The 72,089-nt window shown below is 45.3% G+C and overlaps 2 protein-coding genes across 3 annotated transcripts in view; both read left to right on the top strand.

Annotated features, from left to right (window-relative positions):
- Positions 1 to 5,856, top strand: part of LOC147962296 (3beta-hydroxysteroid-dehydrogenase/decarboxylase-like) — a 7,044-nt gene extending 1,188 nt beyond the window's left edge. The window contains exons 2-9 of one of the 2 annotated variants that reach the window (XM_087536671.1): positions 2,514 to 2,603; positions 2,687 to 2,820; positions 3,025 to 3,183; positions 4,540 to 4,593; positions 4,630 to 4,662; positions 4,737 to 4,816; positions 5,280 to 5,487; positions 5,569 to 5,856. In XM_087536671.1, the coding sequence (XP_087392797.1) occupies positions 2,514 to 2,603; positions 2,687 to 2,820; positions 3,025 to 3,183; positions 4,540 to 4,593; positions 4,630 to 4,662; positions 4,737 to 4,816; positions 5,280 to 5,487; positions 5,569 to 5,616 (806 nt within the window). In that variant the 3' untranslated portion in view covers positions 5,617 to 5,856. Of the gene's footprint in view, positions 1 to 2,513; positions 2,604 to 2,686; positions 2,821 to 3,024; positions 3,184 to 4,539; positions 4,663 to 4,736; positions 4,817 to 5,279; positions 5,488 to 5,568 lie in introns of both variants that reach the window. The other variant, XM_087536670.1, reaches the window with a different exon arrangement.
- A 45,387-nt stretch (positions 5,857 to 51,243) lies between these two features.
- On the top strand, positions 51,244 to 61,099 carry LOC147962295 (3beta-hydroxysteroid-dehydrogenase/decarboxylase-like). Its single transcript, XM_087537279.1, has 2 exons — positions 51,244 to 51,770; positions 60,612 to 61,099. Exons 1-2 carry the CDS (start codon positions 51,521 to 51,523, stop codon positions 60,635 to 60,637), a joined length of 276 nt encoding a protein of 91 aa, XP_087393405.1. The 5' UTR covers positions 51,244 to 51,520; the 3' UTR covers positions 60,638 to 61,099.
- Positions 61,100 to 72,089: the final 10,990 nt, after the last annotated feature.

Raw genomic sequence — 72,089 nt, 5'->3', positions numbered from 1 at the left:
TGCATGCATGAGAGAGAGAGGAGGGAAGCCGCCGCATGGGAAATCCTACATGTTGGTGCCGCTACGATAGTTAAGTCTATTATTTTTTTATAAGACATTTTTTAGGGTAGGTAAGTACTCCTATTATTTTGTACGAAAGTATTCCTTCTTTAGTTTTTTTAACTTCAACTAAACATTTTGTGAGTTCATGGCTTCCAAACACAATTGAGTTCCAATAATATTTTTGCCCCCATACAAAAAATTAGCAAATGTACACACGGTATTTCATCAGTATTTTTCTTGGACTTCATCATGTATCATGTACGCCGGTAGTTTCTTTCTTTTTCTTTGGCCTTTGCATCATTGCGATGCACACGACAATTCTTATCTATACCTAATATTAAAGGATGGTGCCTTTCTCTGATTTCCGGTCTGTCCGCCTACCCTAAGTTGCCTATAAAGTTGAAATAAATTATTCACCATGCCACCCATAAGTACAAAAGAAACTCTTTGTTAATTGTTTCTTTTATTTTTTTCGCCAATCATTGAAACTACCCTTAATATTGAAGTAAATTACCACCCCATCACCCGTAAGTAAAAAAAATTATTCGTTAATTTTTTCTTTGAATTTTTCATCTCTCATCAAAACTGCTCCTAAATTTGATGTAAATTACCCACCTCGCCACCGTAAAAGTGAAAAAAATGAGTGTTCCTCCGAACTATTGGTACGCCATAGGGCCCTTCTGTTTTCATCCATCGTGAGACTGACTTTTTCTTTTCCTTCTCATACACGCATCAATGATGTACTCAAAAAGATGCACGCATCAAGGATCAAGTCCAACATTGATCCATTGTGAGCATGTTAGAATGCATGTCTTACGTCAACATTCGAGCCGGTTGATGCACAAATATTCAAATACGTGTATATACATGTAGTGTGAATATTCGAACTTAATTTGAAGACCACGATTTTATTGTCCCGTTGCAACTCACGGCCCTTTTTGCTAGGTAATTATTAAGCAGAGTTAAGACCAAAGACAACCACTGACAAACATTTACAGGATACGAAATAGTAAACACATATAACGGAGTCTACTTCTTCCACAACAACGCATTCAAGAAGGGGTCAACGACCCAGTGTTATCGTCATCACGTTGGACCAGAGACATGTTGTACATGGATTTTCATCCTAAATACCAAGATCAGTTAGTGAAGACCAATACAACATCAAGTAAATAACGGTTTCATCAAGATAACACTACAAGTTCTTTGCTTCTGAGCCCTACCAATAAAGGCGTGAAAATCGTTCTTACCACTCCACACCACCGCAAGTCACACTGCAGCATCCACACAGTCGGAGCCGGTGCCCCGATGCTGAAGCCGGTGGGGAACCGCCGGCATGCCCCATGCCCATCAGCACCAGACTCTGCCGATGGCGCCTTGAGCCTCCTTGTGTAATGGTCGGTGCCCTCGCACCAGGTGATAATCCCCTTTGTGCCGTCAGTGAGTGTGACATGCGACCACCACCGCCGTGCCTGCAAATGCATTGACGGGCTTGTAGATGCGCTATTTGCACCCCTTGATCATTGAGGACGGGCCCTCCCGACCAGTGGAGGCCGCCGCCGCCATGACTATCCGCTTCTCCGTCGTGGATGATATTGTGTGTTGTGTCGTCGATGCAAACGTGGACACCATGAGATGCTCCCGGATTAATTCCCGGTGGTCCATTGCACCAATCCATCCACCCGGGCAGCCCCAATGGTGAAAAACTAGATCACAAGTTAACTGTTGTGAAGTATCGTGAGGAGGGCCCCTTTTATATCAGCAGCCAAGGCCACCCCGTGGCGATGAGGTAGAGCTCATGGACAGCGACTGCGCCATCACTGCTCCCCATGGTGTGCTTCCAAACTACTCAAGGCTCTGCTCACTTGACTATGCTTGTGGAGCGCGAATGGCAGCGAGTCTCCAGGCGGCCCGACACACGTAACTCTGAACGCTCCTGTACCTGCTGAGGAGAGAGGTCGACGAGGCCTCCGGTTGCTCACGGGCTGCCTGCAACCGCGACCGCCGGACCTTTCCGGCCCTGCAGCATCTCATGGGGAGGCGCACGCGCACCCTGCAGGCCATCCGCCGACCGCAGCCGCCATGGTAGAAGGGTGAGTCGTAGATGTGAAATCACCTCCCCGTGAAAAATAGATATGGAGGTTTCTTCGGGCGTGCGATCTCTTCACGTTGATAGCTTTCTACATTTATAACAAGTTAGTTATGTTTTAAAAAGAGAAGCAAAAAAGAAATAAAAATAGCTAAGAAATGCTATGAACAGATGTGAATCTATCAATTCCTTGTTTAGGTAGCGGAGGAAATGATTAAATGTGATCTATGTCATGTGGTCTTCTCCACCCTAGGACAAATAGTCTATCCAGCGGGATAGACAATCTTGATTCCTTATTCTATCTCTGTTCTTGACTAGAAGAATATTTTGCTTAAGCTCTGACCACAAGAGTTATAGTATATTCGTGTCTTGTGCACTGCAGCTCTGGAAGGGGTAGATACTGTTTTCCACACTGCTACCGCGGATCAGATCAAGAACAACTTCCAACTCCATTACAAGGTCAACGTCGAGGGTACGCCAGTTTAATTAATCTTTTGAACATCAGGTAGCTGGTAGATTCAAGTTAATTCATTTTTCCTGTTATCTCGAGCACAGGGACAAAGAATGTCATCAAGGCTTGTAACACATGCAAGGTTAAGACACTCATATACACTAGTTCCAGTGCAGTTGTATTCGATGGAGTTCATGGCCTCTTTGGTGCAGATGAATCAACACCATATCCAGATAAGGTTGCCCCACATAATTGATTAAATCAATTTAATTTAGTTGATTGCTTGTCACTCCCTCCACTATTGCATCTTTAACTAGTGTTATAGTTTATATCACTAATTCTAGTTTTTAATTAGCTTCTCAATAGCATATTTTCCTTCATTCTTCTCTTTATACAAATGGCACAGTACGTATGGCTAACCTTGCGGTTTTCTTGTTATCAGTTTCCTGATGCATACACACAAACCAAGGCAGAAGCCGAAAAACTGGTGATGAGAGCCAATGGAATAGATGAGCTTCTCACTTGTTGTATACGTCCTGGCTCCATCTTTGGCCCTGGTGACACAATAGTGCCAACTTTAGTTTCTTACGGAGGAATGATGGTAAGTACATCTATATTGCACATAACATGATAAAATCACCAAAACATAGTTCTAAACTAAATATTTTCAGTAATCTAGGTTTTCTACCTCTCTTAATATATAGAAAGTTAATTTGGAAAAGTTTGCAACATGCAATGCTTCCTCATGAATATGGTCGTAAAATCATCAACCTCGCACATTGAGGTAGGCTGTAGTAGAATCAGCACATACATCATGTTTTTTCCAACAACATGGAATGAAATTAGACTTATTTATATGAATAAAAAGGGGCAGGAAACATTACAAACTTGGGTTAATTCGAGGAAAACTGATTGAACTAAAACAACTAGCAACTTTCCATGCTAACTAGGCTCGGACCATAGCCAAATAAAAATTAGCTGGCCATCAAAATTGACAACCACACATACAAGCGGGGAAATATCAGGTGCTCTCGTCCTTGGAGTGCTCCCCATGCTCCAATTTGAAAACACCAATTTTAATTGTTTTAAAAATTCTAAAAAATATATGGATGTTCACAAGGAATATGACTACAACCCCCAAGACTTTCAGGTCCAAACTCAAAATGTACATTCAGATACAAAAAAAGACAAATTCAGATGTGAATAGTATCAAATGTTGTTTTTGTCTTTTGTTGACACTATTCAGGCTAGATTTCATATTTTTTTTTCTGAATGTTCATTTAGAGTTTGGACCTGAGATCTTTAGAAGTTGTAGTTACATTTCTTTGGAACATTCATGTTTTTTTAGAATTTTTTGAAATACTTAAAACTGTTTTATTTAAGTTGGAGCATTGGGAGTACCCCAAGAATGAGAGCACCTGATATTTCCTCACATACAAACTTAGACACACCCCATTCCGTCCTGCTAGTGCTACCAAACGTAGTCATCTTCACCCATTGCAGGAAAACCCCTGAGGATGCACCTCTATGCCCGCTGCAGTGGAACAAGCCATGATTACCAACCCATGGATACTTGGTGGTGAAGACATATCTCAAGGGGTGGTGGATCTGGGCCTCACGACTACTAAACCTATTCGGGATTTTTGGCAATGTCAATAGAATGGGTGCAACAACAGAGGGTGCCTCCATTATAGGATACACACTTGTCATGTGATGTTTTTTTCATTTAAAAACACAAATATATTTTTTCATTTAAAGACTCTCTCTTTCTCTCTCTCTCTCTCACTCACTCACTCTCTCACTCACTCATCACTCTCTCTCTCTCTCTCACACACACACACACGTACACACATGAATATTACCTAAATTCATATAGTTTTACAAAAGAGAACTTTATATACAACTGGATTTATTGTACTCTAGTTTGAAGCACATGACCTATTATTTATTGTTGCAGATCATTGTTGGTGATGGCAAGAATTGTGATGATTTTGTATATGTTGAGAATGTGGTGCATGCTCATATATGTGCCGAGAAAACCCTTTCTACCAAAGACGGTGCAAAGAGAAGTGGAGGCAAAGTATGTACATTTATTGCCGAGCAGGAAAAATGTGATTCACCTTAATATTCTCCTGACATATTTAATTTTTACAGACCTACTTTATAACTAATATGGAGCCAGTGAATATGTGGGACTTTATTTACATGGTTTTGGAAGAACTTGGATACAAAAGGTGATATTTCCTATTCCCTTGTACTGTATCAATTCCATAGTTCACATTTTTAACCTCTTTTATCAACAATATATCTAGGTTACTTAAACATGCATATTATGCTTCGATGAAACAAAATAAAGTGATTGTCCTATGCCACCAACATCACATGTTCCTACATTTGCACGCACAAACGACTTCTGTATTTATTCAAAACAACTGAGACTTAAGGACATATTATATGTTGTGGATTGGTTGTAGAACATAGTACATGTATACAGCTACATGTAAATGTGGGCTTGCATTTTGTAGAGTAAATAGTCACATTTCTTCATTGTTACCTATAATTATAGTGTATATGTATTAAGCTATCAGGCAACATAATGTTACATTACCAAGATATATTTTCGTTAGGACAATGGTTTATTTCTTCTAATAGGAGTAATAATTGTTCATATAACTAACTAATGGAACTATTTTGCAGCCGTTTCAGATTAAGAATACCTTTATGTCTTCTGGAGCCGATAACATTTGCGGTAGACTGGAGCTATAATAATATATTCTCGCACTATGGAATGCGTCAGCCCAGCATGCTAACATCCACAAGAATTAAGTATGTGACCCTCAATAGAACATTCAAGTGCAACAATGCTGTTGAACAACTTGGTTACAAAGCAATAGTGTCACTCAAGGTTGTTACTTTAAATTTTCTTAGTTCAATTTCTATACTTAGTATTTTTTTAGCTAATACCTTTTATGACCTTCGGTGTTAGGAGGGAGTAAACATGAGTATCGATTTCTACAAGCGCTTAAGGGCGTGAGATATGCACATTTCTATTTGAGAAGGGAGAGGGTGCACAATTCAACAAACGCCAACCCCTGCACCCAACAATATCTAGATGTATATCCTTCTATGTGAAATCGAAGTGTGTTTGCGATATTAGACCATAATAAGATTCACAATTTATGGTACCTATCACTATGAATTGCAGATGAAGGAAAATATATATACATGTAAAAGTTGAAATTGATTAATTTGTTGTGTGGTCAATCCTACCACTCATGAAGCCTTTTTTGACTAGAAACTATTAAAGGCGATCTTGGTGTGAAGTCAAGTTTGAAAACATGATTAGGATCTTGTGAGTCATAAAAATCAGAAGCATGTTCAACATAAACAAGTTCACATTTATATCCATTCGATATGTGTAATGTGGTATTTATGATGTGTAACACAGTGAAGCGAGATCCTAGAAGCCTATTGTCTAGCTACGATTGTTTATATCAAAATAAAGTTCAAACTTTGATCCGGTGTGAAGCCTTGGGCAATAAGTCAAGCTTTATTTTGCACCACATCTCGTATCTCCTTGTTTTGAAGACTCACTTTGTGCCAATGATTGCGTGCTTGGCAAGTTGGCATCATGTCTTTCTGCCAAGATCGACACTTGGTTTTGGTGAATTGTATGACTGACGACTGAGCATGGCATAGAAATATAAAATCAACGCCCCCTTTTTTGTTATGAATATTGGAAGAAAAAATAAAACCATCATTCATACATACATACATACATACATACATACATACATACATACATACATACATACATACATACATAAATACATACATACATACATACATAAGTGTCCAGTACCACATGTGTCTAGAGAAGAAGACGATGTCTACCTGATGGTGGGCTAACACCAATGGAATGTCTTCAGTTGCCAATGTCGCCCCGACGTTAAACGTCTGTGACAACATGCAACCCTAAGAAGATATCCAATGTGCAAACACATCCTAACTTATCACCTAGTAGGGTGGGGGACTCTTTAACTCTCACACTAATGTGGGTTGATTTACCTATGACACTAGTCTACCATATTTGAGTTTGATCTTCTGAGATTTTGTCACGTAAAGCATGGGGGACCGCCAGAATGTAATGACCCGTAGTTTAGAAGAGAGTGGGGACTTTTTCGCGATTGTGCACTACATTCATGCATACAAAAATTGAGGTAAATTTCAATTTTTTTAACTTACGAGAACTTGAAACGAATAGTAAATTTGCGCATGAACCTTGCTCAATTTTCAAATTTTAGATCACAACTCAAATAACATGAAACATAGGGATCATATTCCAAATGTACAATTCAATATGACTTCGAAATTGACATAAACAAATCAATAAATGGTGAATAATTATTAACAACACAATAATAGGGAGTAAATATATTTTCCATTTCCATTTCGTTTCATTTCGTTTTATTTTTTCAAATTGGCAACTATTTTCTAAATTTGCTAACATATTTCAAAATGTGCGGACTTTTTTCCGATTCATGAATTTATCAGATATGTGAATATTTTTTTCAAATTCACGAACTTTATTGAACTCATGAACCTTTTAGAAATTCATCCACTTTTTCAAATCTACAAAGATTTTTTCAAATTTGTGAACATTTCTTTGCATGAACTTGTTTTATTTCACCATTTTTTTTTTTCAAAAACATTGTTGGCCTGTTTTATAGACAACAAAAACCGAGGAAAAACATGGAACTAATGCGGATCGCGTAGTGAATCATCTGATCAGTAATGTCAAAGAGTGGGTGCCGAGGTCGACAGCCTCCATCAGTGCCCTACATGCCCCTAAGCACTTGACCATGAAAAAAATACATAATATTGCACGGAGGTTGGGTGACAACATTTTAGCAAACCTGGCGAGAATATGACATGTGTAAGGCCGGTGGAATTCGTCTTGATCGGGGTACTTCCTCGTGCGCTGCCATATGTTTCGTTGAGCATTCTAGAGCATGGGATTGCATGGAACATGAAATTGGAGAGAGCATCAAGAGTTGAGGACGAGGGGACTAGTTGACGCAACTCGCAAAAAGGGATTTGGTTTTTTATAATTTAAAAGTAGGATTAGGTGAAGCATGAAAATGTTAATTCGTTAATTAATTGGGCCTACAAGCATACGTGGAGTCCACCAATTGGGCCTGCACAATATAATGTGCGGTGACCCTTGCACCCGAGCAGAACCCTGTGTATATAGGAGGCGGGAGGAACTAACGAAGGAGCGCTCCTTCAGGAGCCTCCCCAATGGTCAATTAGGATGGGCTGAGAGCGCGTCACTTGACGCGTTCCAAGCCACGATCACGGGTCACATTCAGGACGCTTCCTTTGTATTTTGTTTTGTTTTTATTTTTCGCACGCGTTTTCGGCTTTTTAGATGTTTTTTTTAGCTTTTTAGATGGTTTTTTGGCTTTTTTGGCTTTTCGATTTTTGATCGGTCTTCCTTAGCTTTTGAAAAAGAACTTCAACAAATGAAAAAAATACTGTTTTTTTTTGCTTTCGCGAGAGGCACAGAAACGGAAAAATGCATTTTTTTTCTTTTTACTTCGGCGAGAGGCACAACCGTGCCTCATGAAAAACGAAAAAAACATGTTTTCTTTTTTTTTCGCGAGAGGCATGAATTTGCTTCCACAAGAGGCGCGGGTGCCTCTCGTAAACGAAAAAAGTTGTGTTTCTTTTTTTTTCCGTGATAGGCGCGGGTTTGCTTTCCGCACCTATTGGAAACTGGAAAAAATTGTGTTTTTTTTCTTCCATGAGAGGCACGGATTTGCTTTCGCGAACCGTGCCTCTCGGAAACTGATTTTTCTTTCAAAAGAGGTGCGGGTTTACTTGTCATGGAGGCATATATTTGCTTCCGCAAGAAGCACAGTCGTGTCTTTTTGGAAAGGAAAAAAAATACATGCCCCCGGTTTGGTTTTTGTCCAATTTTTTTTGGAAAATATTCGTAGTTTTGAAGATCTCGATGCGAGAAATCCAACGATGAAGACGGTTCGAGATTTGGACGCACGGTTTAAATGATAAAACATTTTGAATAAACGGAGAGAAATGTACGGATGTATATAGAAATAGTTTAGAGTGTAGATTCACTTATTTTGCTTCATATCCCTCCCTAATAATAATAAAGCACACGGATTGACTCTATGGGTTCACCGTTACAATACGCTTTCTTCATGTGAATTTATGTTTTCGGTTTAAATTTAAAACTATAAGCGAGGTAGTACTATTTTACCTGTGTATCTATATCTATCCGCTGTGGACAAGATTTTCGTCCGTCGTTACTATGGAAAAAAAATACATGCCCCCGGTTTGGTTTTTGTCCAATTTTTTTTGGAAAATATTCGTAGTTTTGAAGATCTCGACGCGAGGAATCCAACGATGAAGACGGTTCAAGATTTGGACGCACGGTTTAAATGATAAAACATTTTGAATAAACGGAGAGGAATGTACGGATGTATATAGAAATAGTTTAGAGTGTAGATTCACTTATTTTGCTTCATATCCCTCCCTAATAATAATAAAGCACACGGATTGACTCTATGGGTTCACCGTTACAATACGCTTTCTTCATGTGAATTTATGTTTTCGGTTTAAATTTAAAACTATAAGCGAGGTAGTACTATTTTACCTGTGTATTTATATCTATCCGCTGTGGACAAGATTTTCGTCCGTCGTTACTATGGAAAAAAAATACATGCCCCCGGTTTGGTTTTTGTCCAATTTTTTTTGGAAAATATTCGTAGTTTTGAAGATCTCGACGCGAGGAATCCAACGATGAAGACGGTTCAAGATTTGGACGCACGGTTTAAATGATAAAACATTTTGAATAAACGGAGAGGAATGTACGGATGTATATAGAAATAGTTTAGAGTGTAGATTCACTTATTTTGCTTCATATCCCTCCCTAATAATAATAAAGCACACGGATTGACTCTATGGGTTCACCGTTACAATACGCTTTCTTCATGTGATAATAATAATAAAGCACACGGATTGACTCTATGGGTTCACCGTTACAATACGCTTTCTTCATGTGAATTTATATTTTCGGTTTAAATTTAAAACTATAAGCGAGGTAGTACTATTTTACCTGTGTATCTATATCTATCCGCTGTGGACAAGATTTTCGTCGGTCGTTACTATGGGCCAACTTTGCGGGCCCATCTACTGTATGAAACATACGCCAAAAATAATTGGCAGTAAGCAAGATCGAACTCGCGACCTCTGCACCAAACCTAATATGAGCGACCAGTTGAACTAGGATTTGTTTTTGTTTTAACATAGGGTTCCCTAATGTTGAATTAGTACCACCTCGACTTCTTATATCAAACCACACCAGTTAATATACGTGTAAAACTTGCACATACCCAGAAGCTGGCTGCCAGATGATTCCTATGAGAGAACGGACGTGCACGGATTGTTGCTATGGCCGGAAGAAATTAAGGAATAAGGGACTACACAATACGGATGAAAAAGAAAAGAGTTAGGCCTACAGATACGGCAAGACACCTCAAGGAAAAAAGATCAGATTGATGAGAAAGGAAAAGAGAGAGATTGGGATTGGGATGACGAACGACACGGATTCAGGCTTAATTAGCGCATAAACAACTGACGAGCTGCAGCCCGCGGCGGCCGCTGTAGCGCTTGCCCTAGGCACAATAAAATACACTGTCGACCACGACGGCCCAGCTCAGGGATCCCAAGGCCGAACTGTTCGCGCGCCTTCAAAGGGGCCATCGACGTGAAAGGGTCGCGTCCTTCACGGACTCAACTACGACGGGAAAGCCGAGAAAAAAAGGACATCAACCATATATAGCTCAAGTAGGATTAGACAATATATATTGGACTAATATACACACACACAGGTTAGCATCAAAAATATGGATTCTAATCTCAATGAAGTGGTTGTTCTCGAGCAGAAAGAAGATGAAGGTCCTGAAGGTGGACATGCTGGAGGTGGTGTTGTATGGAGGAACAGCATCTAGGTAAATTTATAACTTCCCAAAAAGTGTTGTGTGTAGGACATTTTTATTGTCTGATGTCAGTGTGAGATGCTTCATCACTATGTATCTATGGTCCGATCTTCAACGCCGTACTGAAGTCGGATGACAAATATTGTGTGTATATCAGTGCTCTAATTTCAATATCATTTTTTTTGTTTCCTAAATTGCATCCAGAAAACACCTGACACTCTATCAACAAGTCCACCGACATTGGTTGACTCATTCATGCTTATTTCAAATTTTGTTTACGGATACCGCACTACAAAATATATTATTTGAAAAAAGGATATAGTAAATGAATGTAGTTTAGTTTATTAAAATAGCTTGATTAATTATGACAATTGTAATATTCTACCAACATAATTGTAATACTAGGAGCATTACAGGTCAATGAACTATAAGTTGTGGGGAAGGGAGACTCGCGAAGCGATGTGGCCGAAATTTGACTAAAATATATATTTTTCGGCTGAAAGGTTTCGGTACTTTCCATCCCAGGCGAAAATGGCCAAAATTTAGCTGAAATCCGTTTTTTAATCAAAAATCAAAACACAGCTCCCGTTGCAACGCACGGGCTTTTGTGCTAGTGTAATTTATATTAGGATCTCTAAAAAGACTTATATTTAGATTACACTTTGTTTAACCTAAATGTTTAAAATCTAACGTTAGAATTTTAGCGTTTGCCAGTGAGCGTTTAAATTTGTCATACGGAAACAGATAAATTTGCGATGCTGGTCTGTAAGAGTTGTCATGTTTGCGAGGGAAAATAGCCTTGTAGTGCAAAATTTGTAAGAAAATTTGCGAGGCTGAAGCGATTAATTGCCACGTGCTTCATCTGGAACCAATGTCAGATTCTTAATAAAAAAATCTGACATCAGATGTAATTGAGAGATTATTTTTCAGTGCAACAGGGTAAAAAAGTGCAAGGTGCATTTTTTTTTTGAACATCAGTACAGACACAAGCGTTCATATACACGTGCATACGTTCACCCCTATGAAGGCACACACGCATACCTTATCCCTATAAGCACCTTCGAAAGATTAAGCCGGTAAATCATCTTGAGATTTACGAAGTCACCGTAGACGCCTCGTCGTCGACGGAAACATCTCCTCCTATTGAATGCACATCGCCGAAAATCCTGAAATAAATTCAAAAATAAATGTGAGCACCAGAATTTAAATCCTGATGGGCTGGGATACCACAGTCCCTCTAATCATCCAACCATAGGTTGGTTCAGAAGGTACACTTTTCCTCACGGGTATAGTTGCATGCTACAGAATCGACGACGTAGAGACGCTTTGAATAGTTGTTGGACGGACGAAGCACCTGCACGCGGCCGTGTATCCCACCCATGCATCGTGTGTAATCCCAACACGGCTCCGATACAAACAACATACATACACGGCCCGACGGTGGTACGTGTCTACGTGAGCCCGGAAACTTTTTTTTTGACTAGAAATAGGGGATCTTTATTGCATAATAGAAATTCTGTTACAATCAGCCATAAAGCTTGCAACTATAATGGATGGAGCAGACTCCAACCAACAATCAGAAACTATTAAAGCAGTAGCATGTTTAGCACATAAGTCAGCCCCAACATTGGCTTCCCTATTGACGTGCCGAACCGAAAAAGAAGCAAACTACATGGCTCTTCCCTTGATTTCATCGAAGATAGGCGTCACAACCGACCTGGGGTTGTAATGCGAGTTCCAGAGATTCACGACCTCTAGGCAATCAACCTCCATTACCACATGCGAGTAGCACCTCAATTGTGCAAATATAACACCTTCTCGCATGGCCAAAACTTCAGCAATGAAGGGATCCGTGACACCGGGTAAAGGTTTACTCCAAGCACCCATGAAGGAGAGGTGAGAGTGTGCCACCCCCCCCCCCCCCCCCCCGCACCTCCAGTTCGAGCTTGGCTGTCGATCGCCCCATTCGTGTTGATCTTGATCCAGCCAGGAGCTGGTGGAATCCACCCCTGGCTAGAACGCAATTGGCGATGGTCCTTCGGGAGCTCCAAAAGAGCTAGATCATCTCGGGCCCATTTAACCGCCTGCATTGGGTTGTACCCTTCCTCATCATGTGTCCATTTGTTCTGTGAGGTCCAAATAGAGTACATAATAGTAATAATTTTGCATCTCTCTGAATCTGAGAACATAGTATCCACCACTAGGTCCCTTGCCCATGTGTGCGGGTGTAGCCTTGGAAGTTTGATCCCAAGGACTTCTTTTGCTGCTGTCCAGAAGGCCTTAGCATGAGAACAAAGGACCAAGGCATGCATCAAATCCTCATTCATAGCTTTGCAAAGATCACAGAGCCATGTGGTACGGATATGACGATAGTGCAAGGTAGCATAATCTGGAAGGATGCCCCTGAGCACCCTCCACCAGAAAACCCGAACTCTAGGTATGACCTTGAGTTTCCAAAGAGCGGTCCACAACTGTTTTTCTGACGATGAAGTTTCCATGACCGTCCCTTCCTCTAGAGCACGCAGCTCGTCTCGAGTCACCAGAGCACGGTAAGCTGATTTCACAGTGTATTCGCCGGACTTTTCAAGAGCCCACGCTAGGACATCTTCTCCACCATTGAGCCGAATTGGGATATTTAATATTGCCTCGGCATCAGGTGCAAGAAAATTTCGCCTCACTACCTGAACATCCCAAGTTCCAGACTGGTGATCGATAAGTTCAAAGACCCGCTCAATATGATCAGTCCCTTACCGTCCTGTAGGCTTGAGATAGGTGGTGGTAGGAATCCAAGTGTCATTCCAAACTGAAATTGACTCTCCATTGCCTACCCTTTTGATTAGGCATGTTTGCAATGCTGTACGCCCGACTATAATCGCCTTCCATGTTGCGGAGGCAGAAGCTGGAGCATGAGCCTGCATAAAATCTCCATTAGGAAAATATTTTCCTTTGAGAACTCGCGAACAGAGGGTATCCGGATGGGTTAGGAGCCGCCAGCCATGCTTCTCGAGAAGCGCTAGATTAAACTTCTCAAACTCCCGAAAGCCCATCCCGCCCTGTATTTTTGGTGTGGACAGCTTCTCCCAAGATATCCAATGCAGCGAACGCCTGTCGATGGAGCTACTCCACCAGAATTTTGCCATGGATGATGTGAGCTGTTTGCAGACCTTCTTTGTTAACTTGAAACAACTCATACTGTGGGTGGGAATGGCCTGTGTAACAAATTTAAGAAGTACCTCCCTCCCAGCACATGCTAGGTAGCGTTCTGCCCATCCATGCATACTACTACGGCTTCTTTCTCCGATATGTTCGAAAGAGCCACTAGTGATGCGCCCCACCGCTGTCGGTAGGCCCAAATAACGTTCCGTGAAGGCTTCAAGATAAATGCCCAGCTCCTGTTTCAAATCCTCACGGACAGGTGCAGGTGTATTCAGACTGAAGTAGATTGAGCTTTTTTCTTTATTCACAGCTTGTCCCGAGCAGTCCGAATAGATCCAAAGAATGTCATTCAATCTGCGTGCACTCTGCAAGTGAGCACCAAGAAAAATAAGACTGTCATCTGCAAACAGCAGGTGGTTCACCCAGGGTGATTTCACACTCACACGTATTCCACAATCGACTGCCGGTCCACCATAGCTGTTTAGAAGGGATATAAAACCTTCAGCACAAATGAGGAATAGAAAGGGAGATACTGGATCCCCCTGACGAAGTCCTTTGGTTGGCTGAAAGAACGGAAGAAGAGCACCATTCACCTTGACCGAGAACCTGACTGATGAAACACATTTCATAATGAGTCTGATAAGCGAATCGCCAAAACCCAGCCTGGCCATCATTGCCTCAAGGTAATGCCACTCAACTCTGTCATATGCTTTAAGCATATCTAGTTTTACCGCGCATGAAGCATTTTTCCTCTCCTTTTCCTATTCATTGCATGTATATTTTCATAAGCCACAAGAACATTGTCCGTGATCAAACGTCCTGGCACAAAGGCACTTTGCTCCTGCCCAATGATCTCATCCATCATACTCCGTAGTCGGTTAGTAATAGCTTTAGCTGCAATTTTGTATAGTACGGGACAAAGAGCAACGGGTCGGAACTGTGAAATTCTTTGGGGATTTCGTACCTTGGGAATGAGTGTAATGGCAGTATCATTTAGTCCCAAAGGAAGCTCACCACCATTTAAAAAATCCAACACGGCCGCCTTCACATCTTCCCCTACCAAGCTCCAGTGTCTCTGAAAGAAACCGGCCGTGAATCCATCAATCCCGGGTGCTTTGGACGGGGCCATTTGGAATAAGGCTATCTTCACCTCCTCGACAGTAAAATCCTTCTCTAAGGATTCGTTCATGGCTGCTGTAACACGAGGAGTGACAAATGCTAGAAGTTCAGACATATCTCTGTAACCTTGGGAAAGGTACAAACCTTGGTAGAAACTCTGGATCTCCTCTTTAATTTCATCTTGATCTGTACAAATATTTCCATCATGTTTCTGTAAAGAGGAGATCCGATTGGTTTGTCTCCTTTGCAATGCACGGGCATGGAAAAATTTTGTGTTTCTGTCCCCGGCACGAACAGTTTGGACCCTAGATCACTGCTTGATCCAAATTTCCTCTTGGCAAAGCGCCAGCTTCAGCTGGGCTGCAACCGAGAGTTCTTCCTGTGTTGGACCCCTGCCAATGGATGCAGCCCTCAAACGCTCCAGATTTTTCTGTAATTTCTTGACTTTCTTTGCAAGGTTACCGAACTCCCGTTCACCCCAAGAACCGAGCCGGGATTGTACAACATTAAGGGCTTGCACCACCCCTTCAAGTCCTTCTTGACCAGACCCAGACTGCCATATATCCATCACCAGCTGATCGTATTCTGCATGGGTCTGCCACACATTTTCATACCGAAAGGATCATTGCCCCGCATGCCATCTATTCGGTTGCTCATGTCTCAGTTCAGCTAGCACATAGCAATGATCAGATTCAGCTGAACTAATGTGCTTAACATTGGTGTATTCAAACATTTGCATTAATTCATTATTGGCCAACGCTCGATCAAGTAGAGCTTTTACATTAGAGTCACCTTGTTGCCTATTATCCCATGTAAAGGGAACACCTCTCCAACCTAAGTCTTGGAGAGAACAGTAATCAACTGCTTCGCGAAAAGCTAGCATTTGCCACTGTGGCCGGGAGTGCACACTAAAGTGTTCCTCGCCGTACATAGTCTCATTATAATCACCCATGAAAATCCAGCCATCATGTCTGATACCATACAGTCTCCGTACGAGTTCCCAGCTGTGATGCCTATTCTCTGTTCGGGGTGCTCCGTAGAAACCAATAAACCGCCAAGGAGGCACCCCACTGTCATGCTCCCTTACGAGTACATCGATGTGCGCCCGGATATAGTTCTTCAGTTCCACTTGTATATCATCAGTCCAGAACAAGCCAATGCCACCACTCAAACCATCGCTATCCACCGCGAACCAACCTTTGAAGCCTAGAACAAATTTCAGGTGCTCCACACATAGTCCCCTAATCTTTGTTTCCATAACAAAGAGGAGGGAGGGGCCTTCTTGCTTCACAATCTTGCGAAGCTCTCGAACTGTCGATGGGTTCCCAAGCCCTCGACAGTTCCAGCTCATGCAATTCATTGGGACCACTGGTAGAAAAATGGCCTGTTGTCCTGGTTCGTAAGGGCCTTTTGTCCCGGTTCCTGGACCGGGACTAAAGGGTCGGTACTAATGCCCTGTCCCTTTAGTCCCGGTTCAATCCAGAACCGGGACAGATGGGCCTCCACGTGGCCTGTGCGTGGAGCCCAGGCAGGAGACCCTTTGGTCCCGGTTGGTGCCACCAACCGGGACCAATAGGCATCCACGCGTCAGCATTTCTGTGGCTGGGTTTTTTTTAAAAGGGGGGGAGGGGTTTGGGGGTTTTGGGGGGTTAATTTAGGTGTTTCATATATTGTGTTAGCTAGCTATAATTAATAGAGAGAAGTGTCCTCTCTTATGTCCGTGCTTGGTCGACGCTACGTACTATACATACGTATAGAGAGGACTTGACATGCTAGCTAGCTAGTAAGCAAACGAAGGAAACAGAAGATCGTCATGAACATATATGCATACAGAGAGAAGTAATATCGACCACCTCTCCTTCTCCGAGAGATTGGTCGAACAACAAGTTCTCGTATATCTATCCGACACTACCAGTTACATATATACAATAATTATCTCTTACAAATATAATCATACGGACTCATGGTCCACATAGTATTCTCCGTCTTCAGCGATCACGTGGTCAAGAAAGAATGCCGCCAATTCCTCTTGAATTGCTCGCATGCGAGCTGGTGCTAGGAGTTCATCCCACTTCCGAAACATCTAATTTAAAGAAGGGGGTCAATACATATATATATGAATGAATGAAACTCAACACAAATGATGGTAATAAAATAAAATTGTGAATGTTGTTATTTACGTACTTCATATTGTTCGTCAGTGTAGCCCCGCTCACAGGTCGTGTGGCGGATGGACTCACAAACGTAGTATCCACAGAAATCATTCCCTTGTTCCTGCCACAACCACTTTACAAGAAATAGAGGTCAATCAAACTGATAAGCAAGAATGCCAAATGGTATTGATGAAACTAGCGCTTCAATCAATAGGAGATGCGTGGAACATGCTACTATAGTACTTACTTTCGGGTGTCTAAATTGCAGCTTCTTCGGGAGTCCTGGAGCTTTTTTGGAGAATTTTTTCCAAACCCTGCCAGACAAAGAAAACAATTACTTGATATATCAGGAAATGAACAAAGTTGCTGATATGGTGGATAATGATCGATTTAACTTACTTCTCGAGCATTTGAGTCATGTCTGCATAGTCCTGGGGATCTTTTCGTCTTGAGTCTAAGACGGTTACTAGTCCCTGCTCAAGCTTAATCTCTAGGAGAATATAGTGGTAACTGCACACGCATGCATAACTCATCAATTACATTACTATAACCTTGACTAATATATAAGGGAACCTGAATATGCACAAGACAGTAACACTCACTTGAAGTTGTAAGGAAAGAGTATTATATCTTTGTTTTCATTTATTACCAACGATCGTAGCAAGTTGGCCACGGTATCTGCGACATGAAATTTAACCTGAGTTGCATCTATGAGATATGTGTTAATGAACCCAATATCACCGACTTGTCTTTTCTTCAATTCGGCGATCTTCAATCTGCACAATATATTGAGGATGATTATAAATACATGCAATGAAAGAGCTGAGCTATATAGAGAGACTTAATGATAGAAGTAGTACTACTTACAGACAGTAGCAGGCGACCGTTGTTTTATCGAGGGCCAATTGATTGAAAAACTGAAAGAACTCCTCAAATGGAACAGGCAACAGTTCAATTGCAACGAGGTCATGCTCCTTTTTAACTTTCACATACAAAGTACTCCTCCCCTCAGAGTCTCTGCAGATTTTCAAGTACCAATCATGCAATCTTTGCATCATCGTTGATAGAGATCTTTCATCTTTGACGAGAGGCTTCCCGTACTCGTATCTTTGTATCTGCACCTCCATGAAATCATAATGTACATCGTCGGGCAGGTAATCGCCAAGATTGCTATAACCAGGCACCATCCTCGGATCATTAGCGACGTTATCGCTAGGCACCTTGAGCGGGGGGCACGATTGCTTCGCTTGTTCGCCGAGCTGGGCAATTTGTTTCCCAGCTCGTCGTTCTTTCAGCCTTTGATCACTGATAGTACTTCCCGACCGCTCCGCTTTGGCAAATTCCTTTCCAATAATGCGCTCATAGTTTCCTTTCGGCGGAGACTTGGGTGGTTTTGTCAGGGCAGCCAGAGTGCGCTTCGCTTTCATCGGATCTACCTTCTCCTCCGGAGGTGGATGTTTCTTTGCTTTCACCCCTTCAAAGTAATTCCTCACTTCTTCTCGTGCGATCTCGGCGTTCTCCTCCGGGGTCCTCTCGTATGGTATCTTCTCTGGAGTCTTCAGAGAAGGACCAAATCTGTATTTCCTCCCGCCTCTGGCTGTACTGCTAGACGCCGGCAGAGCAGACGGAGCGGTTGTCTTCTTTACTTGCTTACGAGGCGGAGGAGAAGGACTACAACGCGCCGGAGCAGCCGGAACGGCGGTAGGTCTCTTCCGCCCTTGCTGGCGAGGCGGAGAAGGAGGAGGCTGGCTACTCGGGCGCGTCGGCGCAGGCGGAGAAGGAGGCGGAGTGCCGCCACGCGCTGGAGAAGGAGCCGGTCGAGTGCCCTGATTGTCACTCGCCGGAGGAGGAGGCAGTGGAGGAGGCGGAGTGCCCTGACTCGCCGGAGGAGGAGGCGGTGGAGGAGGCGGAGTGCCCTGACTTGCCGGAGGAGGAGGAGGAGGCGGAGGTATCCAGTTCGGAAGGTTGATGAGCTCCTTCCGCCATAGGCATGGAGTCTTCAGAGCAGACCCCAGCCTAGTCTCCCCTTCACCGGTAGGGTGGTCAAGCTGGACGTCCTCAAATCCCTCTGTTATTTCATCCACCATCACCCTAGCATATCCTTCTGGAATCGGCCGGCAGTGAAAAGTTGCGCCAGGTTCAGTAGGATAAACAGAGCCAACAGCCGCCTTGACCTTCAAATTCATCCATTGCGTCATAAGGTGGCAATTTTGAGACTCTGTGATAGCATCCACGGGATAGCTGGCAGGAGCCGTCAAGGCATGCTCCGGCTGAAGCAGCTCGGTGGAAGCCACACTGCTTCTCCGCTGAGATGGCGGGGTAGCTTCGGGGGAAGCTTCGGCAATACGTTTGCTGCGATTTGCTTCTCGTTCCTCTATCGCTTGTACCCTTGCTTCTCCTCTTTTTTTTCTTCTTCTTCTCTTCTTCTCTTTTTTTTTTCTTCTTCTTCTTCTCTTCTTCTCTTTTTTTTCTTCTTCTTCCTCTTTATTTTATTGGAAACGAGGGTCGTCGAGGGTCAGGGTCACCGAACGGTAGAGGAAACCCTAAATAGCAAGTATCGTGGGTGTGAGATACATGTGGCCGTCGGTGTCGGACACTACATCCACATCCCACAAGTGACGTGGGCATCGAAGCCCGCGCCACTTGTGGGATGTGGATGTAGTGTCCGACACCGATAGTACATGTATCTCACACCGACGATACTTTCTATTAAGGGTTTCTCCTCTACCGCTCGGCGACCCTCGACGACCCTCGTTCCCGATAAAATAAAGAGGAAGAAGAAGAAAAAAAAGAGAAGAAGAAGAAAAGATCTTCTCTTCTTCTCTTTTTTTCTTCTTCTTCCTCTTTATTTTATCGGAAACGAGGGTCGTCGAGGGTCAGGGTCGCCGAACGGTAGAGGAAACCTTAAATAGCATGTATCGTGGGTGTGAGATACATGTGGCCGTCGGTGTCGGACACTACATCCACGTCCCACAAGTGACGTGGGCGTCGAAGCCCGCGCCACTTGAGGGACGTGGATGTAGTGTCCGACACCGATGGTACATGTATCTCACACTGACGATACTTTCTATTTAGGGTTTCTCCTCTACCGCTCGGCGACCCTCGACGACCCTCGTTCCCGATAAAATAAAGAGGAAGAAGAAGAAAAAAAAGAGGAGAAGAAAGAATAGAGGAGAAGAACTCCTCTATTCTTTCTTCTCCTTTTTTTCTTCTTCCTCTTCTTTTTTTATCCTCTTCTTCCTCTCATGTTCGACGACCCTCAAACCCTCGGCGACCCTAGACCCCCTCTCGACCCCCTCATGTCGAAGTTATCGGGTAGGGGGTATATCGACAACGACATACCCGATACATACATACATACATACATATCACATGCATCCATACATATATGAACAAAATTAATATCTACTAATTAACAACCTAAATAAAAAAAACTAATACATATAGGAAGAAGAAGAAAAAACAAGAGAAGAAAGAATAGAGGAGAAGACTTCATCTTCTTCCTCTCCACTTCTTCTCCCTCTTCTTCCCCTTCTTCCTCGCCTCTCTCATGAATGTCCGACGTTCTTGACCCCCCCCACGTGTCGAAGAAAAAAAAGAAGAAAAAAAGAGGGGAAGAAGAAAGGAATAGAGGAGAAAAGAGAAAATAGAATATATATTCTATTTGATATTCTATTTTCTCTTTTCTCCTCTATTCCTTTCTTCTTCTCCTCTTCTTTTTCTTCTTTTTTTTCTTCTTCTTATTTATTTCTCCTCGTCTTCCTCTCCCCTCTTGGCGACCCTAGACCCCCTCTCGACCCTCGACCCCTAGGCGACTGTCGACCCCTCTCTTTTTTTTCTTCCTTTTCTTTTTTATCCTCTTCTTCCTCTACCGCTCAGCGACCCTTGACGACCCTCGTTCCCGATAAAAAAAGAGGAAGAAAAATAAAAAAAAAGAGGAGAAGAAAGAATAGAGGAGAAGCTCCTCTATTCTTTCTTCTCCTCTTTTTTTTCTTCTTTATCTTCTTTTTTATCCTCTTCTCCCTCTCATGTTCGACGACCCTCGACCCCGATAACATTTTTTCCTCGATAACATTTTTTCTCTGAGAGAGTTAGTGTTCCCGAGTGAACCGGAGGGGGACATTGGTCATATCGGATTCGTCATATTTTCTACGAATGTTCTATATACATACATCCATCGATATCATTCCATACATACATAAGCATGCATCTACATTATATATGAACAAAAAAAATATCAAAATTCATCATACATACATCTACAGTATTATGCAAATTAAGGAGCAGGGAAGGAAGGAAGGGGGGAGGATGGGGCGGTAGCTACCTCTCCCGGAGGGATCGGGGAGGAGACGCGGGCGGCCGGCGTCGGGGGCGACGGCGACGAGGACAGGCTCGGGGTCGGCGAGGGCGAGGGCGACGGCGGGGCGCGCTCGGGGGCGACGGACGGGCTCGGGGGCGGCGGACGGGCGGCCGGCGACGACGGCGAGGTAGGGCGCGCTCGGGGGCGGGGCAGGGGCAACGGCGGCGACGGCGAGGCGCAGAGGGTGCTCGGGGGCGGCGGATGGGCTCGGTGGCGCAGGGGGTGCTCGGGGGCGGCGGACGGGCGGCCGGCGACGACGGTGAGGCAGGGCGTGCTCGAGGCGGGGCAGGGGCAACGGCAGCGACGGCGAGGCGAGCAGAGGGGCAGCCTGGCGGCGTCGTCGGGGCGGGATCGAAGAAACTGAACCAAAATTTTCACAAGTGTGGCTTATATAGACGGAGCATTGGTCACGGTTCGTGGCACAAACCGTGACCAATGCCCCCCTTTAGTCCCGGTTGGTGCCACCAACCGAGACCAAAGGCCTCTTTTCAGCAGGAAGCGGCGGCCTTTGGTCCCGGTTGGTGGCACCAACCGGGACTAAAGGGAGGCATTGGTCACGGTTTGTGCTAAAGGGGGGCATTGGTCACGGTTTGTAGCACAAATCGTGACCAATGCCCCCCTTTAGTCCCGGTTGGTGGCACCAACTGGGACCAAAGGCCTTGTGCGGCTGCGGCGTCGAAAGTTTAGTCCCACCTCACTAGTTGAGAGGGGTGCGCAGTGGTTTATAATCCCCACTGTCGCACCCCTCTCGAGCTTCTCTCCATTGCAGGCTTACGGGCCTAATTGTCACTGCTATGTGTGTGGGCCTACTAGGCCTCCTGTGGGCCTGAATCCTGGCCCTTTGATGGGTTTCTAGTCGTATTCAGGCCGTGGTGGCCCAGTAGGTGGCATTTTTTTGTTTTTTTGTTGCTTTATTTATTTTATTTTCTTTTGTTTTTGCTTTATTTTTTAATTCTATATGCTTTTAGTTTTAGAAAAATTATAAACTTTTTTGTTAATGCCATTAGTTTTCAAATTTGAAAACACTTTTTTTGTTTTTTTGTTTTCTTTGTTGCTTTATTTATTTTATTTTGTTTCTACTTACAACAAATACTTATTGTTGCTATTTTTTTCCAGTTTTTTTGTTTTGTTTTCTGCATTATTTATTTTCTTTTGTTTTTTGCTTTATTTTTTTATTCTTTTTGCTTTTAGTTTTAGAAAAATTGTAAACTTTCTGTTAGTTCCATTTTATTTTGTGATTAACTTTACTATAAAAATAGTTTTTTTCCTGTTTTTTTGATTTGTTTTTTGCATTTTTTATTTTCTTTTGTTTTTTGCTTTAATTTTTAATTCTGTTTGGTTTTAGGTTAGCAAAATTATAAACTTTCTTTTAGTGCCATTAGTTTTAGAAAAATTATAAACTTTGTGTTAGTGCCATTAGTTTCAAATTTGAATAGTTAAAATTTGAATTCTTTGAAATTTTTTTGAATCACAAGTTTGTGATTAACTTACTAAAAATGAGAATATATGCGCTTATAGAGAAAATTCAACCTAAATTCATAGTAAATTTCTATGAATTTTAGAGAAATTCACTATGAATTTAGGTTAAACTTTTCTCTATTAGGGCATCTATTTTCACTTTGAGAGGAGCTCAACAAGGCAGAGAGGGAAGGGCTTATAAATTAGTGTGAGCCCCCTTCAGTTGGCGAGGTGGGACTAAACTCTGCCCGCAACGAGGACCAACCCTTTAGTCCCGGTTTGTGGCACAAACCGGGACTAATGGTCATGGGCCAGGGGCAAGGAGCAAAATTATAAACTTTCTGTTAGTGCCATTAGTTTTAGGAAGTTGAAAGTTGAAAGTTGGCATGGGCCAGGGACTAATGGTCATGGTATTACGAGGGCCGAACCATAAGACATGAAAGCATTTCAAATGATCTCTGAAAAAGTTGAAAGTTGGCATGGTATCATAATTTCACCCACATAGCATGTGCATGTACAAAACGGACAATGGTAGCATGTTCGTGTGTTACAAAGTTGGCATGTTATCATCATAATAGTTGCGGGAGAAAGTCTTCACTTTTTCTTCGCTTGTGTCATTTGCTTATTGCGCCGTAACCATGGATAATCTTCATTGTTTATCAGGATGCTTGGGTCGGCCTCGACATTGAAGGGAGGAATTTCATGAAACTTTTCATAATCTTCAGACATGTCTGTCTTGCCGTCCACTCCCAGGATGTCCCTTTTTCCTGAAAGAACTATGTGGCGCTTTGACTCATCGTATGATGTATTCGCTTCCTTATCTTTTCTTTTTCTCGGTTTGGTAGACATGTCCTTCACATAGATAACCTGTGCCACATCATTGGCTAGGACGAACGGTTTGTCAGTGTACCCAAGATTTTTCAGATCCACTATTTTCATTCCGTACTGTGGGTCTACCTGTACCCCGCCGCCTGACAGATTGACCCATTTGCACTTAAACAAAGGGACCTTAAAATCAGGTCCGTAGTCAAGTTCCCATATGTCCACTATGTAACCATAATATGTGTCCTTTCCGCTCTCGGTTGCTGCATCAAAGCGGACACTGCTGTTTTGGTTGGTGCTCTTTTGATCTTGGGCGATCATGTAAAATGTATTCCCATTTATCTCGTATCCTTTGTAAGTCAATATAGTCAAAGATGGTCCCCTGGACAACAAGTACAACTCATCACAAACAGTGTTGTCACCTCTGAGACGTGTTTCCAACCAACTGCTGAAAGTCCTAATGTGTTCACATGTAATCCAGTCGTCGCACTGCTCCGGGTGTTTGGAGCGCAGACTGTTCTTGTGTTCATCGACATACGAGGTCACCAAGGTAGAGTTCTTTAGAACTGTGTAGTGTTCTTGAGACCAAGAATATCCGTCCCTGCATATTATTGAGTCTCTTCCAAGAGTGCCTTTTCCAGTCAGTCTCCCCTCATACTGCGATTTAGGGAGACCTATCTTGTTAAGGCCAGGAATGAAGTCAACACAAAACCCGATAACATCCTCTGTTTGATGGCCCATGGAGATGCTTCCTTCTGGCCTAGCGCGGTTACAGACATATTTCTTTAGGACTCCCATGAACCTCTCAAAGGGGAACATATTGTGTAGAAATACGGCCCCCAGGATGACAATCTCGTCGACTAGATGAACTAGGACGTGCGTCATGATATTGAAGAAGGATGGTGGGAACACCAGCTCGAAACTGACAAGACATTGTGCCACATCACTCCTTAGCCTTGGTATGATTTCTGGATCGATCACCTTCTGAGAGATTGCATTGAGGAATGCACATAGCTTCACAATGGCTAATCGGACGTTTTCCGGTAGAAGCCCCCTCAATGCAACCGGAAGCAGTTGCGTCATAATCACGTGGCAGTCATGAGACTTTAGGTTCTGAAACTTTTTCTCTGGCATATTTATTATTCCCTTTATATTCGACGAGAAGCCAGTCGTGACCTTCATACTGAGCAGGCATTCAAAGAAGATTTCTTTCTCTTCTTTTGTAAGAGCATAGCTGGCAGGACCTTTATACTGCTTCGGAGGCATGACGTCTTTTTCGTGCAAACGTTGCAGGTCCTCCCGTGCCTCAGGTGTATCTTTTGTCTTCCCATACACGCCCAAGAAGCCTAGCCGGTTCACGCAAAGGTTCTTCGTCATGTGCATCACGTCGATTGAAGAGCGGACCTCTAGGTCTTTCCAGTAGGGTAGGTCCCAAAATATAGATTTCTTCTTCCACATGGGTGCGTGTCCCTCAGCGTCATTCAGAACAGCTAGTCCACCGGGACCCTTTCCAAAGATTACGTAGTGTAAATCATTGACCATAGCAAGTACGTGATCACCGGTACGCATGGCGGGCTTCTTCTGGTGATCTGCCTCGCCTTTGAAATGCTTGCCTTTCTTTCGACATTGATGGTTGGTCGGAAGAAATCGACGATAGCCCAGGTACACATTCTTCCTGCATTTGTCCAGGTATATACTTTCAGTGTCATCTAAACAGTGCGTGCATGCGTGGTATCCTTTGTTTGTCTGTCCTGAAAGGTTACTGAGAGCGGGCCAATCGTTGATGGTCACGAACAGCAACGCCTTAAGGTTAAATTCCTCCTGTCTGTGCTCATCCCACGTACGTACACCGTTTCCATTCCACAGCTGTAAAAGTTCTTCAACTAATGGCCTTAGGTACACATCAATTTCGTTGCCGGGTTGCTTAGGGCCTTGGATGAGAACTGGCATCATAATGAACTTCCGCTTCATGCACATCCAAGGAGGAAGGTTATACATACATAGAGTCACGGGCCAGGTGTTGTGATTGCTGCTCTGCTCCCCGAAAGGATTAATGCCATCCGCGCTTAAAGCAAACCATACATTCCTTGGGTCCTCTGCAAACTCATCCCAGTACTTTCTCTCAATTTTTCTCCACTGCGACCCGTCAGCGGGTGCTCTCAACTTCCCATCTTTCTTTCGGTTCTTACTGTGCCATCGCATCAACTTGGCATGCTCTTCATTTCTGAACAGACGTTTCAACCGTGGTATTTTAGGAGCATACCACATCACCTTCGCAGGAACCCTCTTCCTGGGGGGCTCGCCGTCAACATCACTAGGGTCATCTCATCTGATCTTATACTGCAATGCACCGCATACCGGGCATGCGTTCAGATCCTTGTATGCACCGCGGTAGAGGATGCAGTCATTAGGGCATGCATGTATCTTCTCCACCTCCAATCCTAGAGGGCATACGACCTTCTTTGCTGCGTATGTACTGTCGGGCAATTCGTTATCCTTTGGAAGCTTCTTCTTCAATATTTTCAGTAGCTTCTCAAATCATTTGTCAGCCACAGCATTCTCTGCCTTCCAATGCAGCAATTTTAGTACGGTACCGAGCTTTGTGTTGCCATCTTCGCAATTGGGGTATAACCCTTTTTTGTGATCCTCTAACATGCGATCGAACTTCAAATTCTCCTTTTGACTTTCGCATTGCGTCCATGCATCGACAATGACCCGGCGGAGATCATCATCATCGGGCACATCGTCTGGTTCCTCTTGATCTTCAGCAGCTTCACCCGTTGCAGCATCATTTGGCACATCGTCTGGTTCCTCTTGATCTTCACCAGCTCCCCCCGTTGCAGCATCACCGTATTCAGGGGGCACATAGTTGTCATTGTACTCTTCTTCTTCGTCGTCTTCCATCATAACCCCTATTTCTCCGTGCCTCGTCCAAACATTATAGTGTGGCATGAAACCCTTGTAAAGCAGGTGGGAGTGAAGGATTTTCCGGTTAGAGTAAGACCTTGTATTCCCACATTCAGTGCATGGACAACACATAAAACCATTCTGCTTGTTTGCCTCAGCCGCATCGAGAAACTCATGCACGCCCTTAATGTACTCGTAGGTGTGTCCGTCACCGTACATCCATTGCCGGTTCATCTGCGTGCATTATATATAATTAAGTGTCCAAATTAATAGAAGTTCATCATCACATTAAAACCAAAGTGCATACATAGTTCTCATCTAACAACATATAGCTCTCCAGAGCATCTAATTAATTAAACCATACATTGAAACTATGTAGAACATTTCAATGGGAAAACAAATGCGATCATTATCGCAACCAAGGTAACAATTGATCCAACGGCATAATGATACCAAGCCTCAGTATGAATGGCATATTTTCTAATCTTTCTAATCTTCAAGCGCATTGCATCCATCTTGATCTTGTGATCATCGACGACATCCGCAACATGCAACTCCAATATCATCTTCTCCTCCTCAATTTTTTTATTTTTTCCTTCAACAAATTGTTTTCTTCTTCAACTAAATTTAACCTCTCGACAATAGGGTCGGTTGGCATTTCCGATTCACATACATCCTACATAAATAAAATCTATGTCACGTTGGTCGGTATAATTTTCATAAACAATAAATGAACCAATAGTTATAAAGATAATATATATACCACATCCGAAGCATAGACAGGACGAGGGCCGACGGGGGCGGAAACCAAAACCATCGCACTATATAAGATGCAATAATAAAAGTAAGAAAATAATACAAGTATCTATGTAAACATACAAGTAAGAATATTTTTCCTTTCAGAAAGAAGATAAGAACAAGAGGCTCACCACGGTGGTGCCGGCGATGAGCTCGGCGCGGGTAATCGACGGCGGTGAAGACGGGGACGGGGCGTGACGGACCGCTAAACCTAGACAAATATTATGGAAAATGGAGCTTGGGGGTCGAGCTTGGAGAGGAGAAAGCTTAAGTAGTGTGGCTCGGGCATTCCATCGAACACCTTGTGTGCATAGGAGGTGAGCTAGAGCACCACCAAGCCCTCTCCCCCTCGGCCAGAGAAAAACAGAGCACCGGGGTGCTCTGCTCGCGAGCGAGGGGTATATATAGGCACCTCATTGGTCCCGGTTGGTGACATGAGCCGGGAGTAAAGGGGAGCCTTTGGTCCCGGTTCAAGCCACCAAGCGGGACCAATGGTGGTGGGCCAGGAGCGAGGCCCATTGGTCCCGGTTCATCCCACCAACCGAGACCAAAAGGTCTAGATGAACCGGGACCAATGGCCCACGTGGCCCGGCCGGCCCCCTGGGCTCACGAACCGGGACCAATGCCCACATTGGTCCCGGTTCTAGACTGAACCGGGACTAATGGGCTGACCCGGCCTGGACCAAAGCCTTGTTTTCTACTAGTGGACCGGCAGGGCTGCTCCGCAGCCGCTGCCGATATCCCGGAATTTTCAGGTGTAGGTTTCTTTTTCTTAGGCTCCCTCTCTACGGCTGAATCGTCAGCCTTTTCCACTGTTGTAGCAGCAGCATCGCCACCACTAACCACAATCTGCATGTTATTCTCGCGATCAGCCACTGGAGGAGCTGCAGCCGAGTTATCAATTCTCCTATACACTTGCTTGGTGGTTTCTCCCCCCTTGCGTTTGTTCCTGTTATTTTTAACCGGAGAGTTCACCTCCCTACCAGCATCTCTAGGAGTGCTTGAGTTCATTGTATCATGCTTTGAGCCTTTTGTGTGTTCCTCTCTATTCGAGCCCTGACTAGAGGTCGGTTTCTTCCAGTCCTCTTGGGGCCGCAGTCCCTTACCAAAGGGAAAATCCCCATTTGCATCTCTGATTCCCGGTGTAGGGCAGAACAAATCACTATGGCCCAGGCGGCCGCAGGAGAAACAAAAGTGTGGTATGTTCTCGTACTGTATATCATACATGTCCGTGCTGTTCCGCCTGGTAGATTCTATCAAGATCCATCGCCTCAGGGGCTTGCTCACATCTAGCGTCACCCGAGCTCTCAGATACCCTCCTGTTTGATCAAACTGCACTTGGGACGCCTGCTTATCAATCTGCTTAGCGATCGCTAATCCCCACAAGTCATTCCGAAGATTAAAAGGTAAGTTCACCACTCTGGCCCAGACTTGGAGTCGACCGAACTTTAGTTCAGACGGCCGCATACAGTCCTCAAACTCAGACAAAATCACAGCATGTTTGCTAACATGCCAAGGAGAACCTTCCCACATGCGATCTAGATCCCGCTGGTTAGCTGTAACACCCCGGATATGATTTACCTAATATGTAATCCAACTCTTGCTGTTTCCGGCCTTAAGTTATTTTATTTTCTTGGGTTCGGGTTTTTGTCTCCGTGTGTTGTTGTTGTTGTTGTCATGCATCTCATATCATTTCATCATGTGCATTGCATTTGCATACGTGTTCATCTCATGCATCCGAGCATTTTCCCCGTTGTCCGTTTTGCATTCCGGCGCTCCGTTCTCCTTCGGTGGTCATTTCTACCTTTCTTTCGTGTGTGGGGGTTAAACATTTCCGGATTGGACCGAGACTTGCCAAGCAGCCTTGGTTTACTTCCGGTAGACCGCTTGTCAAGTTTCGTACCATTTGGACTTCGTTTGATGCTCCAACGGTTAACCGAGGGACCAAAAAGGCCTCGTGTGTGTTGCAGCCCAACACCCCTCCAATTTGGCCCAAAACCCACCTAAACCTCTCCATCATCTAGAGCGTTCGATCACGATCGCGTGGCCGAAAACCGCACCTCATTTGGACTCTCCTAGCTCCCTCTATGTCTATAAATACACCACCTTCTCGAAATTCCGGATCCCCTCCTTCCAAACCCTAGATCCACCACCTCGCGCCGCGCCGGACACGTCCGGTCCGGCCGGACGAAGTCGCACCACCGCGCTGCACCAGTGGCGTAGCGCCACGTGGTGCCCGCAGACCCGCCGCCGCCAAGGCCCGCCGGGCCCGAGGAGAGCCCCCGAGGCCCGCGCGCCGGATCCGCCCCCGGCCTCCCTCATCGCCCGACCGTGCCGCCACTTCTCCTCCACCACAGCACCCGCGCCGGCGAACCCCCGTTCCGGCCGCCGCCCCGCGCCGGCGTGCACCGCCGCGTCCGCCCCGCCACCGCACGGAGCTCCGCCGCGCCGCCCGGCGAGTCCTGCTCCGGCGCCGCCTCACTGCCCTCCTTGACGTCCGTGCCACCCTCCTCGACATATGCGCCGGCCGGCAAGTCTGACTCCGGTGAACAGTAACTCCGGCCGGTGAACCTCGTAACCTGCGCCGGATCTGGATCTGAGCTTGTCTCGGTTGACTTTTTGCCCCGAAACCCTAATTATTTTGCTATGTTTGTCGTGTCGTATCTCCGCATCCATAGCTCTGTTTTGGGCATATAGCATATCAAAATGTTCGCCTCAGAGAGCACATCATTTCATCTCATTGCATCATTTTCTTTTGAGTTCATCTTGATGCCCGAAATGCTGTTGGAAGAGTGCTATTTGAGATAATTGTCAGATCTGCTGCTCCAATTAGATATTTGTCATTTTTGCCATGTTTAATGTGTGCATGATATGCCCCTGAGCTCTACATGTGTTTTGTTATATGCTTTGCCATCTATCCAGAGGTGCAACCCATGTATTTTTGTGATGTGTGTGGTGACTAGCACAAGCTTGCAAAGTGGTGCATTCGTTAATGCTGATTTCACGGACTTAGCAATTCCACCAAGTCCTTGATCTATTTATCTCAATATGCCATATGTTCATGTTGTTTCTTAGTGATCCGTGCCTCTTTTGAGGATGATCAGTAAGGATGTTTTGTTAATCTTGTAGTGCTCTATCCGTCCATTTCTTTGTTTGCATTTATGGAGCACCCCAGCTTGAGTCAATCGAGCTCTACTTTTGCTATTTCGTGAATCTGGGCAGATTGTCTACTTGTTAGCGATTTTGCCGAGGATGTTGTAGTTGATCCGTGCATGCTATGTTATTGTTCTTGCCATGTCTAGCTTGTATATTGTGTATTCTTGATGGGTGTATGCTTAGATTGTCATGACTTGCTCTGTAGTGAGTGCATCGAGCTCGTAAACATGCCTACTTGATATCTGTTTTTGCATGCTCCAGTTTCACCAAGACTGAGAACTGATTATGTTTTTGCCATGTTCACATGCTTGCAATTGTATTTTCTGATCCCTTTTGGCTCAAGGTCACTAAGGGGCTTTTGTTAAGCTCTTTGAGTAGCTCCATGCCATTCTTTACTTTGCCATGTTCAGGACCTGTAGCTTATAGTTTTCATGCTCCGAAGTGTGCTACCTGATCTGAAATTCCAGACAAGTGTTAATTTCACTAAGTCTAAGATCTGTTTACCAATTGCATTTTTGCCATGCTTGTTTGAACCTGTTAATGGATGAATTGGCCGTAGCTCAGTGTTCATCTTTTGTTAAGCATCATGAATGGATCCCTGCCATGTATTTTGTTGCCATGTTTGAGTGCTGTAGCATGTTCATCTTGTTGCATTTAGATGGCTACTTGATGTATATCGCAGACCGTTGTCATATTTGAATTGCTTGCCATTTCCAAACCATGACTCCGATTCCGGTGATATTTATATCGTTTTCAAGCGATTTCATCTCACCTTTCCAGTGGCACACTTGGATTTCCAATTTGAGGCCAGGTTCAGTCATTCCTTGTCAAATCGTGCATATGCATCGGATATCGCATCCCGCATAGCATACCATGTTTGCATCATGATGTTTGAGCTTTGCGCGTGGTTGATTGTGCTCCGTTTGCTTGTTTGTCTTGTTTGGGTAGAGCCGGGAGACGAGTTCGCTAACGAGGAGCCCGTTGAGTTTGCTTTCGAGGATCCAGTCAACTCTGACAACTTTGCAGGCAAGATGATCATACCCTCGAAATCACTACTATCTTTGCTTTGCTAGATGCTCGCTCTTTTGCTATGCCTATGCTACGATGCCTACCACTTGCTTATCATGCCTCCCAAATTGCCATGTCAAACCTCTAACCCGCCATGTCCTAGCAAACCGTTGATTGGCTATGTTACCGCTTTGCTCAGCCCCTCTTATAGCGTTGCTAGTTGCAGGTGAAGATTGGAGACCGTTCCTTGTTGGAACATTATTTACTTGTTGGGATATCATTATATTATCTTGTTATCTTAATGCATCTATATACTTGGTAAAGGGTGGAAGGCTCGGCCTTTTGCCTAGTGTTTTGTTCCACTCTTGCCGCCCTAGTTTCCGTCATATCGGTGTTATGTTCCCGGATTTTGCGTTCCTTACGCGGTTGGGCGATAATGGGAACCCCTTGATAGTTCGCCTTGAATAAAGCTTTTCCAGCAATGCCCAACCTTGGTTTTACCATTTGCCCCCTAGCCTTTTTTCCCTTGGGTTTCCGGAGCCCGAGGGTCATCTTGTTTTAAACCCCCCCGGGCCAGTGCTCCTCTGAGTGTTGGTCCACCTGTCAGCTGCTGGTGGCCACCAGGGGCAACTATGGGCTGGCCTACCCGTACCTAGGACAATCTGAGTGTGCCCTGAGATAGAGATATGTGCAGCTCCTATCGGGATTTGTCGGCACATTCGGGCGGTGTTGCTGGATTTGTTTTAACTTGTTGAAGTGTCTCGTAGAACCGGGATACCGAGTCTGATCGGAATGTCTCGGGAGAAGGTCTATTCCTTCGTTGACCGTGAGAGCTTGTCATGGGCTAAGTTGGGACTCCCCTGCAGGGATTTGAAATTTCGAAAGCCGTGCCCGTGGTTATGGGCAGATGGGAATTTGTTAATGTCCGGTTGTAGATAACTTGAACCTTAACTTAATTAAAATGAATCAACTGTGTGAGTTACCATGATGGTCTCTTCTCGGCGGAGTCCGGGAAGTGAACACGGTGTTGGAGTAATGCTTGCCGCGGGTTGTTCTCTAGTTACTCGTTCGCGCTTTGCCTTTCTCTTCTCGCTCTCTTTTGCGAACAGGTTAGCCACCATATATGCTAGTCGCTTGCTGCAGCTCCACATATTACCTTGCCTTACCTATAAGCTTAAATAGTCTTGATCGCGAGGGTGCGAGATTGCTGAGTCCCTGTGGCTCACAGATTACTTCCAAACCAGATGCTGGGCCTGACGACTCCATTCCAGATGACGCGCTTGAGCTCAACTGGGAGTTCGACGAGGACTCACGCTGTTACTATGTGTCTTTCCCTGATGATCAGTAGTGGTGCCCAGTTGGGACGATCGGGACCGTGTCGCATGTTGGGTTGATCTTTTATTTTGGCACCATAGTCAGGCCATGAGTGTTTGATTGATGTAATGCTATTTATGTACTTTGATTGACATGGCGTGTGTAAGCCAACTATGTTTCTCCCCTTTTATTATCTATATATTACATGGGATGTTGTGAAGATTGCCTAACTTGTGACATTGCTTTCAATGCGGTTATGCCTCTAAGTTGTGCCTCGACACGTAGGAGATATAGCCGCATCGAGGGCGTTACAAGTTGGTAATCAGAGCCTTCCCCGACCTTAGGAGCCCCATTGCTTGATCATTTTTAGCGGCCGAGTTGTGTCTAGAAAATTGTGTTGAGTCATTTAGGAATTATATATCGGAGAGTTTAGGAATTCTTTTTACTCCCCAGTCTCCTCATCGCTCTGGTAAGGCATCCTGATGTAGAGTTTTGACTTTCCTCTTCTCAAATTTCACTAAAAAAAAATTTAGGATCACGCGGGTATCTTGGAATCGTTTTGATGGTTTTGTGACGAGAACATTGTTCTTGGTGCCTCCCGTCTTTAGGGATTGTGGCAGTGTCCCGGGGAGTTGAGCTCCGAGGTGTTGTCGTCACAATTTTATCGTTGCAGTTCTGGAATACCTGAGTTTAGTACGCCGACATCGAAAATCTCTTTTATGCAGTTCATTGGTGAGATAAGCTCGATGCCACCCAGTACTGGGGCGGGAGTTCGGGAGTATTGCCATAACTTGTATAACAGATGCTTTTCGAAGGTTGAGGTAGGTGGTTTCCGAAGTTTTTCTCGGTTATGTGATGGATACAGCTTGATGTAGGACTTGCTAGATTTGGGTGAGATATTATGCTTCCCCTGTATCCCCAACACCTGATTGCATAACCGGAAAGGTTCGGGAGTTTCATAGGTGGGAATTCTTGTAGCTCTAGTTCTTCTTCCACGGATATTTGGTTTGAGATTGGGATTTCTTACCGAGTATTCGTTCTTGATCCGTACCTTGTTGATCTATTCCTCTACCTAAATTCTAAGTGGCTTCTCAATTTATGGATATGTGACCATTTCAAGTGGAATGCATTCATTCTTTTGTTAGGATGTGAAGACTATATGTTGCAATTTCAACCCGCTTGATTCAGCTTCATTTTATCTGTCAATGTGCTAACGGTTGTCACCCTCTTCAGGATGGCTCCCGCTAAGAGCAGCAATCAGAATCAGAATCAGGATCCGCCACCACCTCCCCCTCCTCCGGAGGCATGGCAAACTGTGATGGCCTCAACCAATGCAAACACGCAGTTGATCATGCAAATTCTTCAAGAGCGCAATCAAGCGAACCAAGACAACCAAGGCAACAATCAGAATCACTTTGCCACACTCAACCAGTTCCTTGCTAACGGGCCAAAGACTTTCAGCAATTGTGTTGAGGCAACTGATGCTGACGATTGGCTTGTGGATCTCTGCAAGCATTTCGAGTGCAGTAACGTCAGGCCTGAGGACTTTGTCAATTTCGCTTCCTTCCAACTCAAAGACCAAGCTGCAGAATGGTTCCAGCAGTACAAAGATTCCAGAGGAGGCCGTGTGATTACCTGGGATGAATTCCGTCAAGATTTCAAAGCTCATCATATTCCTCGGAGCGTGGTTGAAAGCAAGCGTGAGGAATTCCGCAACCTGAAGCAAGGCTCTTTGTCTGTCTATGACTACAACAACTTGTTTCAGAAGCTCGCCCGCTTTGCTAAGCAGGACGTCCCTGACGAGAAGAGGATGATATACCAGTTCAGAGGTGGTCTCAGAGAAGAAATCCAGCTAGCTCTTGTTCTCTTTGAGCCCTTGAGGTACAATGAGATCTACAACATGGCATTGAAGCAAGAGGCTGCTCAACTGAGGTGTGATGCTTCCAAGAAGCGAGTCAGGGATGCTACTCCTTCTTCCTCTACTCAAGTGGCCAAGCAGCAGAAGTATTGGCTTCCTCCTCCTCCGTTTCGTCAGCCGTATCAGCAGAAGAGCAAAGGTGGCAGTGGATCTTCCCACCCACCCAACCCTGGCTTTCAGAACAAGACTTCGTCTCAAGCTCCAAGATCGAGTGCTCCGTATCACCGTCCGCTTTCAGAGGTCACGTGCAACAAGTGCCAACAGAAGGGTCACTATGCCAACAAATGCTTCAATCAGAGGCGTCTCCCTCCTCCTCCTCCTGTGAGATCGGCAAGTACAGCTGTGGTCATGAAGGAAATATTCCCTAGAGGCAATAATAAAGTTATTATTTATTTCCTTATAATCATGATAAATGTTTATTATTCATGCTAGAATTGTATTAACCGGAAACATAATACATGTGTGAATACATAGACAAACAAAGTGTCACTAGTATGCCTCTATTTGACTAGCTCGTTAATCAAAGATGGTTATGTTTCCTAACCATGAACAATGAGTTGTTATTTGATTAACGAGGTCACATCATTAGTTGAATGATCTGATTGACATGACCCATTCCATTAGCTTAGCACCCGATCGTTTAGTATGTTGCTATTGCTTTCTTCATGACTTATACATGTTCCTATAACTATGAGATTATGCAACTCCCGTTTGCCGGAGGAACACTTTGGGTGCTACCAAACGTCACAACGTAACTGGGTGATTATAAAGGAGCATTACAGGTGTCTCCAAAGGTAGATGTTGGGTTGGCGTATTTCAAGATTAGGATTTGTCACTCCGATTGTCGGAGAGGTATCTCTGGGCCCTCTCGGTAATGCACATCACATAAGCCTTGCAAGCATTGCAACTAATGAGTTAGTTGCGAGATGATGTATTACAAAACGAGTAAAGAGACTTGCCGGTAACGAGATTGAACTAGGTATTGGATACTGACGATTGAATCTCGGGCAAGTAACATACCGATGACAAAGGGAACAACGTATGTTGTTATGCGGTCTGACTGATAAAGATCTTCGTAGAATATGTAGGAGCCAATATGGGCATCCAGGTCCCGCTATTGGTTATTGACCGGAGACGTGTCTCGGTCATGTCTACATTGTTCTCGAACCCGTAGGGTCCGCACACTTAAGGTTACGATGACAGTTATATTATGAGTTTATGCATTTTGATGTACCGAAGGTTGTTCGGAGTCCCGGATGTGATCACGGACATGACGAGGAGTCTCGAAATGGTCGAGACGTAAAGATTGATATATTGGAAGCCTATGTTTGGATATCGGAAGTGTTCCGGGTGAAATCGGGATTTTACCGGAGTACCGGGAGGTTACCGGAACCCCCCGGGAACCATATGGGCCTAGATGGGCTTTAGTGGAAAGGAGAAAGGGGCAGCCCAAGGTGGTCGCGCGCCTCCCCCCTCCCCCTATTCCTATTAGGACTAGGAGAGGTGGCCGGCCCCCCTTCTCTCTCTTTCCCCCTCGGGGAATCCTAGTCCAACTAGGATTGGGGGGGGGGAGTCCTACTCCCGGAAGGAGAAGGACTCCTCCTGCGCCCTTCTCCTGGCCGGCGCCCCCCTCCCCCTTGGCTCCTTTATATACTGAGGTAGAGGCACCCCAGAAAGACACAAGTTGATCCACGTGATCTATTCCTTAGCCGTGTGCGGTGCCCCCAGCCACCATATTCCTCGATAATACTGTAGCGGAGTTTAGGCGAAGCCCTGCTGCTGTAGTGCATCAAGATCGTCACCACGCCGTCGTGCTGACGGAACTCTTCCCCGACACTTTGATGGATCGGAGTCCGGGGATCGTCATCGAGCTGAACGTGTGCTCGAACTCGGAGGTGCCGTAGTTTCGTTGCTTGATCGGTTGGATCGTGAAGACGTACGACTACTTCCTCTACGTTGCGTCAACGCTTCTGCAGTCGGTCTGCGTGGGTACGTAGAAAGCACTCTCCCCTCTCGTTGCTATGCATCACATGATCTTGCGTGTGCGTAGGAATTTTTTTTGAAATTACTATGAAACCCAACAGTGGCATCCGAGCCTAGGTTATTTATGTTGATGTTATATGCACGAGTAGAACACAAGTGAGTTGTGGGCGATATAAGTCATACTGCCTACCAGCATGTCATACTTTGGTTCGGCGGTATTGTTGGACGAGACGACCCGGACCAACATTACGCGTACGCTTACGCGAGACCGGTTCCCCCGACGTGCTTTGCACACAGGTGGCTTGCGGGCGACTGTCTCTTCAACTTTAGTTGAACCAAGTGTGGCTACGCCCGGTCCTTGTGAAGGTTAAAACGGAGTCTATTTGACAAACTATCGTTGTGGTTTTGATGCGTAGGTGAGATTGGTTCTTGCTTAAGCCCGTAGCATCCACGTAAAACTTGCAACAACAAAGTAGAGGACGTCTAACTTGTTTTTGCAGGGCATGTTGTGATGTGATATGGTCAAGACATGATGCTGAATTTTATTGTATGAGATGATCATGTTTTGTAACCGAGTTATCGGCAACTGGCAGGAGCCTTATGGTTGTCGTTTTATTGTATGCAATGAAATCGCGATGTAATGCTTTACTTTATTACTAAGCGGTAGTGATAGTCGTGGAAGCATAAACTTGGCGAGACGACAACGATGCTACGATGGAGATCAAGGTGTCACGCCGGTGACGATGGTGATCACGACGGTGCTTCGGAGATGGAGATCACAAGCACAAGATGATGATGGCCATATCATATCACTTATATTGATTGCATGTGATGTTTATCCTTTTATGCATCTTATCTTGCTTTGATTGACGGTAGCATTATAAGATGATCTCTCACTAAATTATCAAGAAGTGTTCTCCCTGAGTATGCACCGTTGCGAAAGTTCTTCGTGCTGAGACACCACGTGATGATCGGGTGTGATAGGTTCTACGTTCAAATACAATGGGTGCAAAACAGTTGCATACGCGGAATACTCAGGTTATACTTGACGAGCCAAGCATATACAGATATGGCCTCGGAACACGGAGACCGAAAGGTCGAGCGTGAATCATATAGTAGATATGATCAACATAACGATGTTCACCCTTGAAAACTACTCCATCTCACATGATGATCGGTTATGGTTTAGTTGATTTGGATCACGTAATCACTTAGAGGATTAGAGGGATGTCTATCTAAGTGGGAGTTCTTTAATTAATTTGATTAACTGAACTTAAATTTATCATGAAACTTAGTACCTGATTAGTATCTTGCTTGTTTATGTTTGATTGTAGATAGATGGCTCGTGCTGTTGTTCCGTTGAATTTTAATGCGTTCCTTGAGAAAGCAAAGTTGAAAGATGATGGTAGCAATTACACGGACTGGGTCCGTAACTTGAGGATCATCCTCATTGCTGCATAGAAGAATTACGTCCTGGAAGCGCCGCTGGGTGCCAGGCCTGCTACAGGAGCAACGCCGGATGTTATGAACGTCTGGCAGAGCAAAGCTGATGACTACTCGATAGTTCAGTGTGCCATGCTTTACGGCTTAGAAGCGGGACTTCAACGACGTTTTGAACGTCATGGAGCATATGAGATGTTCCAAGAGTTGAAGTTAATATTTCAAGCAAATGCCCGGATTGAGAGATATGAAGTCTCCAATAAGTTCTATAGTTGCAAGATGGAGGAGAACAGTTCTGTCAGTGAGCATATACTCAAAATGTCTGGGTATAATAATCACTTGATTCAATTGGGAGTTAATCTTCCAGATGATTGCGTCATTGACAGAATTCTTCAATCACTGCCACCAAGCTACAAGAGCTTCATGATGAACTATAATATGCAAGGGATGAACAAGACTATTCCCGAGCTCTTCGCAATGCTGAAAGCTGCGGAGGTAGAAATCAAGAAAGAGCATCAAGTGTTGATGGTCAACAAGACCACTAGTTTCAAGAAAAAGGGCAAAGGGAAGAAGAAGGGGAACTTCAAAAAGAATGGCAAGCAAGTTGCTACTCAAGAGAAGAAACCCAAACCTGGACCTAAGCCTGAAACTGAGTGCTTCTATTGCAAGAAGACTGGTCACTGGAAGCGGAACTGCCCCAAGTATTTGGCGGATAAGAAGGATGGCAAGGTGAACAAAGGTATATGTGATATACATGTTATTGATGTGTACCTTACTAATGCTCGCAGTAGCACCTAGGTATTTGATACTGGTTCTGTTGCTAATATTTGCAACTCGAAACAGGGACTACGGATCAAGCGAAGATTGGTTAAGGACGAGGTGACGATGCGTGTGGGAAACGGTTCCAAAGTCGATGTGATCGCAGTCGGCACACTACCTCTACATCTACCTTCGGGATTAGTATTAGACCTAAATAATTGTTATTTGGTGCCAGCGTTAAGCATGAACATTATATCTGGATCTTGTTTGATGCGAGACGGTTATTCATTTAAATCAGAGAATAATGGTTGTTCTATTTATATGAGTAATATCTTTTATGGTCATGCACCCTTGAAGAGTGGTCTATTCTTGTTGAATCTCGATAGTAGTAACACACATATTCATAATGTTGAAGCCAAAAGATGCAGAGTTGATAATGAGAGTGCAACTTATTTGTGGCATTGCCGTTTAGGTCATATCGGTGTAAAGCGCATGAAGAAACTCCATTCTGATGGACTTTTGGAACCACTTGATTATGAATCACTTGGTACTTCCGAACCGTGCCTTATGGGCAAGATGACCAAAACACCGTTCTCTGGTACTATGGAGAGAGCAACAGATTTGTTGGAAATCATACATACAGATGTATGTGGTCCGATGAATATTGAGGCTCGTGGCGGATATCGTTATTTTCTCACCTTCACAGATGATTTAAGAAGATATGGGTATATCTACTTAATGAAACATAAGTCTGAAACATTTGAAAGGTTCAAGGAATTTCGGAGTGAAGTTGAAAATCATCGTAACAAGAAAATAGAGTTTCTACGATCTGATCGTGGAGGAGAATATTTGAGTTACGAGTTTGGTGTACATTTGAAAATTTGTGGAATAGTTTCGCAACTCACGCCACCCGGAACACCACAGCGTAATGGTGTGTCTGAACGTCGTAATCGTACTTTACTAGATATGGTGCGATCTATGATGTCTCTTACTGATTTACCGCTATCGTTTTGGGGATACGCTCTAGAGACGGCCGCATTCACGTTAAATAGGGCACCATCAAAATCCGTTGAGACGACGCCTTATGAACTGTGGTTTGGCAAGAAACCAAAGTTGTCGTTTCTGAAAGTTTGGGGCTGCGATTCTTATGTGAAAAAGCTTCAACCTGATAAGCTCGAACCCAAATCGGAGAAATGTGTCTTCATAGGATATCCAAAGGAAACTATTGGATACATCTTCTATCACAGATCCGAAGGCAAGACTTTTGTTGCTAAATTCGGGAACTTTCTAGAGAAGGAGTTTCTCTCGAAAGAAGTGAGTGGGAGGAAAGTAGAACTTGACGAGGTAACTGTACCTGCTCCCTTATTGGAAAGTAGTACATCACAGAAAACTGTTTCAGTGACACCTACACCAGTTAGTGAGGAAGCTAATGATAATGATCATGAAACTTCAGATCAAGATACTACTGAATCTCGTAGATCAACCAGAGTGAGATCCGCACCAGAGTGGTACGGTAATCCTGTTCTGGAAATCATGCTACTAGATCATGATGAACCTACGAACTATGAAGAAGCGATGGTGAGCTCAGATTCCGCAAAATGGCTTGAAGCCATGAAATCTGAGATGGGATCCATGTATGAGAACAAAGTATGGACTTTGGTTGACTTGCCCGATGATCGGCAAGCAATTGAGAATAAATGGATCTTCAAGAAGAAGACTGACGCTGACGGTAATGTTACTGTCTACAAAGCTCGACTTGTCGCAAAAGGTTTTCGACAAGTTCAAGGGGTTGACTACGATGAGACCTTCTCACCCGTAGCGATGCTTAAGTCTGTCCGAATCATGTTAGCAATTGCCGCATTTTATGATTATGAAATTTGGCAGATGGATGTCAAAACTGCATTCCTGAATGGATTTCTGGAAGAAGAGTTGTATATGATGCAACCAGAAGGTTTTGTCGATCCAAAGGGAGCTAACAAAGTGTGCAAGCTCCAGCGATCCATTTATGGACTGGTGCAAGCCTCTCGGAGTTGGAATAAACGCTTTGATAGTGTGATCAAAGCATTTGGTTTTATACAGACTTTCGGAGAAGCCTGTATTTACAAGAAAGTGAGTGGGAGCTCTGTAGCATTTCTGATATTATATGTGGATGACATATTACTGATTGGAAATGATATAGAATTTCTGGATAGCATAAAGGGATACTTGAATAAGAGTTTTTCAATGAAAGACCTCGGTGAAGCTGCTTACATATTAGGCATAAATATCTATAGAGATAGATCAAAACGCTTAATTGGACTTTCACAAACAACATACCTTGACAAAATTTTGAAGAAGTTCAAAATGGATCAAGCAAAGAAAGGATTCTTGCCGGTGTTACAAGGTGTGAAATTGAGTAAGACTCAATGCCCGACCACTGCAGAAGATAGAGAGAATATGAAAGATGTTCCCTATGCATCAGCAATAGGATCTATCATGTATGAAATGCTGTGTACCAGACCTGATGTGTGCCTTGCTATAAGTCTAGCAGGGAGGTACCAAAGTAATCCAGGAGTGGATCACTGGACAGCGGTCAAGAACATCCTGAAATACCTGAAAAGGACTAAGGATATGCTTCTTGTATATGGAGGTGACAAAGAGCTCATCGTAAATGGTTACGTTGATGCAATCTTTGACACTGATCCAGACGATTCTAAATCGCAAACCGGATACGTGTTTACATTAAACGGTGGAGCTGTCAGTTGGTGCAGTTCTAAACAAAGCGTCGCAGCAGGATCTACATGTGAAGCGGAGTACATAGCTGCTTCGGAAGCAGCGAACGAAGGAGTCTGGATGAAGGAGTTCATATCCGATCTAGGTGTCATACCTAGTGCATTGGGTCCAATGAAAATCTTTTGTGACAATACTGGTGCAATTGCCTTGGCAAAGGAATCCAGATTTCACAAGCAGGACGTCCCTGACGAGAAGAGCATGATATACCATTTCAGAGGTGGTCTCAGAGAAGAAATCCAGCTAGCTCTTGTTCTCTTTGAGCCCTTGAGGTACAATGAGATCTACAACATGGCATTGAAGCAAGAGGCTGCTCAACTAAGGTGTGATGCTTCCAAGAAGCGAGTCAGGGATGCTACTCCTTCTTCCTCTACTCAAGTGGCCAAGCAGCAGAAGTATTGGCTTCCTCCTCCTCCGTTTCGTCAGCCGTATCAGCAGAAGAGCAAAGGTGGCAGTGGATCTTCCAACCCACCCAACCCTGGCTTTCAGAACAAGACTTCGTCTCAAGCTCCAAGATCGAGTGCTCCGTATCACCGTCCGCTTTCAGAGGTCACGTGCAACAAGTGCCAACAGAAGGGTCACTATGCCAACAAATGCTTCAATCAGAGGCGTCTCCCTCCTCCTCCTCCTGTGAGATCGGCAAGTACAGCTGTGGTCATGAAGGAAATATTCCCTAGAGGCAATAATAAAGTTATTATTTATTTCCTTATAATCATGATAAATGTTTATTATTCATGCTAGAATTGTATTAACCGGAAACATAATACATGTGTGAATACATAGACAAACAAAGTGTCACTAGTATGCCTCTATTTGACTAGCTCGTTAATCAAAGATGGTTATGTTTCCTAACCATGAACAAAGAGTTGTTATTTGATTAACGAGGTCACATCATTAGTTGAATGATCTGATTGACATGACCCATTCCATTAGCTTAGCACCCGATCGTTTAGTATGTTGCTATTGCTTTCTTCATGACTTATACATGTTCCTATAACTATGAGATTATGCAACTCCCGTTTGCCGGAGGAACACTTTGGGTGCTACCAAACGTCACAACGTAACTGGGTGATTATAAAGGAGCATTACAGGTGTCTCCAAAGGTAGATGTTGGGTTGGCGTATTTCGAGATTAGGATTTGTCACTCCGATTGTCGGAGAGGTATCTCTGGGCCCTCTCGGTAATGCACATCACATAAGCCTTGCAAGCATTGCAACTAATGATTTAGTTGCGAGATGATGTATTACAAAACGAGTAAAGAGACTTGCCGGCAACGAGATTGAACTAGGTATTGGATACCGACGATCGAATCTCGGGCAAGTAACATACCGATGACAAAGGGAACAACGTATGTTGTTATGCGGTCTGACCGATAAAGATCTTCGTAGAATATGTAGGAGCCAATATGGGCATCCAGGTCCCGCTATTGGTTATTTACCGGAGACGTGTCTCGGTCATGTCTACATTGTTCTCGAACCCGTAGGGTCCGCACGCTTAAGGTTACGATGACAGTTATATTATGAGTTTATGCATTTTGATGTACCGAAGGTTGTTCGGAGTCCCGACTGTGATCACGGACATGACGAGGAGTCTCGAAATGGTCGAGACGTAAAGATTGATATATTGGAAGCCTATGTTTGGATATCGGAAGTGTTCCGGGTGAAATCGGGATTTTACCGGAGTACCGGGAGGTTACCAGAACCCCCCGGGAACCATATGGGCCTAGATGGGCTTTAGTGGAAAGGAGAAAGGGGTAGCCCAAGGTGGCCGCGCGCCTCCCCCTCCCCCTAGTCCTATTAGGACTAGGAGAGGTGGCCGGCCCCCCTTCTCTCTCTTTCCCCCTCGGGGAATCCTAGTCCAACTAGGATTGGGGGGGGAGTCCTACTCCCGGAAGGAGAAGGACTCCTCCTGCGCCCTCCTCCTGGCCGGCGCCCCCCTCCCCCTTGGCTCCTTTATATACTGAGGTAGAGGCACCCCAGAAACACACAAGTTGATCCACGTGATCTATTCCTTAGCCGTGTGCGGTGCCCCCAGCCACCATATTCCTCGATAATACTGTAGCGGAGTTTAGGCGAAGCCCTGCTGCTGTAGTGCATCAAGATCGTCACCACGCCGTCGTGCTGACGGAACTCTTCCCCGACACTTTGCTGGATCAGAGTCCGGGGATCGTCATCGAGCTGAACGTGTGCTCGAACTCGGAGGTGCCGTAGTTTCGGTGCTTGATCGGTTGGATTGTGAAGACGTACGACTACTTCCTCTGCGTTGCATCAACGCTTCCGCAGTCGGTCTGCGTGGGTACGTAGACAGCACTCTCCCCTCTCGTTGCTATGCATCACATGATCTTGCGTGTGCGTAGGAATTTTTTTGAAATTACTACGAAACCCAATAGGTCAAGCATAACCCCAAGCACGCCAAGGTCAATTTGATGAATGCAGCTCAGGCAGAGGACTCGTCAGATGTCATCATGGGTAACCTTCCTGTTAATGATATTCCTGCAAAAGTTCTTTTTAACACTTGTGCATCGCAATGTTTCATCTCAAGACCGTTTACATCTAGGCATGAATTGACTTCGCAAGTTTTGCCTAGTCCGTTAGCAGTTGTCTCTCTCGGTAAGTGCATGCATGCTGACTCCATCGTTCCGGATGTTACTATCACCTTGGGTGACTACAAGTTTCTGGCTTCTCCAACGGTTCTTGGTGACTCAGACATTGATCTTATTCTCGGAATGGATTGGCTTTCTAAGCACAAGGCTCAGCTTGATTGTGCAGCCAGGCAAATTCAATTGACTCATTCGTCTGAGTCTATAATTGTCTTTGCCGCTCATGATGATACAATCCGTCTGTTTTCCCTCAATGAGAAGGGTGAACTGGATGCTATCTTGCAAATTCCAGTTGTTTGCGAATATCAAGACGTCTTTCCAGAAGAGCTTCCAGGAATGCCTCTGCACTGGCCAGTTGAATTCGTCATCGATCTTGAGCCTGGCACAGAACCAGTGTGCAAGCGTCCTTACAAGCTCGAACCTGAAGAGTTGAAGGAGCTGAAGAAGCAACTCGATATTCAAGAGCGAATGGGTCTCATCCGACCTAGTTCCTCTCCGTGGGGTTAAGGTGTTCTTTTTGTGAAGAAGAAGGATGGAACAGACCGACTTTGTGTTGACTACCATCCATTGAACAAGAAGACTATCAAGAACAAGTACCCACTTCCCAACATCAACGAGCTGTTCGAACAACTCAATGGTGCCCAAGTATTCTCCAAGCTTGATCTCCATATGGGTTATCACCAGATTCGAATCCGTGAGCAAGATATTCCCAAGGCGGCTTCCAGGACAAGCTATGGTTCATATGAATACATTGTCATGTCTTTTGGCCTCGTCAACGCTCCTCCGACTTTCTCTCGCATGATGAACTTCATCTTCAACGCCTACACCAATGACTTTGTTTTGGTCTATCTCGACGACATTCTGGTCTTTTCGAAGAACAAGGAAGACCATGCAAAGCACTTGCGTTTGGTGCTCGATAAGCTCAGGGAACATCAGTTCTACGCCAAGTTCTCAAAGTGCGAGTTTTGGCTCGATGAGGTTCTTTATCTTGGGCATATCATCTCTGCCAAGGGCATTGCGGTGAATCCTGAGAAGGTGTCTGCAATTGTGAATTGGGAACCACCTCAGAACGTGAAGCAACTCCGTAGCTTCCTCGGTCTCGCAAGCTACTGTCGAAGATTCGTTGAAAACTTTTCAAAGATCGTGAAGCCTCTCTCAAATCTTCTCCAGAAGCACATCAAGTACGTTTGGTCTCCGGAGTGTGACATTGCTTTCAACACTTTGAAAGAGAAATTGGTCACTGCTCCAGTTCTGACTCCTCCTGATGAATCCAAACCGTACGAGGTCTTTTGCGATGCATCTCTCCAAGGTCTCGGTGCAGTGTTGATGCAAGAGAAGAAAGTAGTGGCTTATACCTCTCGCCAGTTGAAGCCCAACGAGAAGAACTACCCCACTCATGACCTCGAGTTGGTGGCAGTTGTGCATGCTCTTTTGACTTGGAGACATCTCTTATTGGGAAGAAAAGTGGACATTTTCACTGACCACAAGAGTCTCAAGTACATCTTCACTCAGCCAAATCTCAACCTCAGGCAGACTCGATGGGTCGAAATGATTCAAGAGTATAATCCGAGTATCGAGTATACTCCAGGCAAGGCCAATGTGATTGCTGACGCATTGAGCAGGAAGGCTTATTGCAACAGTCTGATTCTCAAGCCTTATCAACCCGAGCTTTGTGAAGCTTTCCGCAAACTTAATCTGCAAGTTGTTCCTCAAGGTTTCCTCGCCAACCTTCAAGTCTCTCCTACCTTGGAAGACCAGATTCGCCAAGATCAGCTTCTTGATGCTATGGTGAAAAAGGTGAAGATTGGGATTGCCAAGAGTCAACCCAAGTACAAGTGCTACCGCCTTGATGACAAGGATACTCTCTTCTTCGAGGATCGTATTGTTGTGCCCAAAGGTGACCTTCGTAAAGTGATCATGAACGAGGCTCACAATTCTCTCCTCTCTATCCACCCTGGAAGCACGAAGATGTATCAGGACCTCAAGCAGGCTTATTGGTGGACTCGAATGAAGTGCGAGATTGCTCAGTTCATGAATGAATGTGATCTCTGTAGAAGAGTGAAGGCAGAACACCAAAGGCTAACTAGTCTCCTCCAACCTCTTGCCATTCCAGAATGGAAGTTTGACCACATTGAGATGGACTTCATGACTGGGTTTCCAAAGTCCAAGCGTGGCAATGATGCTATATTCGTTGTTATCGACAAACTCACTAAAGTGGCTCACTTTCTGCCTATCAAAGAGTCTATCACTACAGCTCAATTGGCGGAGCTCTATACCTCTCGAATTGTCTCTCTGCACGGTATTCCACAAGTGATCTCTTCAGACCGTGGCAGCATCTTTACCTCCAAGTTTTGGGATTCTTTTCAGAAGGCCATGGGCACCAACATCCGCTTCAGCACAGCTTTCCATCCTTAAACTAGCGGTCAAGTCGAGCGTGTCAACCAGATTCTTGAAGATATGCTCAGGGCTTGTGTGATCTCCTTCGACATGAAGTGGGAGGATTGTCTTCCATATGCTGAACTCTCCTACAACAACAGTTTTCAAGCAAGTTCGGGCAAGGCCCCATTTGAAATTCTGTATGGCAGGAAGTGCCGTACCCCTCTCAACTGGTCTGAAACCGGTGAACGCCAGCTTCTCGGTAATGACTTAATCACAGAGGCAGAGGAAATGTGCAAAGTCATTCGAGATAACCTCAAAGCAGCCCAATCCCGCCAGAAGAGCCACTATGATAGTAAGCACCGTGATTTGGCTTTCGAGATCGGAGGTCATGTTTACCTCCGCGTCTCTCCTATGAAAGGTACTCGTCGCTTCGGCATCAAAGGGAAGCTTGCCCCTAGATATGTGGGACCTTTCAAGATCGTTAGCAAGAGAGGCGATCTCGCCTATCAACTCAAGCTTCCTTCAAACTTTGAAAATGTGCATGACGTGTTCCATGTCTCTCAGCTCTGCAAGTGCTTCAAGACTCCTGACCGCACCGTCAACTTCGAAGACATTGATCTCCAAGAAGATCTCTCTTATCGTGAGCACCCCGTTGCTATTCTTGAAGAGACTGAACGCAAGACTCGCAACAAGTCAATCAAATTCCTCAAAGTCAAGTGGTCACACCATTCCGACCGTGAAGCCACCTGGGAACGCGAGGATCACCTCCGTTCTGAGTACCCGGCGTTCTTCCAGTCCTAGATCTCGGGACGAGATCCTTTCGTAGTGGTGGAGTGTTGTAACACCCCGGATATGATTTACCTAATATGTAATCCAACTCTTGCCGTTTCCGGAAAAGATACACCTGAGGCACGGGAGGACCAGCAACGTATGCACGGAAAAGACGGCATACATCAGGGTCATGCAAGCTACACTCTTACCAAAGAAGAGAAGGAAATCTTCTTTGAATGCCTGCTCAGTATTAAGGTATCGTTTGGCTTCTCATCGAATATAAAGGGAATAATAAGCATGGCAGAGAAAAAGTTCTAGAACCTAAAATCTCATGACTGCCACGTGATTATGACGCAACTGTTTCCGGTTGCATTGAGGGGGCTTCTACTGGAAAACGTTCGATTAGCCATTGTGAAGCTATGTGCATTTCTCAATGCAATCTCTCAGAAGGTAATCGATCCAGAAATCATACCAAGGTTAGAGAATGATTTGGTGCAATGTCTTGTCAGTTTTGAGTTGGTGTTCCCACCATCCTTCTTCAACATCATGACACACGTCCTAGTTCACCTATGCGAAGAGATTAACGTTTTGGGTCCTGTATTTCTACACAATATGTTCCCCTTTGAGAGGTTCATGGGAGTCTTAAAGAAATATGTTCATAACCGTGCTAGGCCAGAAGGAAGCATCTCCAAGGGCCATGAAAATGAGGAGGTCATTGAGTTTTGTATTGACTTTATTCCTGACCTTAAGCCGATTGGTGTTCCTGAATCGCGGCATAAGGGCAGACTGGATGGAAAAGGCACGCTAGGAGGGGAACAAATAATATGTATGGACGGACATTGTCTCACTGAAGCACACTACACAGTTCTATAGAATTCCGCCTTGGTGGCTCCGTATATGGATGAACACAAGAATTTTCTACGCTCCGGAGCGGTCTGATGACTGAGTTACACGTGAACAAACCAGGAGTTTCGCCAGCTGGTTGCAGACATGTACCATGCATGATGCCTCTATTGAAGATGACTTGTACTTGCTGTCCCAGTTACCATCTTCGAATATAATGACTTTCAAAGGGTACGAGATAAATGATAATACATTTTACACAATCGCCCAAGATAAGAAGAGCACCAACCAAAACAGTGGTGTCCGCTTTGATGCAGAAACCAAGACGGGAAAGGAAACATATTATGGTTATATGCATGACATATGGGAACTTGACTATCGACGCGGTTTGAAGGTCCCTTTGTTTTGGTGCAAATGGGTCAATATGACACGAGGCGGGGTAACGGAAGACCCGCAGTACGGAATGACAACAGTGGATCTCAACAATCTTGCGTATGCAGACGAACCATTCGTCCTAGCCAATGATGTGGCACAGGTTTTCTATGTGAAGGACATGTCTACCAAGCCAAGAAAAAGAAAAGATAAGGAAGCGAATGCATCGTACGATGAGCCAAAGCGGCACATAGTTCTTTCTGGTAAGAGAAACATCGTGGGAGTGGATGACAAGACAGACATGTCAGAAGATTATGAAAAGTTTGATGAAATTGCTCCATTCACAGTGAATATTGACCCGAGCATCCCGTTAAATGATGTAGATTTTCCATGGTTACGGCGCAAATTATGATATGTTGTTTCTATTTTTGCCAAGTCTGTGTCTTTCTGTTGCTCAACTATATATGTTGCATATCATCGACTCATGTGATGATGCTGGTGCATAGATCATAGATGGCGAAGAAGTGCTACGCCAGGAGTATATATACGACAAGTGGCCGGAGTGTCAGGCCCAGATGTACCGGTTTCCGGTTTCCGAGCGTAGGTTCACGCTAATGCGAGAGAGGGATACGAACTCATGTTCTCAAAGTGATAGCTCTTCTCGCGTATATCATTGTTTAGATGGATGACGATGTATTTGCATATCATTCGAGACTTGTATCGCTATTTTCGAGATGATGACGAGAGACCACTTTGTGTTGGATGATGATTATGATGATGACATGATTTGATGAGACTAATTGTATGTATATGCTATGATTACATTTGTATGTGTATGATATGCTAAAGATTATTGTATAAAGCCTATTCAAATACAAAACAAATATGCAGGAAAAAACTAATAAATAAACTAGTAGTAGCGAGGGGGGAAATTTAGCAGTAGCGCCGCATTGTCAGTAGCGCGTCCCAGCAAATAGCGCTACAGATAATATCAGTAGCGCCCTTTCCCAAAGAGCGCTACAGCTATTCATGTATAGCAGTAGCGTGGGACAACAAACGCTACTGCTATACGTTAGCTGTAGCGCCTTATTAGTAGCGCCGGTACCCGCGCTACTGAGAGGCCCAAAACCCTCGCTGTTGCTAGGCTTTTCCCTACTAGTGCAAGTATCTATTGAAACATACAAATAAGAATATTTTTCCTTTCAGAAAGAAGATAAGAACAAGAGGCTCATCACGGTGGTGCCGGTGATGAGATCGGCGCGGGTGATCGACGGCGGTGAAGACGGGGGCGGGGCGTGACGGACCGCTAAACCTAGATAAATATTGAGGAAAATGGAGTTTGGAGGTCGAGCTTGGAGAGGAGAAAGCTTAAGTAGTGTGGCTCGGGCATTCCACCGAAACCTTGTGTGCATAGGAGGTGAGCTAGAGCACCACCAAGCCCTCTCCCCCTCGGCCAGAAAAAACAGAGCAGTGTGCTCTGCTCTTGCGCGAGGGGGTACATATAGGCACCACCATTGGATCCGGTTGGTGGCATGAACCGGGACTAAAGGGGGGCCTTTGGTCCCGGTTCATGCCTCCAACCGGGGCCAATGGTGGTGGGCCAGGAGCCAGGACCATTGGTCCTGGTTCGTCTCACAAACCGGGACCAAAAGGTCTAGACGAACCGGGACCAATGGCCCACGTGGCCCGGCCGGCCCCCTGGGCTCATGAACCGGGTCCAATGCACCCATTGGTCCCGGTTCTAGACTGAACCGAGACTAATGGGCTTACCCGGCCTGAACCTTTGCCTCCTTTTCTACTAGTGCATTTATGGTCAACCGTAGTTGCCGTAACTAGTTGTCACATATGCACACCTGTAGTTGCCATCTATCACCGTGTGAGCGTCATGTGGACGAAGAGCTGTTTCGCCCACACGTTCGGGGAAGCGTTGCTGTGTCCGTTCGGGCGAGGAGGGCCCGCACGTGTGGCACTAAATGATAATGCCTACACAGCACTGGGTGCTTACATGACTCTCCACCCAGATGGCAACTGCTTCAAAAATTATGCAAGTGGATCGAACGACATCGAGTGCATGTGGGCATGTTGATAACTGTCGCACGTGTGGGCATTATTATTTTGATTATTTTTAAGATGGGTCAATAATTATCTAACTCTAATTATAGGTACCTTGCCACACGCAGGAAACCAACAGAGACGACATAAAGATCACCCGCCACTCAACCTAACAGGAACAAATCTCCTACCGACAGCTGTTTAATTGATCACCAAGGAAAATTAATACCGGCCTGCACCCATCAATCCGCCCATGACTTGTCCTGCAGCTCATCAGGACACACCGAAAATATTAATTATTGCATTTATATACTTTGTCGGGCATATAAGCAGCCCATGTGCTTATTATTACTCTCTTTGTACAAAATATATTTAGGTACAGAGGGAGTACTATTTTGTGCGGCGCACCATGCATGGCTGCCTCAAATCCGATCGACCTACCATTAATTAATTTTCCTATAGTATATTTGGTATTTTACAAGAAATTAAGTCACTAATACAGCAATGCAGAGTCAGATAGGTCTGCCATGACATTATGTTTTCCACCTAACGGCCAATCGGTCACTTACTCCTGCCGAGAAACACACGCTACTAATATGCCAGTCGTTTTAGCATTTCCTTCATCGTCGTCGGTCTCCTTGATCAGTCATAGTTTTCTTCAGGGCAACCCAAAGGATCGAGCGACTAAAATCGTACACATCCGTATATAGTACAGCTATCAAGCTAGCAGCTGGATTGTACTAATACGTACGTACAGTACTTGCTAGCACGCGCATGCATGGATCCTTCCCCGGTCGGCCAGGAAGCACGTCGGTTGTGCGCGGTGACCGGCGGCCGGGGATTCATGGCGAGGCACCTGGTCGCGGCGCTGCTCCGCTCCGGAGATTGGCGCGTGCGGATCACCGACCTCGCCCCCAATGTCACCATGGAGCCCGACGAGGATGATGCGCTCCTTGGTGCCGCTCTCCGTGACGGCCGCGCCGCCTACATCTCTGTCGACGTCTGCCAATTGGCCCAGCTCACACAAGGTACTTCTATTATTCTTAGGAAAATAAAAGTACATAGTGCGCATGAGTGTCGTCCGGTGCGGCGGCATCCCAATGGAATTTTGATATAGAGAGAATCCATGCGTGCATGCATGAATCTTACACATCATACTAACATCATTGTACTAATTGCTTTTTTCAGTTTTTTTAAAATGTTTTGTCTAACTAACCGTTAATCTGATTGGTGATCCGTTTTCACCTGTGAGCTCGTCTCGACGAACCGCTTCAAAACAAGATCTCATGTTGTCATGTTTTCTCAAAAAAAAAAATTGTCGCCTCTAGTTGCCAGAATATGTCAACATAGTTGCGAATGCTAATTGTGAACAGTTGCTGCAATAATTAAGTGTTGTTACCGGATAATAGGTATGTATGTTTTTAGATGTAACACGAGGAGTGACAAATGCTAGAAGTTCAGACATATCTCTGTAACCTTGGGAAAGGTACAAACCTTGGTAGAAACTCTGGATCTCCTCTTTAATTTCATCTTGATCTGTACAAATATTTCCATCATGTTTCTGTAAAGAGGAGATCCGATTGGTTTGTCTCCTTTGCAATGCACGGGCATGGAAAAATTTTGTGTTTCTGTCCCCGGCACGAACAGTTTGGACCCTAGATCGCTGCTTGATCCAAATTTCCTCTTGGCGAAGCGCCAGCTTCAGCTGGGCTGCAACCGAGAGTTCTTCCTGTGTTGGACCCCTGCCAATGGATGCAGCCCTCAAACGCTCCAGATTTTTCTGTAATTTCTTGACTTTCTTTGCAAGGTTACCGAACTCCCGTTCACCCCAGGAACCGAGCCGGGATTGTACAACATTAAGGGCTTGCACCACCCCTTCAAGTCCTTCTTGACCAGACCCAGACTGCCATATATCCATCACCAGCTGATCGTATTCTGCATGGGTCTGCCACACATTTTCATACCGAAAGGATCATTGCCCCGCATGCCATCTATTCGGTTGCTCACGTCTCAGTTCAGCTAGCACATAGCAATGATCAGATTCAGCTGAACTAATGTGCTTAACATTGGTGTATTCAAACATTTGCATTAATTCATTATTGGCCAACGCTCGATCAAGTAGAGCTTTTACATTAGAGTCACCTTGTTGCCTATTATCCCATGTAAAGGGAACACCTCTCCAACCTAAGTCTTGGAGAGAACAGTAATCAACTGCTTCGCGAAAAGCTAGCATTTGCCACTGTGGCCGGGAGTGCACACTAAAGTGTTCCTCGCCGTACATAGTCTCATTATAATCACCCATGAAAATCCAGCCATCATGTCTGATACCATACAGTCTCCGTACGAGTTCCCAGCTGTGATGCCTATTCTCTGTTCGGGGTGCTCCGTAGAAACCAATAAACCGCCAAGGAGGCACCCCACTGTCATGCTCCCTTACGAGTACATCGATGTGCGCCCGGATATAGTTCTTCAGTTCCACTTGTATATCATCAGTCCAGAACAAGCCAATGCCACCACTCAAACCATCGCTATCCACCGCGAACCAACCTTTGAAGCCTAGAACAAATTTCAGGTGCTCCACACATTGTCCCCTAATCTTTGTTTCCATGACAAAGAGGAGGGAGGGGCCTTCTTGCTTCACAATCTTGCGAAGCTCTCGAACTGTCGATGGGTTCCCAAGCCCTCGACAGTTCCAGCTCATGCAATTCATTGGGACCACTGGTAGAAAAATGGCCTGTTGTCCTGGTTCGTAAGGGCCTTTTGTCCCGGTTCCTGGACCGGGACTAAAGGGTCGGTACTAATGCCCTGTCCCTTTAGTCCCGGTTCAATCCAGAACCGGGACAGATGGGCCTCCACGTGGCCTGTGCGTGGAGCCCAGGCAGGAGACCCTTTGGTCCCGGTTGGTGCCACCAACCGGGACCAATAGGCATCCACGCGTCAGCATTTCTGTGGCTGGGTTTTTTTTAAAAGGGGGGGAGGGGTTTGGGGGTTTTGGGGGGTTAATTTAGGTGTTTCATATATTGTGTTAGCTAGCTATAATTAATAGAGAGAAGTGTCCTCTCTTATGTCCGTGCTTGGTCGACGCTACGTACTATACATACGTATAGAGAGGACTTGACATGCTAGCTAGCTAGTAAGCAAACGAAGGAAACAGAAGATCGTCATGAACATATATGCATACAGAGAGAAGTGATATCGACCACCTCTCCTTCTCCGAGAGATTGGTCGAACAACAAGTTCTCGTATATCTATCCGACACTACCAGTTACATATATACAATAATTATCTCTTACAAATATAATCATACGGACTCATGGTCCACATAGTATTCTCCGTCTTCAGCGATCACGTGGTCAAGAAAGAATGCCGCCAATTCCTCTTGAATTGCTCGCATGCGAGCTGGTGCTAGGAGTTCATCCCACTTCCGAAACATCTAATTTAAAGAAGGGGGTCAATACATATATATATGAATGAATGAAACTCAACACAAATGATGGTAATAAAATAAAATTGTGAATGTTGTTATTTACGTACTTCATATTGTTCGTCAGTGTAGCCCCGCTCACAGGTCGTGTGGCGGATGGACTCACAAACGTAGTATCCACAGAAATCATTCCCTTGTTCCTGCCACAACCACTTTACAAGAAATAGAGGTCAATCAAACTGATAAGCAAGAATGCCAAATGGTATTGATGAAACTAGCGCTTCAATCAATAGGAGATGCGTGGAACATGCTACTATAGTACCTACTTTCGGGTGTCTAAATTGCAGCTTCTTCGGGAGTCCTGGAGCTTTTTTGGAGAATTTTTTCCAAACCCTGCCAGACAAAGAAAACAATTACTTGATATATCAGGAAATGAACAAAGTTGCTGATATGGTGGATAATGATCGATTTAACTTACTTCTCGAGCATTTGAGTCATGTCTGCATAGTCCTGGGGATCTTTTCGTCTTGAGTCTAAGACGGTTACTAGTCCCTGCTCAAGCTTAATCTCTAGGAGAATATAGTGGTAACTGCACACGTATGCATAACTCATCAATTACATTACTATAACCTTGACTAATATATAAGGGAACCTGAATACGCACAAGACAGTAACAATCACTTGAAGTTGTAAGGAAAGAGTATTATATCTTTGTTTTGATTTATTACCAACGATCGTAGCAAGTTGGCCACGGTATCTGCGGCATGAAATTTAACCTGAGTTGCATCTATGAGATATGTGTTAATGAACCCAATATCACCGACTTGTCTTTTCTTCAATTCGGCGATCTTCAATCTGCACAATATATTGAGGATGATTATAAATACATGCAATGAAAGAGCTGAGCTATATAGAGAGACTTAATGATAGAAGTAGTACTACTTACAGACAGTAGCAGGCGACCGTTGTTTTATCGAGGGCCAATTGATTGAAAAACTGAAAGAACTCCTCAAATGGAACAGGCAACAGTTCAATTGCAACGAGGTCATGCTCCTTTTTAACTTTCACATACAAAGTACTCCTCCCCTCAGAGTCTCTGCAGATTTTCAAGTACCAATCATGCAATCTTCGCATCATCGTTGATAGAGATCTTTCATCTTTGACGAGAGGCTTCCCGTACTCGTATCTTTGTATCTGCACCTCCATGAAATCATAATGTACATCGTCGGGCAGGTAATCGCCAAGATTGCTATAACCAGGCACCATCCTCGGATCATTAGCGACGTTATCGCTAGGCACCTTGAGCGGGGGGCACGATTGCTTCGCTTGTTCGCCGAGCTGGGCAATTTGTTTCCCAGCTCGTCGTTCTTTCAGCCTTTGATCACTGATAGTACTTCCCGACCGCTCCGCTTTGGCAAATTCCTTTCCAATAATGCGCTCATAGTTTCCTTTCGACGGAGACTTGGGTGGTTTTGTAAGGGCAGCCAGAGTGCGCTTCGCTTTCATCGGATCTACCTTCTCCTCCGGAGGTGGATGTTTCTTTGCTTTCACCCCTTCAAAGTAATTCCTCACTTCTTCTCGTGCGATCTCGGAGTTCTCCTCCGGGGTCCTCTCGTATGGTAACTTCTCTGGAGTCTTCAGAGAAGGACCAAATCTGTATTTCCTCCCGCCTCTGGCTGTACTGCTAGACGCCGGCAGAGCAGACGGAGCGGTTGTCTTCTTTACTTGCTTACGAGGCGGAGGAGAAGGACTACGACGCGCCGGAGCAGCCGGAACGGCGGTAGGTCTCTTCCGCCCTTGCTGGCGAGGCGGAGAAGGAGGAGGCTGGCTACTCGGGCGCGTTGGCGCAGGCGGAGAAGGAGGCGGAGTGCCGCCACGCGCTGGAGAAGGAGCCGGTCGAGTGCCCTGATTGTCACTCGCCGGAGGAGGAGGCGGTGGAGGAGGCAGAGTGCCCTGACTCGCCGGAGGAGGAGGCGGTGGAGGAGGCGGAGTTCCCTGACTTGCCGGAGGAGGAGGAGGAGGCGGAGGTATCCAGTTCGGAAGGTTGATGAGCTCCTTCCGCCATAGGCATGGAGTCTTCAGAGCAGACCCCAGCCTAGTCTCCCCTTCACCGGTAGGGTGGTCAAGCTGGACGTCCTCAAATCCCTCTGTTATTTCATCCACCATCACCCTAGCATATCCTTCTGGAATCGGCCGGCAGTGAAAAGTTGCGCCGGGTTCAGTAGGATAAACAGAGCCAACAGCCGCCTTGACCTTCAAATTCATCCATTGCGTCATAAGGTGGAAATTTTGAGACTCCGTGATAGCATCCACGGGATAGCTGGCAGGAGCCGTCAAGGCATGCTCCGGCTGAAGCAGCTCGGTGGAAGCCACACTGCTTCTCCGCTGAGATGGCGGGGTAGCTTCGGGGGAAGCTTCGGCAATACGTTTGCTGCGATTTGCTTCTCGTTCCTCTATCGCTTGTACCCTTGCTTCTCCTCTTTTTTTTTTCTTCTTCTTCTCTTCTTCTCTTTTTTTTCTTCTTCTTCTTCTCTTCTTCTCTTTTTTTTCTTCTTCTTCCTCTTTATTTTATTGGAAACGAGGGTCGTCGAGGGTCAGGGTCACCGAACGGTAGAGGAAACCCTAAATAGCAAGTATCGTGGGTGTGAGATACATGTGGCCGTCGGTGTCGGACACTACATCCACATCCCACAAGTGACGTGGGCGTCGAAGCCCGCGCCACATGTGGGACGTGGATGTAGTGTCCGACACCGATAGTACATGTATCTCACACCGACGATACTTTCTATTAAGGGTTTCTCCTCTACCGCTCGGCGACCCTCGACGACCCTCGTTCCCGATAAAATAAAGAGGAAGAAGAAGAAAAAAAAGAGAATAAGAGAAGATCAGAAGAAGAAAAGATCTTCTCTTCTTCTCTTTTTTTTCTTCTTCTTCCTCTTTATTTTATCGGAAACGAGGGTCGTCGAGGGTCAGGGTCGCCGAACGGTAGAGGAAACCCTAAATAGCATGTATCATGGGTGTGAGATACATGTGGCCGTCGGTGTCGGACACTACATCCACGTCCCACAAGTGACGTGGACCCTCGACAACCCTCGTTCCCGATAAAATAAAGAGGAAGAAGAAGAAAAAAAAAGAGGAGAAGAAAGAATAGAGGAGAAGAACTCCTCTATTCTTTCTTCTCCTTTTTTTCTTCTTCCTCTTCTTTTTTTATCCTCTTCTTCCTCTCATGTTCGACGACCCTCAACCCCTCGGCGACCCTAGACCCCCTCTCAACCCCCTCATGTCGAAGTTATCGGGTAGGGGGTATATCGACAACGACATACCCGATACATACATACATACATACATATCACATGCATCCATACATATATGAACAAAATTAATATCTACTAATTAACAACCTAAATAAAAAAAACTAATACATATAGGAAGAAGAAGAAAAAACAAGAGAAGAAAGAATAGAGGAGAAGACTTCATCTTCTTCCTCTCCACTTCTTCTCCCTCTTCTTCCCCTTCTTCCTCGCCTCTCTCATGAATGTCCGACGTTCTCGACCCTCCCCACGTGTCGAAGAAAAAAAAGAAGAAAAAAAGAGGAGAAGAAGAAAGGAATAGAGGAGAAAAGAGAAAATAGAATATATATTCTATTTGATATTCTATTTTCTCTTTTCTCCTCTATTCCTTTCTTCTTCTCCTCTTCTTTTTCTTCTTTTTTTCTTCTTCTTATTTATTTCTCCTCGTCTTCCTCTCCCCTCTCGGCGACCCTAGACCCCCTCTCGACCCCTAGGCGACTGTCGACCCCTCTCTTTTTTTTCTTCCTCTTCTTTTTTATCCTCTTCTTCCTCTACCGCTCAGCGACCCTCGACGACCCTCGTTCCCGATAAAAAAGAGGAAGAAAAAGAAAAAGAAAGAGGAGAAGAAAGAATAGAGGAGAAGCTCCTCTATTCTTTCTTCTCCTCTTTTTTTTCTTCTTTATCTTCTTTTTTATCCTCTTCTCCCTCTCATGTTCGACGACCCTCGACCCCGATAACATTTTTTTCCTCGATAACATTTTTTCTCTGAGAGAGTTAGTGTTCCCGAGTGAACCGGAGGGGGACATTGGTCATATCGGATTCGTCATATTTTCTACGAATGTTCTATATACATACATCCATCGATATCATTCCATACATACATAAGCATGCATCTACATTATATATGAACAAAAAAAATATCAAAATTCATCATACATACATCTACAGTATTATGCAAATTAAGGAGCAGGGAAGGAAGGAAGGGGGAGGATGGGGCGGTAGCTACCTCTCCCGGAGGGATCGGGGAGGAGACGCGGGCGGCCGGCGTCGGGGGCGACGGCGACGAGGACAGGCTCGGGGTCGGCGAGGGCGAGGGCGACGGCGGGGCGCGCTCGGGGGCGACGGACGGGCTCGGGGGCGGCGGACGGGCGGCCGGCGACGACGGCGAGGTAGGGCGCGCTCGGGGGCGGGGCAGGGGCAACGGCGGCGACGGCGAGGCGCAGAGGGTGCTCGGGGGCGGCGGATGGGCTCGGTGGCGCAGGGGGTGCTCGGGGGCGGCGGACGGGCGGCCGGCGACGACGGTGAGGCAGGGCGTGCTCGAGGCGGGGCAGGGGCAACGGCAGCGACGGCGAGGCGAGCAGAGGGGCAGCCTGGCGGCGTCGTCGGGGCGGGATCGAAGAAACTGAACAAAAATTTTCACAAGTGTGGCTTATATAGACGGAGCATTGGTCACGGTTCGTGGCACAAACCGTGACCAATGCCCCCCTTTAGTGCCGGTTGGTGCCACCAACCGAGACCAAAGGCCTCTTTTCAGCAGGAGGCGGCAGCCTTTGGTCCCGGTTGGTGGCACCAACCGGGACTAAAGGGGGGCATTGGTCACGGTTTGTGCTAAAGGGGGGCATTGGTCACGGTTTGTGGCACAAACCGTGACCAATGCCCCCCTTTAGTCCCGGTTGGTGGCACCAACCGGGACCAAAGGCCTTGTGCGGCTGCGGCGTCGAAAGTTTAGTCCCACCTCGCTAGTTGAGAGGGGTGCGCAGTGGTTTATAATCCCCACTGTCGCACCCCTCTCGAGCTTCTCTCCATTGCAGGCTTACGGGCCTAATTGTCACTGCTATGTGTGTGGGCCTACTAGGCCTCCTGTGGGCCTGAATCCTGGCCCTTTGATGGGTTTCTAGTCGTATTCAGGCCGTGGTGGCCCAGTAGGTGGCATTTTTTTGTTTTTTTGTTGCTTTATTTATTTTATTTTCTTTTGTTTTTGCTTTATTTTTTAATTCTATATGCTTTTAGTTTTAGAAAAATTATAAACTTTTTTGTTAATGCCATTAGTTTTCAAATTTGAAAACACTTTTTTTGTTTTTTTGTTTTCTTTGTTGCTTTATTTATTTTATTTTGTTTCTACTTACAACAAATACTTATTGTTGCTATTTTTTCCAGTTTTTTTGTTTTGTTTTCTGCATTATTTATTTTCTTTTGTTTTTTGCTTTATTTTTTTATTCTTTTTGCTTTTAGTTTTAGAAAAATTGTAAACTTTCTGTTAGTGCCATTTTATTTTGTGATTAACTTTACTATAAAAATAGTTTTTTTCCTGTTTTTTTGATTTGTTTTTTGCATTTTTTATTTTCTTTTGTTTTTTGCTTTAATTTTTAATTCTGTTTGGTTTTAGGTTAGCAAAATTATAAACTTTCTTTTAGTGCCATTAGTTTTAGAAAAATTATAAACTTTGTGTTAGTGCCATTAGTTTCAAATTTGAATAGTTAAAATTTGAATTCTTTGAAAATTGTTTGAATCACAAGTTTGTGATTAACTTACTAAAAATGAGAATATATGCGCTTATAGAGAAAATTCAACCTAAATTCATAGTAAATTTCTATGAATTTCAGAGAAATTCACTATGAATTTAGGTTAATCTTTTCTCTATTAGGGCATCTATTTTCACTTTGAGAGGAGCTCAACAAGGCAGAGAGGGAAGGGCTTATAAATTAGTGTGAGCCCCCTTCAGTTGGCGAGGTGGGACTAAACTCTGCCCGCAACGAGGACCAACCCTTTAGTCCCGGTTTGTGGCACAAACCGGGACTAATGGTCATGGGCCAGGGGCAAGGAGCAAAATTATAAACTTTCTGTTAGTGCCATTAGTTTTAGAAAGTTGAAAGTTGGCATGGGCCAGGGACTAATGGTCATGGTATTACGAGGGCCGAACCATAAGACATGAAAGCATTTCAAATGATCTCTGAAAAAGTTGAAAGTTGGCATGGTATCATAATTTCACCCACATAGCATGTGCATGTACAAAACGGACAATGGTAGCATGTTCGTGTGTTACAAAGTTGGCATGTTATCATCATAATAGTTGCGGGAGAAAGTCTTCACTTTTTCTTCGCTTGTGTCATTTGCTTATTGCGCCGTAACCATGGATAATCTTCATTGTTTATCAGGATGCTTGGGTCGGCCTCGACATTGAAGGGAGGAATTTCATGAAACTTTTCATAATCTTCAGACATGTCTGTCTTGCCGTCCACTCCCAGGATGTCCCTTTTTCCTGAAAGAACTATGTGGCGCTTTGACTCATCGTATGATGTATTCGCTTCCTTATCTTTTCTTTTTCTCGGTTTGGTAGACATGTCCTTCACATAGATAACCTGTGCCACATCATTGGCTAGGACGAATGGTTTGTCAATGTACCCAAGATTTTTCAGATCCACTATTTTCATTCCGTACTGTGGGTCTACCTGTACCCCGCCGCCTGACAGATTGACCCATTTGCACTTAAACAAAGGGACCTTAAAATCAGGTCCGTAGTCAAGTTCCCATATGTCCACTATGTAACCATAATATGTGTCCTTTCCGCTCTCGGTTGCTGCATCAAAGCGGACACTGCTGTTTTGGTTGGTGCTCTTTTGATCTTGGGCGATCATGTAAAATGTATTCCCATTTATCTCGTATCCTTTGTAAGTCAATATAGTCAAAGATGGTCCCCTGGACAACAAGTACAACTCATCACAAACAGTGTTGTCACCTCTGAGACGTGTTTCCAACCAACTGCTGAAAGTCCTGATGTGTTCACATGTAATCCAGTCGTCGCACTGCTCCGGGTGTTTGGAGCGCAGACTGTTCTTGTGTTCATCGACATACGAGGTCACCAAGGTAGAGTTCTTTAGAACTGTGAAGTGTTCTTGAGACCAAGAATATCCGTCCCTGCATATTATTGAGTCTCTTCCAAGAGTGCCTTTTCCAGTCAGTCTCCCCTCATACCGCGATTTAGGGAGACCTATCTTGTTAAGGCCAGGAATGAAGTCAACACAAAACCCGATAACATCCTCTGTTTGATGGCCCATGGAGATGCTTCCTTCTGGCCTAGCGCGGTTACAGACATATTTCTTTAGGACTCCCATGAACCTCTCAAAGGGGAACATATTGTGTAGAAATACGGGCCCCAGGATGACAATCTCGTCGACTAGATGAACTAGGACATGCGTCATGATATTGAAGAAGGATGGTGGGAACACCAGCTCGAAACTGACAAGACATTGTGCCACATCACTCCTTAGCCTTGGTATGATTTCTGGATCGATCACCTTCTGAGAGATTGCATTGAGGAATGCACATAGCTTCACAATGGCTAACCGGACGTTTTCCGGTAGAAGCCCCCTCAATGCAACCGGAAGCAGTTGCGTCATAATCACGTGGCAGTCATGAGACTTTAGGTTCTGAAACTTTTTCTCTGGCATATTTATTATTCCCTTTATATTCGACGAGAAGCCAGTCGTGACCTTCATACTGAGCAGGCATTCAAAGAAGATTTCTTTCTCTTCTTTCGTAAGAGCATAGCTGGCAGGACCTTTATACTGCTTCGGAGGCATGACGTCATTTTCGTGCAAACATTGCAGGTCCTCCCGTGCCTCAGGTGTATCTTTTGTCTTCCCATACACGCCCAAGAAGCCTAGCCGGTTCACGCAAAGGTTCTTCGTCACGTGCATCACGTCGATTGAAGAGCGGACCTCTAGGTCTTTCCAGTAGGGTAGGTCCCAAAATATAGATTTCTTCTTCCACATGGGTGCGTGTCCCTCAGCGTCATTCAGAACAGCTAGTCCACCGGGACCCTTTCCAAAGATTACGTAGTGTAAATCATTGACCATAGCAAGTACGTGATCACCGGTACGCATGGCGGGCTTCTTCCGGTGATCTGCCTCGCCTTTGAAATGCTTGCCTTTCTTTCGACATTGATGGTTGGTCGGAAGAAATCGACGATAGCCCAGGTACACATTCTTCCTGCTTTTGTCCAGGTATATACTTTCAGTGTCATCTAAACAGTGCGTGCATGCGTGGTATCCTTTGTTTGTCTGTCCTGAAAGGTTACTGAGAGCGGGCCAATCGTTGATGGTCACGAACAGCAACGCCTTAAGGTTAAATTCCTCCTGTCTGTGCTCATCCCACGTACGTACACCGTTTCCATTCCACAGCTGTAAAAGTTCTTCAACTAATGGCCTTAGGTACACATCAATTTCGTTGCCGGGTTGCTTAGGGCCTTGGATGAGAACTGGCATCATAATGAACTTCCGCTTCATGCACATCCAAGGAGGAAGGTTATACATACATAGAGTCACGGGCCAGGTGTTGTGATTGCTGCTCTGCTCCCCGAAAGGATTAATGCCATCCGCGCTTAAAGCAAACCATACATTCCTTGGGTCCTCTGCAAACTCATCCCAGTACTTTCTCTCAATTTTTCTCCACTGCGACCCGTCAGCGGGTGCTCTCAACTTCCCATCTTTCTTTCGATTCTTACTGTGCCATCGCATCAACTTGGCATGCTCTTCATTTCTGAACAGACGTTTCAACCGTGGTATTTTAGGAGCATACCACATCACCTTCGCAGGAACCCTCTTCCTGGGGGGCTCGGCGTCAACATCACCAGGGTCATCTCATCTGATCTTATACTACAATGCACCGCATACCGGGCATGCGTTCAGATCCTTGTATGCACCGCGGTAGAGGATGCAGTCATTAGGGCATGCATGTATCTTCTCCACCTCCAATCCTAGAGGGCATACGACCTTCTTTGCTGCGTATGTACTGTCGGGCAATTCGTTATCCTTTGGAAGCTTCTTCTTCAATATTTTCAGTAGCTTCTCAAATCATTTGTCAGCCACAGCATTCTCTGCCTTCCAATGCAGCAATTTTAGTACGGTACCGAGCTTTGTGTTGCCATCTTCGCAATTGGGGTATAACCCTTTTTTGTGATCCTCTAACATGCGATCGAACTTCAACTTCTCCTTTTGACTTTCGCATTGCGTCCATGCATCGACAATGACCCGGCGGAGATCATCATCATCGGGCACATCGTCTGGTTCCTCTTGATCTTCAGCAGCTTCACCCGTTGCAGCATCATTTGGCACATCGTCTGGTTCCTCTTGATCTTCACCAGCTCCCCCCGTTGCAGCATCACCGTATTCAGGGGGCACATAGTTGTCATTGTACTCTTCTTCTTCGTCGTCTTCCATCATAACCCCTATTTCTCCGTGCCTCGTCCAAACATTATAGTGTGGCATGAAACCCTTGTAAAGCAGGTGGGAGTGAAGGATTTTCCGGTTAGAGTAAGACCTTGTATTCCCACATTCAGTGCATGGACAACACATAAAACCATTCTGCTTGTTTGCCTCAGCCGCATCGAGAAACTCATGCACGCCCTTAATGTACTCGTAGGTGTGTCCGTCACCATACATCCATTGCCGGTTCATCTGCGTGCATTATATATAATTAAGTGTCCAAATTAATAGAAGTTCATCATCACATTAAAACCAAAGTGCATACATAGTTCTCATCTAACAACATATAGCTCTCCAGAGCATCTAATTAATTAAACCATACATTGAAACTATGTAGAACATTTCAATGCGAAAACAAATGCGATCATTATCGCAACCAAGGTAACAATTGATCCAACGGCATAATGATACCAAGCCTCAGTATGAATGGCATATTTTCTAATCTTTCTAATCTTCAAGCGCATTGCATCCATCTTGATCTTGTGATCATCGACGACATCCGCCACATGCAACTCCAATATCATCTTCTCCTCCTCAATTTTTTTATTTTTTCCTTCAACAAATTGTTTTCTTCCTCAACTAAATTTAACCTCTCGACAATAGGGTCGGTTGGCATTTCCGATTCACATACATCCTACATAAATAAAATCTATGTCACGTTGGTCGGTATAATTTTCATAAACAATAAATGAACCAATAGTTATAAAGATAATATATATACCACATCCGAAGCATAGACAGGATGAGGGCCGACGGGGGCGGAAACCAAAACCATCGCACTATATAAGATGCAATAATAAAAGTAAGAAAATAATACAAGTATCTATGTAAACATACAAGTAAGAATATTTTTCCTTTCAGAAAGAAGATAAGAACAAGAGGCTCACCACGGTGGTGCCGGCGATGAGCTCGGTGCGGGTAATCGACGGCGGTGAAGACGGGGACGGGGCGTGACGGACCGCTAAACCTAGACAAATATTATGGAAAATGGAGCTTTGGGGTCGAGCTTGGAGAGGAGAAAGCTTAAGTAGTGTGGCTCGGGCATTCCATCGAACACCTTGTGTGCATAGGAGGTGAGCTAGAGCACCACCAAGCCCTCTCCCCCTCGGCCAGAGAAAAACAGAGCACCGGGGTGCTCTGCTCGCGAGCGAGGGGTATATATAGGCACCTCATTGGTCCCGGTTGGTGACATGAGCCGGGAGTAAAGGGGAGCCTTTGGTCCCGGTTCAAGCCACCAAGCGGGACCAATGGTGGTGGGCCAGGAGCGAGGCCCATTGGTCCCGGTTCATCCCACCAACCGAGACCAAAAGGTCTAGATGAACCGGGACCAATGGCCCACGTGGCCCGGCCGGCCCCCTGGGCTCATGAACCGGGACCAATGCCCACATTGGTCCCGGTTCTAGACTGAACCGGGACTAATGGGCTGACCCGGCCTGGACCAAAGCCCTGTTTTCTACTAGTGGACCGGCAGGGCTGCTCCGCAGCCGCTGCCGATATCCTGGAATTTTCAGGTGTAGGTTTCTTTTTCTTAGGCTCCCTCTCTACGGCTGAATCATCAGCCTTTTCCACTGTTGTAGCAGCAGCATCGCCACCACTAACCACAATCTGCATGTTATTCTCGCGATCAGCCACTGGAGGAGCTGCAGCCGAGTTATCAATTCTCCTATACACTTGCTTGGTGGTTTCTCCCCCCTTGCGTTTGTTCCTGTTATTTTTAACCGGAGAGTTCACCTCCCTACCAGCATCTCTAGGAGTGCTTGAGTTCATTGTATCATGCTTTGAGCCTTTTGTGTGTTCCTCTCTATTCGAGCCCTGACTAGAGGTCGGTTTCTTCCAGTCCTCTTGGGGCCGCAGTCCCTTACCAAAGGGCAAATCCCCATTTGCATCTCTGATTCCCGGTGTAGGGCAGAACAAATCACTATGGCCCAGGCGGCCGCAGGAGAAACAAAAGTGTGGTATGTTCTCGTACTGTATATCATACATGTCCGTGCTGTTCCGCCTGGTAGATTCTATCAAGATCCATCGCCTCAGGGGCTTGCTCACATCTAGCGTCACCCGAGCTCTCAGATACCCTCCTGTTTGATCAAACTGCACTTGGGACGCCTGCTTATCAATCTGCTTAGCGATCGCTAATCCCCACAAGTCATTCCGAAGATTAAAAGGTAAGTTCACCACTCTGGCCCAGACTTGGAGTCGATCGAACTTTAGTTCAGACGGCCGCATACAGTCCTCAAACTCAGACAAAATCACAGCATGTTTGCTAACATGCCAAGGAGAACCTTCCCACATGCGATCTAGATCCCGCTGGTTAGCTGTAACACCCCGGATATGATTTACCTAATATGTAATCCAACTCTTGCCGTTTCCGGCCTTAAGTTATTTTATTTTCTTGGGTTCGGGTTTTTGTCTCCGTGTGTTGTTGTTGTTGTCATGCATCTCATATCATTTCATCATGTGCATTGCATTTGCATACGTGTTCATCTCATGCATCCGAGCATTTTACCCGTTGTCCGTTTTTCATTCCGGCGCTCCGTTCTCCTTCGGTGGTCATTTCTACCTTTCTTTCGTGTGTGGGGGTTAAACATTTCCGGATTGGACCGAGACTTGCCAAGCAGCCTTGGTTTACTTCCGGTAGACCGCTTGTCAAGTTTCGTACCATTTGGACTTCGTTTGATTCTCCAACGGTTAACCGAGGGACCAAAAAGGCCTCGTGTGTGTTGCAGCCCAACACCCCTCCAATTTGGCCCAAAACCCACCTAAACCTCTCCATCATCTAGAGCGTTCGATCACGATCGCGTGGCCGAAAACCGCACCTCATTTGGACTCTCCTAGCTCCCTCTATGTCTATAAATACACCACCTTCTCGAAATTCCGGATCCCCTCCTTCCGAACCCTAGATCCACCACCTCGCGCCGCGCCGGACACGTCCGGTCCGGCCGGACGAAGTCGCACCACCGCCCTGCACCAGTGGCGTAGCGCCACATGGCGCCCGCAGACCCGCCGCTGCCAAGGCCCGCCGGGCCCGAGGAGAGCCCCCGAGGCCCGCGCGCCGGATCCGCCCCCTGCCTCCCTCATCGCCCGACCGCGCCGCCACTTCTCCTCCACCACAGCACCCGCGCCGGTGAACCCCCGTTCCGGCCGCCGCCCCGCGCCGGCGAGCACCGCCGCGTCCGCCCCGCCACCGCACGGAGCTCCGCCGCGCCGCCCGGCGAGTCCTGCTCCGGCGCCGCCTCACTGCCCTCCTTGACGTCCGTGCCACCCTCCTCGACATATGCGCCGGCCGGCAAGTCTGACTCCGGTGAACAGTAACTCCGGCCGGTGAACCTCGTAACCTGCGCCGGATCTGGATCTGAGCTTGTCTCGGTTGACTTTTTGCCCCGAAACCCTAATTATTTTGCTATGTTTGTCGTGTCGTATCTCCGCATCCGTAGCTCTGTTTTGGGCATATAGCATATCAAAATGTTCGCCTCAGAGAGCACATCATTTCATATCATTGCATCATTTTCTTTTGAGTTCATCTTGATACCCGAAATGCTGTTGGAAGAGTGCTATTTGAGATAATTGTCAGATCTGCTGCTCCAATTAGATATTTGTCATTTTTGCCATGTTTAATGTGTGCATGATATGCCCCTGAGCTCTACATGTGTTTTGTTATATGCTTTGCCATCTATCCAGAGGTGCAACCCATGTATTTTTGTGATGTGTGTGGTGACTAGCACAAGCTTGCAAAGTGGTGCATTCGTTAATGCTGATTTCAGGGACTTAGCAATTCCACCAAGTCCTTGATCTATTTATCTCAATATGCCATATGTTCATGTTGTTTCTTAGTGATCCGTGCCTCTGTTGAGGATGATCAGTAAGGATGTTTTGTTAATCTTGTAGTGCTCTATCCGTCCATTTCTTTGTTTGCATTTATGGAGCACCCCAACTTGAGTCAATCGAGCTCTACTTTTGCTATTTCGTGAATCTGGGCAGATTGTCTACTTGTTAGCGATTTTGCCGAGGATGTTGTAGTTGATCCGTGCATGCTATGTTATTGTTCTTGCCATGTCTAGCTTGTATATTGTGTATTCTTGATGGGTGTATGCTTAGATTGTCATGACTTGCTCTGTAGTGAGTGCATCGAGCTCGTAAACATGCCTACTTGATATCTGTTTTTGCATGCTCCAGTTTCACCAAGTCTGAGAACTGATTATGTTTTTGCCATGTTCACATGCTTGCAATTGTATTTTCTGATCCCTTTTGGCTCAAGGTCACTAAGGGGCTTTTGTTAAGCTCTTTGAGTAGCTCCATGCCATTCTTTACTTTGCCATGTTCAGGACCTGTAGCTTATAGTTTTCATGCTCCGAAGTGTGCTACCTGATCTGAAATTCCAGACAAGTGTTAATTTCACTAAGTCTAAGATCTGTTTACCAATTGCATTTTTGCCATGCTTGTTTGAACCTGTTAATGGATGAATTGGCCGTAGCTCAGTGTTCATCTTTTGTTAAGCATCATGAATGGATCCCTGCCATGTATTTTGTTGCCATGTTTGAGTGTTGTAGCATGTTCATCTTGTTGCATTTAGATGGCTACTTGCTGTATATCGCAGACCGTTGTCATATTTGAATTGCTTGCCATTTCCAAACCATGACTACGATTCCGGTGATATTTATATCGTTTTCAAGCGATTTCATCTCACCTTTCCAGTGGAACACTTGGATTTCCAATTTGAGGCCAGGTTCAGTCATTCCTTGTCAAATCGTGCATATGCATCGCATATCGCATCCCGCATAGCATACCATGTTTGCATCATGATGTTTGAGCTTTGCGCGTGGTTGATTGTGCTCCGTTTGCTTGTTTGTCTTGTTTGGGTAGAGCCGGGAGACGAGTTCGCTAACGAGGAGCCCGTTGAGTTTGCTTTCGAGGATCCAGTCAACTCTGACAACTTTGCAGGCAAGATGATCATACCCTCGAAATCACTACTATCTTTGCTTTGCTAGATGCTCGCTCTTTTGCTATGCCTATGCTACGATGCCTACCACTTGCTTATCATGCCTCCCAAATTGCCATGTCAAACCTCTAACCCGCCATGTCCTAGCAAACCGTTGATTGGCTATGTTACCGCTTTGCTCAGCCCCTCTTATAGCGTTGCTAGTTGCAGGTGAAGATTGGAGACCGTTCCTTGTTGGAACATTATTTACTTGTTGGGATATCATTATATTATCTTGTTATCTTAATGCATCTATATTCTTGGTAAAGGGTGGAAGGCTCGGCCTTTTGCCTAGTGTTTTGTTCCACTCTTGCCGCCCTAGTTTCCGTCATATCGGTGTTATGTTCCCGGATTTTGCGTTCCTTACGCGGTTGGGCGATAATGGGAACCCCTTGATAGTTCTCCTTGAATAAAGCTTTTCCAGCAATGCCCAACCTTGGTTTTACCATTTGCCCCCTAGCATTTTTTCCCTTGGGTTTCCGGAGCCCGAGGGTCATCTTGTTTTAAACCCCCCCGGGCCAGTGCTCCTCTGAGTGTTGGTCCACCTGTCAGCTGCTGGTGGCCACCAGGGGCAACTATGGGCTGGCCTACCCGTACCTAGGACAATCTGAGTGTGCCCTGAGATAGAGATATGTGCAGCTCCTATCGGGATTTGTCGGCACATTCGGGCGGTGTTGCTGGATTTGTTTTAACTTGTTGAAGTGTCTCGTAGAACCGGGATACCGAGTCTGATCGGAATGTCTCGGGAGAAGGTCTATTCCTTCGTTGACCGTGAGAGCTTGTCATGGGCTAAGTTGGGACTCCCCTGCAGGGATTTGAAATTTCGAAAGCCGTGCCCGTGGTTATGGGCAGATGGGAATTTGTTAATGTCCGGTTGTAGATAACTTGAACCTTAACTTAATTAAAATGAATCAACTGTGTGAGTTACCATGATGGTCTCTTCTCGGCGGAGTCCGGGAAGTGAACACGGTGTTGGAGTAATGCTTGCCGCGGGTTGTTCTCTAGTTACTCGTTCGCGCTTTGCCTTTCTCTTCTCGCTCTCTTTTGCGAACAGGTTAGCCACCATATATGCTAGTCGCTTGCTGCAGCTCCACATATTACCTTGCCTTACCTATAAGCTTAAATAGTCTTGATCGCGAGGGTGCGAGATTGCTGAGTCCCTGTGGCTCACAGATTACTTCCAAACCAGATGCTGGGCCTGACGACTCCATTCCAGATGACGCGCTTGAGCTCAACTGGGAGTTCGACGAGGACTCACGCCATTACTATGTGTCTTTCCCTGATGATCAGTAGTGGTGCCCAGTTGGGACGATCGGAACCGTGTCGCATGTTGGGTTGATCTTTTATTTTGGCACCGTAGTCAGGCCATGAGTGTTTGATTGATGTAATGCTATTTATGTACTTTGATTGACATGGCGAGTGTAAGCCAACTATGTTTCTCCCCTTTTATTATCTATATATTACATGGGATGTTGTGAAGATTGCCTAACTTGCGACATTGCTTTCAATGCGGTTATGCCTCTAAGTTGTGCCTCGACACGTAGGAGATATAGCCGCATCGAGGGCGTTACAAGTTGGTAATCAGAGCCTTCCCCGACCTTAGGAGCCCCATTGCTTGATCGTTTTTAGCGGCCGAGTTGTGTCTAGAAAATTGTTTTGAGTCATTTAGGAATTATATATCGGAGAGTTTAGGAATTCTTTTTACTCCCCAGTCTCCTCATCGCTCTGGTAAGGCATCCTGATGTAGAGTTTTGACTTTCCTCTTCTCAAATTTCACTAAAAAAAAATTTAGGATCACGCGGGTATCTTGGAATCGTTTTGATGGTTTTGTGACGAGAACATTGTTCTTGGTGCCTCCTGTCTTTAGTGATTGTGGCAGTGTCCCGGGGAGTTGAGCTCCGAGGTGTTGTCGTCACAATTTTATCGTTGCAGTTCTGGAATACCTGAGTTTAGTACGCCGACATCGAAAATCTCTTTTATGCAGTTCATTGGTGAGATAAGCTTGATGCCACCCAGTACTGGGGCGGGAGTTCGGGAGTATTGCCATAACTTGTATAACGGATGCTTTTCGAAGGTTGAGGTAGGTGGTTTCCGAAGTTTTTCTCGGTTATGTGATGGATACAGCTTGATGTAGGACTTGCTAGATTTGGGTGAGATATTATGCTTCCCCTGTATCCCCAACACCTGATTGCATAACCGGAAAGGTTCGGGAGTTTCATAGGTGGGAATTCTTGTAGCTCTAGTTCTTCTTCCACGGATATTTGGTTTGAGATTGGGATTTCTTACCGAGTATTCGTTCTTGATCCATACCTTGTTGATTTATTCCTCTACCTAAATTCTAAGTGGCTTCTCAATTTATGGATATGTGACCATTTCAAGTGGAATGCATTCGTTCTTTTGTTAGGATGTGAAGACTATATGTTGCAATTTCAACCCGCTTGATTCAGCTTCATTTTATCTGTCAATGTGCTAACGGTTGTCACCCTCTTCAGGATGGCTCCCGCTAAGAGCAGCAATCAGAATCAGAATCAGGATCCGCCACCACCTCCCCCTCCTCCGGAGGCATGGCAAACTGTGATGGCCGCAACCAATGCAAACACGCAGTTGATCATGCAAATTCTTCAAGAGCGCAATCAAGCGAACCAAGACAACCAAGGCAACAATCAGAATCACTTTGCTACACTCAACCAGTTCCTTGCTAACGGGCCAAAGACTATCAGCAATTGTGTTGAGGCAACTGATGCTGACGATTGGCTTGTGGATCTCTGCAAGCATTTCGAGTGCAGTAACGTCAGGCCTGAGGACTTTGTCAAGTTCGCTTCCTTCCAACTCAAAGACCAAGCTGCAGAATGGTTCCAGCAGTACAAAGATTCCAGAGGAGGCCGTGTGATTACCTGGGATGAATTCCGTCAAGATTTCAAAGCTCATCATATTCCTCGGAGCGTGGTTGAAAGCAAGCGTGAGGAATTCCGCAACCTGAAGCAATGCTCTTTGTCTGTCTATGACTGCAACAACTTGTTTCAGAAGCTCGCCCGCTTTGCTAAGTAGGACGTCCCTGACGAGAAGAGCATGATATACCAATTCAGAGGTGGTCTCAGAGAAGAAATCCAGCTAGCTCTTGTTCTCTTTGAGCCCTTGAGGTACAATGAGATCTACAACATGGCATTGAAGCAAGAGGCTGCTCAACTGAGGTGTGATGCTTCCAAGAAGCGAGTCAGGGATGCTACTCCTTCTTCCTCTACTCAAGTGGCCAAGCAGCAGAAGTATTGGCTTCCTCCTCCTCCGTTTCGTCAGCCGTATCAGCAGAAGAGCAAAGGTGGCAGTGGATCTTCCCACCCACCCAACCCTGGCTTTCAGAACAAGACTTCGTCTCAAGCTCCAAGATCGAGTGCTCCGTA

Source organism: Triticum urartu, chromosome 7A, assembly GCF_056163025.1.
Source record: "Triticum urartu cultivar PI428250 chromosome 7A, HENAU_Tu73, whole genome shotgun sequence".
Classification (NCBI taxonomy): domain Eukaryota; kingdom Viridiplantae; phylum Streptophyta; class Magnoliopsida; order Poales; family Poaceae; genus Triticum; species Triticum urartu.
Note: the sequence above shows the minus strand (reverse complement) of the source record. Positions and strands in the feature narration are given on the sequence as shown.

Coding starts and splice junctions, on each gene's coding strand:
- LOC147962295 (XM_087537279.1), top strand. CDS start 51,521: ATGGATCCTTCCCCGGTCGGCCAGGAAGCACGTCGGTTGTGCGCGGTG. Junction 51,771..60,611: donor ATTGGCCCAGCTCACACAAG/GTACTTCTATTA, acceptor ATTGTTTATCAG/GATGCTTGGGTCGGCCTCGA.